General features: G+C 43.2%; 2 protein-coding genes across 2 annotated transcripts; one reads left to right on the top strand and one right to left on the bottom strand.

Moving 5' to 3' along the window:
- The first annotated feature begins 20498 nt into the window (after window positions 1–20498).
- On the top strand, window positions 20499–23338 carry MLS (malate synthase). Its single transcript, XM_087375866.1, has 4 exons — window positions 20499–20975; window positions 21161–21483; window positions 21809–22139; window positions 22525–23338. The coding sequence occupies exons 1-4, from the start codon at window positions 20601–20603 to the stop codon at window positions 23164–23166; spliced, it is 1671 nt and encodes a 556-aa protein (XP_087231992.1). The 5' UTR covers window positions 20499–20600; the 3' UTR covers window positions 23167–23338.
- Window positions 23339–62128: 38790 nt separating this feature from the next.
- Window positions 62129–64159, bottom strand: LOC147901100 (pentatricopeptide repeat-containing protein At3g02330, mitochondrial-like). The gene has a single exon (XM_087376431.1). The coding sequence runs from the start codon at window positions 64157–64159 to the stop codon at window positions 62129–62131; it is 2031 nt and encodes a 676-aa protein (XP_087232557.1).
- Window positions 64160–72089: the final 7930 nt, after the last annotated feature.

Genomic DNA, 72089 nt, shown 5'->3' with positions numbered 1-72089 from the left:
CACACTAGTTGTGCCATCAAGATGGATTGAATATTGACAAGTGCCCCCTTTGCCAAGTTTCTCTTCAAGGCTTCCGGTCCTTCAATCCTATAGAAAGACTCTACTTCCAACTTATCTTTGAATTCGTCAACATAGGAGTGAGGCACAACAAATGTTATTGTGTCACAATTGTGTTGATTAGTAAAGTCGGCTTTCAATACAATGCGGTAGTCAGGGTCTTTTGCTTTATACGTGCCATACTTCACTAAAAGCTTTCCTTCGAAAGCAAATCTATGGTTGATACAATCTAAGAATTGCCATATGTATAATATTGGAAGCGAGTTGGGGTTGTGCAAAGGATTGTTGTGAGCTACCACGATTGCTTTGCAATTACCATCCTGGTTAGGCAAGGATAAACTTTTCAAACCATCATCGTTTGGCAATGGGACTTCTTTTTGTGTACTATTTATTGGCGATTCAGACACTTTGCTTGCTGCAAATAAATTTCGAACTTCAATAAATTTCTATGTACTTTTCATAGTTTAAAATTATTTTTACATAATTTTAATTCATAAGGCAATAGTGACTTCAAATAGAGTAGATGGCATAGAACATTCAACCAAAATTAAGTTCACACTTAAGCAAACGAATTCACATGCACATATATTCTAACGCATAATATTTAATGAAAAAAGACTATGACGGTTAGACCAAACTCTTCAACGATTGTTATATGCTATTAGTTTTGGCAATCGTAGAGACTATGCAACATTGCAAACTACAATTAATTCTTACTAATTCAAGTGAGATTGTAACATGTTGCATAGTTCCTCCAATCGTTGATAACTAACAGAATGTTACATTAAACTAATTGCTATGCAGTTAGATTCAAGTCTATTGCTATGTAAACTGATTGGTAAGTTAGAAACAAAAAGTCTATGCTATGCAAAGTGATTGGTAAGTTAGAAACGAAGTTAGAAAAAAAAAAGTTAGAAAATGAGTTGCTAACTTTTGCTTTTCCTTATGCATTTCATTTTCTATGTTAGAAACGAATCGCACTCATTTTCTACCTTAGAAACGAATCGCACTCATTTTCTACCTTAGAAACGAATCGCACTTAGAAAATGATAGTGTAGACACAAAAAACGATCTTCTTCCTGCTTTGCTTTTTAGGAAATCCCCCCTCATGCTCTGCTTTGCTTAATTAGTGTGCTATGGTGGGAGAGATTTGGCTCTCTGCAAGCCCGCACCTGAGGAGCACCTTTTCCCACAAGAAAAACAGGCCAACAAAAGATTAGCAAGACGTTCCTGCAACACTTGTAACGCAATTCGTATTCGTCTCCATGACAATTCTTTACCAAACATAAATTTATTTGTTTTTGCTTACAATCCTTTCAGTTCATTTCAATCGATTTTGTTCGCTTCAATGCAATAAAGAAGAAACAAAGATAGCTCTCAAGTTTTGACGATAATCACATTGACCGGAAGATTCAGATGGTAAAAGTATAACAAATAAATCGTGACAAATTGTGGGAGCAACATCAAAGCATGAGAGCCATTGTAGCATCATCAAACGGAATGCAACAAAAACATACCATTAATCTAGACAATCGCAAAAAATTGTATCCTATTGCAACGCTAAGGTTCATGAATTCACGTCACTCCACAAGATAAAGAGAAACAACAGCAACAGAAAACATGTTTTCCCACAAGGTGGGTTCTTATCTACTCAAGCATCGCAGTGTAATGAAAGAGTCATTCGTCCAGGAAAGAATGCCTCCATGCATCAAAATAAGAGATGCAATAAGCAAACGATAAAAGAAATGATGCGCAACATACAGGGTCATTGTTTGCTTGGGTGTAGCCATTTTTGGTGAGGTTCATAGACTTTTCTAGTGTATATAGGTATCTTGCAAGACCCATAACTTATGCATTGCTCAATGGAATTCGGCAAACTTTGTTTTCAAGTTGTAGTACACATTCCAAACTTGAACATGAGAGCAAAAAATTATGGAATGAGACCGTTAAAGCATTATACGTGCTATGTTGCATGTGAAGCATGCATCTTGAAGACTATAGGATATAGCAATTTATTAAAAAACATCAAAATTTTGTTCTATACATACATGCAACCAAGTAATCATTCTAAAGTAACTATGTGAGCTTCTCCTCAACCCAAGGACACACCTAAATGAGATCATTATGCATGGGTTAATGGGCCTCCAATGTTGTGCTAAGTGATGCATACCCATTTGAGGGAACGCTCCATAACTTTTTTTTTAATTATTGAAAACCAAAATGGATTGAAAATTTGGAATCCAAACTATTGGGACTAGTGCATGGTGGTCTTAAAACATTGATAGTTGTTGGTATTGGTATCTAGATTCACCCTAAAATGGAAGGAGCTGGAAAAGTGCAATTTGTGCATGAGAAAAGATATTTTAATAAATCCAACACTATTTACAATTTTGAATTGTTTCTTTTTCCATGCACTTGCTTTCTTATGGCTCGTAAGCATGCCAAAGGTCATTGCATTTAATAATACACAGCACCAAACCCAATAGCATGCCCTTTGGCCTATTTGTGTTTTCGAGCATTTTAGGCCACATTGCACTTGTTTGGGATATCCAATTCTGCTGATGTGTATCGCCAGAGGGGGGAAAAACAGACGGTTGAAACTTTGCTATTCTCTCGAGTTTTGAATTTTCACACCTCCCGCCCATCAAATCTTGAAAGATTTAAGTACCTGCAACCTACCCTAACCTTGCAAATTCCCTGCAACCCACATGCACCTCGATGTAACCTTGCGTAGACTTTGGTTTGCCATTGTCTTCTTTCGGATAAGTTGTCTTCTATTCTTTGCTTGCCTCACCAGCTAGCTTCTCTATATTTTGGTTTAGCATTGTTGTCTTTCATTGATCGTCACCATGGCAACATGCAGCTCACCATGGCTTACAAGAGAAGCAAACGATAGAAAAGCTAAAAAGCTTAGTCAGGGCACAAGGAACAGAAGACTCCTTGCAGAGCAGCAACAAGAAGCAGTTGTTCCAAATGCACGCATTTGATCATTGCCATCAGAGCGAAGAAAACGAGCTGTGTGTCATGATTGGTGGTAGCATTCAAGGAAGCAACATCAAGCCATTCAAGTAAATACCATTCTCGAGTCTTCACAAGCTTTAGCCTGCAATCTAAAGTTCATAGAGTGACAAGCCCACCAACACCTTGTATTTTTGTGCCAAAACATCACCACTATTGCAATGACTTCTACACTTCGACTGTCTCTTCCTTTCTTGCATTCTGTTGAAGCCCATAAGCTACTCGGATCGAGATGATTAGACATTGCTTCCACTCTTCATGCATCTCTCGAGAGTTTCTGCAAATAACAAGGACATCTGTAGAAAGTAGACGGGATACAAGATGTTTGACAAGCACATTGTACACATGCCTAATACAACGTAGGTCAGTGGTTTCCTAAACCATCTCAGTGGTTGTTTATGATTGAGCTTTGGGATAGTTTACTTGTCATTTCTTGATACAACGCACGTCAGTGGTTGCCTAAACCAGCCCGGTGGTTGTTTGTGATTGAGCTTTGGGATAGTTTACTAGGCTGGCCTAGACTTAATGTGATTGTCCTAAACTAGCTTGGTGGTTGGAATATCATGCAGCCGTGTGGCTGGTTCAGCTCAAACACTAGAATCGGGCTAGCTTGGACTTAATATGATTGTCCTAAACTAGCTCAGTGGTTGTAACATCATGCAATCGTGGTTGGGTCAGCTCAAACACCAATTATGTGATTGTCCTAAACCAGCCCGGTGGTTGGAATATCATGCAACCATGTGGCTAGTTCAGCTCAAACACTAGAGCCATGCTGGCTTAGACTTAATGTGATTTTCCTAAACCAGCTCGGTGGTTGGAACATCATGCAATCATGGGTCAGTTCAAACACCAGTTAAGGCTAGAGGAGGAAGGCACTGGCCAGAGGAGGTGGGAACTTTCAACGAAATGCATTTTTGTTGGTTTAGGTACACCACGAGTACAACTAACATAGGCGGTGACATAAATGATAGTCATCCAGGAGATATATCGGGGGTAGAGCTTGATATCTCAACACTCCCCCTCAAGCTCAAATCCATCTCACGTACACCAAGCAAGCTCCTAAACCTGCGAAGCTTCTCGGTACCCAATGCCTTCGTAAAAATATCAACCACCTGCTCCTCAGTGCTGACATAGACAAGATCAATCTCACCAGCTAGAACCTTCTCTCTCACAAAGTGATAATGCACCTCAATGTGCTTCGTTCTAGCATGATAAACTGGGTTATTAGCAAGCATGATGCTGCTAATGTTGTCACAATGAATGACAACTGCTGCATGAATTGACTGTCCCATATCTGCAAGTAGCTTCCGTAACCAAGCTACTTCACATGCAGCCATTGCTGCACCCCTGTACTCAGCCTCTGTGCTCGACAAGGCAACTGTTGGCTACTTCTTGCTGCTCCAACTGATGGCACCACTCCCAAGAGAAAACATAAAACCACTAGTAGATCTCCTGTCTGAGACACTACCAGCCCAGTCAGCATCTGTGTATCCATGTACCTGTAATGCACACCCAGCTTCATAAAACAGTCCATAATGCAATCTGGACTTCACATACCGTAGTATGCGCCTAGCCGCATCCAAATGTGGCTTCCTCGGTGCCTGCATAAACTGACTCACCAGCCCCACAGCATAGCTCAAATCTGGTCTGGTTATAGTCATGTAAATCAAGCTACCTACTATGCGCCTGTACATAGTAATATCTTCAAGAAGCTCACCTGTCTCTGCATTGAGCTTCACATTCTGCTCCAATGGAATAGAGATAGGCTTACAGCCTGTCATCCCATATTTGGACAGCATGTCCAAACCGTATTGCCTTTGCAACAGCCATATCCCACTCGGGGATCTAATAACCTCAATGCCCAAGAAGTAACGCAGCTCTCCCAAATCCTTCATCTCAAATTTCTGCTTCAACAGCAGCTTCACTTCATTAATGTCTGCATCACTATCACCTGTAATAATCAAGTCATCAACATAGATGACTACAAGCACAATCCCTCTGTTTGTCCTTTTCACATAAAGTGAAAAATCTGAATTGGAAATCTGAAATCCAATAGTGACAAGATATTGCCCTATCTTGTCTGACCATGCCCTCGGCGCCTGTTTTAAGCCATACAAGGCTTTGCGCAACCTGCATACAAAATCGGGGTGTGAATTATCCTCATAACCTTCTGGCTGCATCATATAAACCTCTTCCTGCAAATCACCATGCAAGAAGGCATTTTTCACATCCATCTGATGCAAAGACCGTCCCTTTGCAGCAGCCATAGCAATTACTGCTCTCACGGTTGCCATCCTTGCAACTGGGCTGAAAGTTTCCTCATAGTCAATTCCATATGTCTGCGCAAAACCTTTGGCAACCAATCTTGCCTTGTACCTGCTAACAGACCCATCAGCATTGTGCTTTACTTTGTAAACCCACTTGCAGCCAATAGCCTTCTTATCATGAGGCAAAGGCATCAAATCCCAAGTGTGGTTTGCATCCAAGGCAGCCATCTCTTCATCCATAGCTGCTTCCCAATTTTTATGCCCTGCTGCATCCTCAAAACATGTGGGCTCTGGCTCCTCTAGAACCTTGACCATATAAGCATAGTGATGTGCTGTATACCCATCATATCTCAGCCTGTCAACTGGATACTTAATACGAGTGGACCTCCGTACAACTGGATCAGTTGCAGGAGTCTTTAAATCATGCCTGCTTTTCCTTGCACCAGGTGTAACAACAGAAGGAATCCCAAGTTCCTCATCAAGGCTCACATTTCAGAGCCGCTTGACTCTCCATCAACATGAGAGCTACCAGCAGACACATCAAACACTGGAGCATGGTCTACTTTTTCTTTTCCCTTATGTGATACCTGCACAACACTATCAGGGCTGCCATGTGACGATTCACTAGATCTCAATCTCCCTGTCCATGCATTAGATCCACTAGTAGAGGACTCTCTGGGTCCACTCAAGGCTTGAGATTGTTGCTCTGCATTTATTGCAGCATTCCCATTTCCTGCATCTGCATCTCCTACCATAACAGTTGGTGCATACCAGCTGCTCATTTCATCAAAAACAACATCTCTGCTCACTTGCATTTTGCGGGTGGAAGGGTTATAACAGCGATACCCTTTCTGGTGCAGAGCATATCCAATAAAGATGCATTTTTCTGCCTTTGGATCCAGCTTTGTTCTCTTCTCATCAGGAACATGAACATAAGCTATGCAACCAAATACCTTCAAGTGAGAAATATCTGGTTTTTGGCCTGTATACATTTCTTCAGGCGTCATGCCATGGACAGCTGCAGTGGGGGTTCTGTTCATAATATAAATAGCAGTTGCTACTGCTTCAGCCCAAAAATAATCAGGCATGTTTTTCTCATTTAGGATCGCCCGTCCTACTTCTGCAATATGCATGTTCTTCCTTTCTGCAACCCCATTCTGCTGAGGGGTAGACCTGCATGAGTACTTCCTTTGAATTCCCTGTTCTTTTAGATATTCACAAAATTCTTCTGAAAAGTACTCTCCCCCTCCATCAGATCTTAGCACTTTAATATGCACACCTTTCTCTTTTTCAACCATGGCCTTAAAAGCCTTGAAATGGCTGAACACTTCACTTTTGTGCTTCATAAAATAAATCCACACCTTCCTAGTGTAGTCATCAATAAACGTCACATAATAATGGCATCCACCAATAGAAGCAGCTTTGGTTGTCCAAACATCTGAATGGATCACTTCCAAAGGTCTTCTGCTCACCTTAGCATTTTTTGGAAATGCATGTCTGGCCTGCTTACCCATTTGGCATGCTTCACATACCTTTTGCATTCCCTCAACTCTGAATTTAGGCAAACCTGCAACAATGTTTTTCGTTTGCATAGATTTCAGCCTTTGTATATTCACGTGCCCAATGCGCTTGTGCCATATCTCAATATCTGCAATGACACCTCTCCCATGCGCAAACATAGCAGCTTTCACCTCAGGCATATCAACATCCAAGGTGAACATTCTTCCATTTTTGTTGCCTTTCGCAACCAAGCGGCATTTATTTTTCAAGTCCTCAACAAAGCATCCATCAGGATTAAATCTAACCTGCAGACCTTGCTCAACCATCTGGCCAACTGAAACCAGGTTCTTAGTGATTTTTGGGACATGAAGTACATCTGCCAAGTACTTCGTTTTGCCATCATTTTAATGAGCACTTGAGAGTGCAACATCTCCAGAACAAAAAGAAGCTTACAAACAAAAGAGAGAATTTCATCATGGACACAAACTTGCCACATCAGTACCGTGCTTCACAAACACACCTCTTTATAAGCACACATCGCATGTGCACTTGATTACCACATCACCTTTTTTGACCCCTCTTCTTGATGAAGCCATAACTCTTCATCCAATTTGAGGGTATTGCAAAAATGAAATTTTAAATTCTATGCACTCATTATATCATGCAAAAGTTTCAACACTTGCAGAGTTGACAATTTTGATCCTCAACATTTGAACCACTTCTTTTGCACATTGAAGACTCTTCAGACACATCTGACCTAGCACATTAAAAGGAACTAAGGAAAGAAATTATTTCTTGCTTTTCAACACTTGTAGCTGACAATTTTGAGTGTCAACACTAGAACCACGTCTTTTGCACATTGAATTCTCTTCATGAATGCATCTAACCCTAGCACTTTAAAGAACTAAGAAAATAAATTATTTTTTGCTTTGCATTGCTTACAATGGTTGGTGTAACATAGATTAGCGTAGATTAGTTTATCTTAGAGGAGATTTAACTCCACAAAAGACAATTGAGCCCTTACTCAAACTCACCGGACTAGTTCTTATCGGAGCTTGTGCCTACACTCAAATGCAATTTCAAACTCATTACATATCTTGAAACCCAATTATCCATAGTTCAGTGAGCAGAGTTTACAATCAACCCCCACAAAATATAACCTTTAGTAAATCCCAAACAACCACTACCCTTGTTTTAGTAAATCCCAATCAATAAATCTCAAACAAGGGAAAATGTAAATCCCAAACAATATACTAATCCCAAACAACCACTGAGCTTGTTTTAGCGACAATGACTGTGCATGAGGGACCATCTAATGTTGAAAATTAGATTGGAACTTAAAGAATAAAACAACTTAAAAAGTGAGATTATAAGTAGGAGTAGACTTATACCATGCGAGCAGCCACCTCAGCCCAATCGACTGTCGCTCCCATTGCCTCTTGCTCCATAAACCACGGCTTTGTTTCTATGCGGAATGCGCATCGCGTCTCTGCATCTGTAGGAAGACGACCCATCGCAGCTTGTTGTGGATCCAATTTACAAGAGTTAGAGTTAGCTAAAGTGCATGTAATATATGTAGTAAAACAAATAGAACAATACATTAAATGAGAAGAAGAAGACTTACCACGGTTGCCTCGAACACCAACCGTCTGCCCACACCGAAGTGTGAAGTACCTATGATGTCCAGCCGTCTCTTCATAGCCCTCCTCTGACCCTCGAACATTTCGGGATGGTCCCTATTCTGCTTCTTAAAGAACTTCCAATCAGCTTTGTCTGCCCAACTGGGTTTAGCCAACCCCTTTGTGATGGAAGCACGCAAGGTTGATCTACAATGCTTCAAGACCAAACCCATGCGCTCTCACATATAATTCTCATTAAACTCCCAATTTGGCAGGTTAGGGTATATTTGTTTTAATTCATCGATAACCGCCTGCTTCTTTTGGTCATCTTGATACTGCCAATCGGTAGCAATGCCGCTCTTAAATTCATGGCTCATCAACCGCCTCATGGTGGCCATCACTGCTTTGCCCTTTCTATCTTCTATTATCTCTCCAGCAGCCGTGATTTGATAGGAGACATCCCCTGATGAGTAAGGAGTACTAATAGTAGCAGAGTCAGGAGTGGAAGCTGTGCGAGCGCTTCCAGAGCGAGGAGTAGCAATGGGAGTAGGAGAGGGCAAGGGACCTGACCGATATTGTGCCTCTGGACCAAGTGGAGACCTGTAGGGATGTGAGTGTGCTGACTCGTCTACATCTCCCGAGTCAGCACAACATAAGCTGCCCCTTCTACTCTTCCTTCCCTTACGAGAGGCATGCGCAGGTGATGACCCCTCGGTTGAAGGGACATAAGGGGACGGCTAGGCAGTACATCCAACCGTCAGTGTAGGGGAGGGAATTGCTGAGGTCCTCTGAGATAGCAAAGAGAAGAATCTCGCTGCCTCCTCATCGCTCATCTGCGCTACAAACTCATCGGGACTCCCGACAAAGCCATGTTGAGATATCGAGCTCCACTCGCGACATGCCAGGGTGACTGTTGTGCATTTATATGTCACCGACTTGTTAGCTGGAGATGCGGTTGGTACACTGCCCACGAATAATAGCTGGATGACAGCTATCCTTATCTACACTAGTTCGTGGCTCAGTTAGTATGCCACCTTAGTTAGTTGAGTTTGGTTTTGAGACCCACATATAGGGTTCTTCTATTTCTTTGTACTAGAGTTCTTTTGGCTTTCACAACTAAGAAGAGGAAAACTGTTTTCAGCCTCCACCTTTGTGTGTATTTTCCCATTGTGCATGTGAGAAAGCCGCAAGTGAGACTCCTTCCCTCTCTCCCACAATCTTCACATGGTATCAGAGCCTTGTTCGTGGTAAGGAGCTCAAGAAAGCAAGCCAAGTTCGTGGTGTCCTGGTAAGAGGACCAGTGTTGCTTTCCTATTTTGAGTTTGGGAGCAAATCTCTGCAGGTAGCACAGCCAGAAGTGCAAGAGTGCACTGTCTTAGATTGAGACGCCCTTCGCGGTGTGGCGAGAACGCAGTATATGCTGCGGGAAGGGGCTAAGCCCTCAGTGACGTTATTTTTCTGATTCGAGGTCATTTCGGGGCCCGTTTTGGAGACGGAAGTTCTCCGCAGGCACTCAGAAAAAGGCCCCAGAAATTGCATCGTATGCCTTTGTGCAGAGATATTGGGAGTTGCAGATTCATGCTTGTTGCCTGTTGATGCAAAATCGTCACTAGGAAGTGACTGTGTGGTGAAATACCACTTTCGTCAATTTTGCAGTTCTGCCCGTGTGAGGCAAAAGATGTGTTTTTTTGCAGTGACAGAATATTTTGCAGTGTTCTGTAATGGCATCTGATTCTCTTTCACAGATTGTCACTGAAAAGCTTGACAAGAACAACTTCCAGGCATGGAAGTTTAGAATGACGAATTTCTTGATGGGAAAAGGCTATTGGGAGTTCATTACACGAAATGAAGAAGAACCTGTTCTTCCTAATGTTCCCAGTCAATAAGAAATGCAGGCATTCAAAGGATGGCATGAGAGAGCCAGGAAAGTTATGTACTGGCTGTCTATCAGTATTTCAGACTCCATGATTGTGCATATTCAGGATGCAAATACGCCAAAGGAGGCATGGGATACTCTGGCAAAAATGTATAGCACAAATACGCAAGCCAGGAAAATGCAACTCAAACAGGAGTTGCACAATGTGCAGAGAGAAAATTTGAGCATAAATGACTACCACATGAAAGTGAAGAAAATTGCAGATGCACTTGCTTCCATTGGGTCACCAGTGGATGATGACGATTTGGTCTCTGTGACCTTGAATGGTCTAGGAAAGGATTATGCACAGTTCCGGACATCCATTGCCGTCCGTGAAAAATTTCCTGATTTTGAGGAGTTGATTGCTCTTCTAATTTCCGAAGAGCAGAGAAATGATGGTGCATCTTCTTCAGCAGGAACTTCAAAAGAAACTATCTTCTACTCAAATGCTGGAAGAGGTAGAGGCAGAGGTAGAGGAGGCCGATCTGCAGGTCGTGGTAGAAATCAGAATATGCAGCAAACGCAAGAAAACCAGTCCTATGCAGGGGGACGTGGTAACTCTAGAGGCAGGGGGAGCCAAAGAGGCCGTGGTGGATGGCAGAGAAGCCAAAATGCAAACAGCAATGTTGAATGCTACTATTGTGGCAAAATGGGTCATATGGCTAAGGACTGCTACAAAAAGCAGAATGACATTATGAATGGAAAATTGCAGCAAGGCAATTATGCATCTTCTAGCAGGCAGGGTGATGACAGAAATGAGCATCTATTTATGGTGCAGCATATGACCAATTCTGTGACAAGTGCAGAAGAACGAAATGATGTGTGGTATGTTGACTCAGGTGCATCAAACCACATGACAGGTCATGCAGAATGGATGCAAGATGCAAGGAAAATGGAAAAGCCAGGATTTGTGGAGACTGGTGATGATACTGCACATCCTATTGTGCAGATTGGGAAAATTCCTTTGTCTATGTAGGATGGGAAAAAGAAATACTTGTCTGATGTATTTCATGTCCCAAACATCACCAAGAACCTGGTTTCTGTTGGTCAGATGGTTGAGCAGGGCTTGCAGGTCAGATTTAATCCTCATGGATGCTTTGTTGAGGATATGAAAAATAATGGTCGCTTGATAGCAAAAGGAAAGAAGAAGGGCAGGATGTTTACGTTGGATGCAGACATGCCTGAATTGAGTGCAGCAATGTTTGCACATGGGACCGGTGTAGTTGCAGATATTGATATCTGGCACAAACGCATTGGTCATGTTAATATACAGCGACTTAAATCAATGCAAGCCCAAAATATTGTTGCAGGATTGCCTAAATTCAAGGTTGCAGAAATGCACAAGGTTTGTGAAGCCTGTCAATTTGGGAAACAGGCAAGGAAACCTTTTCCTAGGCATGTTCAAGAGAGTAAAAAGCCATTGGAATTAATCCACTCTGATGTGTGGACTACAAAAGCTGCATCTATTGGAGGCTGTCACTATTTTGTCACATTTATTGATGACTTCAGCAGAAAACTATGGGTGTATTTTATGAAAAAGAAAAGTGAAGTGTTTGGGCACTTCAAAGCTTTCAAAGCTATGGTTGAAAAAGAAACAGGCCTGCAAATAAAATGCCTAAGGTCAGATGGAGGGGGAGAGTACCTCTCAAATGAGTTTGCAAGGTTCTTGCAGGAGCATGGTATAAAGCAGCAATATTCATGCAGTCATACCCCACAGCAAAATGGAATTGCAGAAAGAAAAAACAGGCATATTGGAGAGGTATCTCGGGCTATGCTAAATGAAAAAGATCTACCAGATTATTATTGGGCTGAAGCAGTTGCTACAGCAGTCTATATAATGAACAGGACTCCCACTGCAGCAATACATGGCATGACGCCAGAGGAGATGTATACTGGTAGGAAACCAGATATTTCTCATTTGAAGATTTTTGGTTGCATTGCCTATGTCCATGTGCCAGATGAGTTGAGGTCCAAGTTGGATCCAAAAGCTGAGAAGTGCATCTTTATTGGTTATTCTCTGCAGCAGAAAGGGTATAGATGCTATAACCCTTCTACACGTAAGTTCACAATGAGCAGAGATGTTGTTTTTTATGAGATGAGCAGCTGGTATAAACCAGTAAATGTGATGATTGATGTAGATGCACAAAATGGTAATGCTGCACAGAATTCACAGCAGCAATCACAAAATATCAGTGGACCTGGAGTGTCCTCTAGCAGTGGTTCACATACTTCGCCATGGACAGGCAGATTGAGATCAGGAGAATCTCCTCAAAGCAATGCAGAGAGTGGTACGCAGGTATCACGAAAAGGAAAAGAGAAGGTAGATCAGCCCATGTTTGATGTGAATGCAGGTCACTCTTGTGTGGATGGTGAATCCAGTGGCTCAGAACAGAGCATTGATGATGAGTTGGGTATTCCTTCTGTTGTTACACCTGGAGTAAGGAAGACCAGGGATGTTTTGAGAGCACCTGGAAGTGAGCCTATTTTGTGCAGGTCTACCAGGGTTAGGTATCCTGTGGATAGGCTGAAATATGATGGATTTATAGCCATTCACTATGCCTATATGGTCAAAGTGATACAGGAACCAGAACCCACTTCTTTTGAGCAAGCCATGGGAAATGAAAAATGGGAGAAAGCCATGGATGAAGAAATGGATGCCTTGGATGCAAATGCTACATGGGAATTGGTGCCTTTGCCTAAAGGCAAGAATGCAATTGGTTGTAAGTGGGTTTATAAGATCAAGCACAATGCAGATGGTTCTGTGAATAGATACAAGGCAAGATTAGTTGTCAAGGGGTATGCACAGACATATGGCATTGATTATGAAGAAACTTTCAGCCCGGTTGCAAGGATGGCAACCGTAAGAGCAGCCATTGCTATGGGTGCATCAAAGGGATGGTCTTTACATCAAATGGATGTAAAGAATGCCTTCTTACATGGTGATTTGCAAGAAGAGGTCTTTATGGAGCAGCCAGCAGGTTATGTTCATGCTATTCATCCTGAGTTTGTTTGCAGGTTGAAGAAAGCCTTGTATGGCTTGAAGCAAGCACCTAGAGCATGGTCTGACAAGATAGGATAGTATCTTGTCACTATTGGCTTTCAGATTTCCAAGGCAGATTTCTCACTCTATGTGAGAAAAACAGAGAAAGGGATTATGCTGCTGGTCATTTATGTTGATGATTTGATCATCATAGGTGATAGTGATGAAGATATCCTTCATGTGAAAATGCTATTGAGGCAGAAGTTTGGATGAAGGATTTGGGAGAGTTGCGTTATTTCTTGGGCATTGAGGTGATTAGATCACCAAGTGGGATACAGCTCTTGCAGAGGCAGTATGGATTGGACATGCTGTCCAAATATGGGATGACAGGCTGTAACCCTATTTCAGTTCCTTTGGAGCAGAATGTGAAGCTGAGCGCAGATGCAGGTGAGCTTCTGGAGGACCCTACTATGTACAGACGCATAGTAGGAAGTTTGATTTACATGACTATTACCAGGCCAGATTTGAGCTATGCTGTTGGGTTGGTAAGTCAGTTTATGTCCAAGGAAACCGCATTTGGATGCGGCTAGACGCATACTCAGGTATGTGAAGTCCACATTGCAGTATGGACTATTTTATGAGGCTGGGGTTCAGATACAGTTGCATGGATACACTGATGCTGATTGGGATGGTAGCATTTCAGATAGACGATCTACCAATGGATATGTGTTCTCTTTTGGGAGTGCTGCAGTCACTTGGAGCAGCAAGAAACAGCCTACAGTTGCCTTGTCGAGCACAGAGGCCGAGTACAGGGGTGCAGCAATGGCTGCATGTGAGGTAGCTTGGTTGCATAAGCTACTCTATGATATGCATCAGTCTACAGATGGGCCATTTGTCATTTATTGTGACAACATCAGCAGCATACACTTGGCAAAGAACCCAGTCTTTCATGCCAGAACAAAGCACATTGAGGTGCATTATCACTATGTGCGGGAGAAGGTTTTACTAGGTCTTATTGATCTAGTTTATGTCAGCACAGAGGATCAGGTAGCTGACATATTCACGAAAGCATTGGGCGCAGAGAAGCTGCACAAGTTCAGAGACCTGCTTGGTGTGCAGGAATTGGGATTGAGCTCGAGGGGGAGTGTTGAGATATCGAGCTCCACTCGCGATATGCCAGGGTGACTGTTGTGCATTTATGTCACCGACTTGTTAGCTGGAGATGCGGTTGGTACACCGCCCATGAATAATAGCTGGATGACAGCTATCCTTATCTACACTAGTTCGTGGCTCAGTTAGTATGCCACCTTAGTTAGTTGAGTTTGGTTTTGAGACCCACATATAGGGTTCTTCTATTTCTTTGTACTAGAGTTCTTTTGGCTTTCACAACTAAGAAGAGGAAAGCCTCCACCTTTGTGTGTATTCCCCCATTGTGCATGTGAGAAAGCCGCAAGTGAGACTCCTTCCCTCTCTCCCACAATCTTCACAAGCCATGCGCGGTTAGCAAAGGAGTTCCCCGAGGGGTAGTCACAGTGCTACATCCGAGAGGAGTCAGACCAGGGGTAGTCGCAGTGCTAGGTCCGAGAGGAGTCGGGGACCAGGGGTAGTCCCCTCAAGTGTCGCCTGAGAGGAATCAAAGTCCTCTGGAGCATATAGATCCTGATGTCTCCTCCTGCGAGGCTGTCCGTACTCATCGGATGTGCGACGTGATCCCATGTCTAACATAGACACAAACACGAAAACAAAAAACAAAAAACAAACATAAGCATAGGCATAGGCATAGGCATAGGCAAAGGAAAAGAGGAAGAAGAGGGAAAGGAAAAGAGATTAGAAGAGGGGAAAGAGAGAAGAAGAGGGAAAGAAAAGAAGGAAAGAAGAGAGAAGAAGAGGGAAAGAAGAGGGAAAGAAGAGGAGAGAAGAGGGAAAAGAGAAAGTGGAGGAGAAGAGGAAGAAGAGAGAAAGGAAAGAGGGAAAGAAGAGGAAGAAGAGGGAAAGAGGAGGGAAAAGAGGAGAAGAGGAGGGAATTAAAAGAGGAGAAGAGGAGGAAAAGAGGAGGGAAAAGAGGAGAAGAGAGAAGAAGAGGGAAAGGAAAGAGAGATTGGAAAAGGGGAAAGAGGGAAAGAAAGAGAGAAGAAGAGGGAAAGAGAGAAGTTGAGGGGGAAAGAGATTGAAAGAGGGAAGGAGAAGGAGAAGGAAAGGAGGGAAAGAAGAGGGGAAAGAGAGAAGAAGATGGGGAAGAAGGGGGGAAAGGGGAAAAGAGGGAAAAAGAGACATATGCTCATGCTTATACATGAGCATATGTCTACTTCTCTTATGCTCATGCATAAGCATAAGCATGAGCATATGTCTCTTTCTCTTATGCTTATGCTTATGCTTATGCATAAGACTCTTATGCTTATGCTTATGCTTATGCATAAGCATAAGCATAAGAGAAAGAGACATATGCTCATGCTTATGCTTATGCATGAGCATAAGAGAAGGTGGAAAGAGAGAAGAAGAGGGAAAGGAAAGAGGAAAAAAGAGGGAAAGAGAGAAGAGGGAAAGGAAAGAGGGAAAAAGAGGGGGAAAGAGATTGAAAGATTGAAAGAGAGAAGAAGGAAAGGAGGGAAAGAAGAGGAGAGAAGAGGGAAAGAAGAGAAAAGAGAGGGGAAGAGAGGGTTCCTACACCCATCACTGCAACTAGCGCTTAAGGCACTAGCTGCACGCCAATGCAAATAACAAAAATAACAAATGGAAAAAAGAGGAAGCACTTACTTGGAATAGTACGTCCCACTCAGTGTTGTGGACTGGCCCTACAAAAGAGAGGAAACATACCATTTTTCAAATAAGATGTTAGAGGAAGGAGGAGATTACAAAAGCAACTTCTTGAAAGGAGGAGATTGAGAAGCCTCGTGTCGGGTTTCGGTTTTAACCCACAGTGTTGCTATATAGCGACGCTTTTTCGTCGGTATATAGCATTGCTTTTTCGTTGCTATATAGGGACGTTTTTAATTAAAAGCATCGCTATATAGCGACGAAACAAAGCAAAATGTCGCTATATAGCGATGCTTTAAGACACTTTATGTTCTTAGTTAACAAAGAAGCTCATAGATGCTATTTTATAACTGTTAATATATTTTCTTGCAACTTATGTTGTGATTTTATAAGTGTAGGTGGAAAGGAGGAGTCCAATGATGCGCCAATGCCTAGGAGCACAAAGTGACTTACAGAGAGGTTATACTGTCATTGCACTCATTGCAAGCGAGAAGTACGACATCAACGTCATATTATCATGCGCCACTTGCAGATGTATGGGGACGAGCCCGAGCGAACCAGTACCCACCGTTGATGTTGCACATGTTGATGGATTATCGGTAAGTCAAAGCTATTTAAGTTCGTGGTTAATATTGGATACCAGGAAATACAAGATCTTATATTTACACGAAATCTTAAAACAAGATGAGGAGGCTGATGAGGGTATGCATATACCTTCACACTTTGAGCAAGACTATAGTCTCCCGGATGATGACGAGGGTATGATCGACATGATGGATTCTATTTTTAGGGGCACTACATCCCATGTACACGTGATGTCAGAGTCTGAGGTCAAAATGCGAGAGTTGCAATCAACACGATTGTACGAGGGTGCTAGGATGTCTAAACTATGTGCTTGTCTCTCAATCTTGAATCTACAAGTAAAGTATGGGTGGTCGGATACAAGTGTCTCGGACTTAATGAGGTTAGCTCTTGCATTAATTTGACTCATTATTTGGATATTGTTTGTTTTGAGAATCATCATGTATGGATTAGTGTATACCGAATCATCATTGTTCGAAGCCTATGTATGTTTGAATTGTGATAGGTTGCTCTAGAAGATGTTGCCTGCACCAAATACCATGCCCGCATCAAGAGATGAAGCGAAAAAGACGCTAACAACGGTGGGTATGGATTATGATACCATCCATGCTTGCCGTAATGATTGTATTCTCTTTCGTCGTGAGCATGGAGATTTGGCTAGTTGTCCAAAGTGTGGGAAACAATGATATAGAGATGACTTGTAGGGTGAGCGGATACCGGTAAAGGTCTTGAGACACTTTCCCATCATTGCAAGAATACAACACATGTTCCGATGCAAATCCATAGCGGAGTTGATGACATGGCATGCATCTCATCGATCCACTAATGACACATTGAGGATTCCTGCAGATTGAGCAGCTTGGAAGCACATAGACAATCAGTGGCCGGGGACTTTGCGAGGGAGCCACGCAACTTACATCTTGGGCTCGCCATGGACGGCGTGAATCCTTTCAGGTTACGCTCGACATCTTGGTCGACATGGCCCATAGTCGTGGTGAATTACAATTTCATCGGTCCAATGTTTGGTGGAGTCTATTGCAAAGAAACCACTACTATCTTTTCTCATTGTCACATGGGGATCGTTGTAAATAGTTCTAAACCATTTTACATCAAGAATGAAAATACTAAATCGTCTGAAATCAACTTCATAGATTTCGTGTATGGTTCCACAATAATCCAACTGTGAGGAGAGAAGATTGGTATCCGAAGCACTTGCTCGGCTATCTTGTGTGAAGTTAGCCATGACTCCACAATCATACGTGACTCTCTTTGAATCGATGCGTTCCACGCAAAAATGTCGTCCATATGACCATAATGCACTGTGCTTTTTGTACTGTAATAGAGCATAATTAAAACAATGAAGATGCATCTATTTTATAGCATATATTGCCACAAATAATTACTTAATTACATCAAGAGGTAAGAAACTTACATGCACCATACATCCAGATGATAACTCTCGATCGCGCTCGTTTATTGTCTCTCCATCGCGTTCGGTTTTATGTAGAGCTAGTTGTAGCCAATCAAGTGACATGTGAGTGGGGAGAAGAGCCAGACCCCGTGGATATGGTTGCAATCGCCTGTACATTACTCTGAATCTCACCCTTGCAGATGATTGATTTGTAACTGACCCCAATAAGGAAGCTCATGAAAGATCGATAGCCTCTTCATACTAGAAGGAAGTTCCTCTCCATTTGCCCTCCAAGCTTGAATCCAGTCACTTGCCTTCAATATGATGGTGGTGGATCAAGTTGACCTCCACGTGCAAGATGGTCGAGTGGAAGGTATCGAGCATGACCTTCATAAACATTTTTCCTCATATGTTTGGAGTAGCGTGCAAGCGATTTCAAACCCGATCCACAAACAGGATAAGCATGGTACCCACTTGTAACAAGTCCTGCACGCGTGCATGAATGTGTTAGTATAAGAGATGCGTGCGATTTCAAGAGAGTCATAAAAGCATAATCCTATATTATACATGTAGAGACACAACCACGTACTTGCGCACTCTCCATATCCTGGGTAGTCATGCATGGTCCACATCAAGATACCCCTGACCAAAATATCATTGGTATGTCTAGGAGCTCTGGAAATATCAAAGACCTGCACTGCTCTCCATAATATTTGTAACTCCTCTATCAAAGGTGCCATGTACACGTCCAAATTTTTTGCCTTGTACTTTCCTGGCACAAGTAGTGCAAGCACGAGGTGTCCCTTTTTTATTGTTAGCCATGGTGGGATCTGAAATACCATTGGAAAAGCCCCCAACAAGTACTACAGAATCATCAGGATGGCTACATGGGCACTAATTGTAAATGCATATAGTGCCATGTGTCCAGCTCTGCGCTATTGACCATGATAAGATTGCGTCTCATTATTACGCCAATGCGTGCTCATGACGTCAGGAAAATTTTCAGCGAGAGCGTGCGTCCGTCTAAAATTTAAAAATTCACCCAGAAGCGCATCGCATTGCGGCCCCTAAATGGCCCCGAAAATAGTTCCACGAATGGCTACACCCAAGCTAACATTGACCCTACAAGCGGATACAAAAACAAGGTGCAATAAGCAAACCAGGCCCTATAAGCATATGATGATTCAACCATTGCAACGCAATAAGGAAACAAATGCAAATGCGCATTCACCTTCTGCGTAAGCTGCTTTAGCAGCAACCTAGATGACTTCTACAAAGATCTCTTCGTTGTTTCACGGGTGCGGAGTGCTTTGGAGCTTTTTCGTGGCTAGCTACCATCAGGGAATTAATCGGAGACGAAGAGTGCACATTCAGAGGCTGGACCTTAAAAGGTTTGGGTACTATGGTAGCGAAGGGAATAGCAAAAGTCGTGGCAACACTTTGTTGGTCGACCTTGGAAGGCTTCCCTGAACTAGCAGAATCTGCAAAACATACATGAAGAACGTCAAGGCGCAAGCTAAGAGTCTGCATGCATATATTTCGAAAAGCAAAATTCAATCGCATGCGGGACCTAAGAAAGTATCTCCTTCCTCTTCTCCTCCTGCGATCAGAGCGCCTTCTACAGCTACACCTTTTCCATATTGCTTGATGAGCTCTGCATGTTCAACGAAAGAGTAAGCGAAATAAAAGAAAGAGTAGAAGCAGAAGCATAAGTAAGAGGTTTAGAGCATACCTTTGCCAAAGGTATTGCTCTCAGTTTCCATTGCTTGTGGAAATTCTTGCTCATCAGCCATTGAAAAATCGAGAGACAACAATGAGTGCGAAGAGAGATGAGTGCCATTTTATAGCGTGTGTAGACTTCGAAATCCTTCCTTGTACAGCTGCACATCGCGAAGGAGAGATTTCCTCCATATCTTCTTCATAAAAGCTGAAATCCCAATGAACTACAGTCCACCATGCCATTAACCAAACGGCGCTCATAATCACTTTCATAGAAGAAGCGATGACGCTGTAGACAAAGACGAATAAATCTAACCTGCACACTAATGAGAAAATAACAAGTGGCCATTGAAATGAAAATAAAGGAAAATATATTTCACCTTTTGAATCTAACGTGGACACTAATGAGAAAATAACAAGTGGCCATCGAAATGAAAATAGAGGAAAATATATTTGACCTTTTGAAACCATTCGAACCTTGCCTATACCGTTCCCAAAAGGGCAGGCCCACACACACACAAACAAACACGTGTGGTGGGGCTGGCGAAGTGATAAGGGAGGGGGGTGAGCGAGCATATAGCTGACTGGGTTGCCAACCTCAACAAATCTTTCCATTTTCAAGCTCCCTTCCACGCTTGCGCCCACTCCCACACTCTACAATCTCGCCTGCATTTTAGTCAGCTATGGCGTCCACCTTCTTCTTAAGCCTCTCCGCCTTCCTCTTCACCTCCATAGCCATCCTTTCATCCTCCTTCCTTCACCTCTTTCATCCTTCACCATGGAGACCTACCATGACATCTCCCAACGACCCAACTTGCAGCTTCGCCTCCCCGCCGGCGTCCGCATCCGTGGTCGTTTGCAACCCGGCTTTGAACGCATCCTCACCCCCGAGGCCCTCCAGTTCGTCGCCGACTTGGAGCGGACCTTCAGGCCCCGCGTCAAGCACATGCTGCAGTGTAGAAAGGAGCAGCAGGCGCGCTATGATGCCGGCGAGCTGCCTGGTTTTGACCCTGCGACCAAGGGTATTCGCGAGGGTGAGTGGCTGTGCGGAGGAATTCCTACAGTCATAGATGACCGAAGGGTGGAGATAACGGGTCCCGTCGAGCGGAAGATGGTGATCAACGCTCTTAATTCTGGTGCTAAGGTTTTCATGGTAATACTCCGTCGTTCTTGCTGCTGCTCGTCGCTCTTTCGCAATCATTTCTGGTGCTGATTATTTTTCATGGTAATACTCCGTTATTCTTGCTATTGCTTGTCGCTCTGTTGAGTGAGGTCTGTGGAGATTTTATGTCGTCTATTGCAACGGTTTGATTCTGGTTTTCGTTGCTCGTCGCGAAGGCTGATTTTGAGGATTCTTTGGCTCCGCACTGGGACAACGTGATGAGGGGACATATTAATTTGAGGGACGCAGTGAATAGAAGCATCGAGTTTCACGACAAGGTCCGCAACAAGACCTACAGGCTCAACAACACCACGGCGGCGCTCTTCGTCCGCCCGCGCGGCTGGCATCTGCAGGAAGCTCATATTGAGATAGACGGCGAGCCTGCAACGGGCTGCTTGACTGATTTTGGATTTTATTTCTTCCACAATCATGCTGCTTTCCGCTCTGCTCATGATGGCCAGGGACCATTCTTTTACCTTCCCAAGATGCAACATTCCAGGCATGATTTTATACTCTTGTTTCGCGCAAGTTCATCAGTATCTGAAGCATTGAAAAAATGAAGTCAGTCATGAACGCTTTCCTCACGAAAATGGTCTGTTTCTGCAATTTTTGGTGTTGCCAAATTACGTGACTCCCGCTTGCTTCAGTGACGACCTCGATTGTGCAGTATTAGAGCTGCCGTGAAGATTGGGGGAACAACCATCATCATTACAGAACTAGCCAAATCTCACGATGCTTTCGAGTCTTTATTTTCTGAATGCAACTTAAGTGACACGCTATGTCGTACGGAGGATATGATCTGTGGACATTTTGCCTTTGCACAGGGAGGCAGCAGTTTGGAACGCAGTGTTTGAGAGAGCGCAGGACGCATTGGGTGTTCCCCGCGGGAGCATCAAGGCGACCGTTCTGATCGAGACTCTTCCAGCGGTTTTCCAAATGCATGAGATTTTGTATGAGCTTCGGGCTCATTCTGCTGGCCTGAACTGTGGGCGTTGGGATTACATTTTCAGCTACGTGAAAACGTTCCGAGGGCATCCAGACAGGCTCCTTCCGGATCGCGTTCTTGTTGGCATGAGTCAGCACTTCATGAAGAGCTACACCGAGCTTCTTATCCAAACATGCCACTCCCGTGGAGTGCATGCGATGGGAGGAATGGTGATTCTTGGATCTTGGTCTTCCTTGTCGTGATGTGGAGTTTACATCGTGATTTTTACATTCTACGGGATGCCATGTGCCTTGGCACTAACCCAGTTCTTTGCTCCACTTGCCTTCCTTGATTCTGGATTTGGATATACCATCTTGTGCTGTGCCTCCTTTTATTTTTCCGAGTCTTCGTGTTCTTAGCTTTGTTCCTTAGATTTGTATGTTTTTTGCTAGATCAACCTACTCTCTTCTCTCTCTTACTCTCTCTCTCTCTCTCACACACACACACACACGCAGTCTTTAAATTATTGACTCTCAATACTACCCAATTGTCTGATAACTAATTCACATCTCTCTCTGATGTTTGGTGTTTGTTCTGTGTTGGGGACATGTGCAGGCCGCTCAAATACCCATCCGCGATAATCCGTCGGCGAATGATGCCGCCATGGCACTGGTGCGGGCCGACAAGCTCCGGGAGGTGAAGGCTGGGCACGACGGCACGTGGGCAGCCCATCCAGGCCTCATCTCGCTGGTGACGGAAGTCTTCGACGCCAACATGCCACGCGCTAACCAGGTAGAGCGTAAGCGCGAGGATGTGAAGATAACAGAGCTAGATCTGATCGAGATGCCGAGGGGGGTGCGAACATTGGAAGGCCTGAGGCTAAATACTCGGGTGGGCATTCAGTACGTGGCTGCATGGCTGGGGGGAACAGGCTCAGTGCCTCTCTATAATCTCATGGAAGATGCAGCCACTGCAGAGATAAGTAGAGTGCAGAATTGGCAATGGATCAAGTATGGTGCAGTGTTGGATGGAGAGTCTGTGCCTCTCAAGGTGAACTTGGAGTTGTTTGCTAGGGTTTTGCATGAAGAATTGGCACGTGTTGAGCTTGAGGTTGGCGGCCAACGCTTCAAACAAGGACGATACGTGGAAGCTGCCCGGCTCTTTGCTCGCCAATGCACTGCCTCGTCTCTCGATGACTTCCTCACTCTTGATGCATACCGCCATGTCATCCGACATGTCCCTGAGTCTCGCCTGTGAAGCATTCTGTTGTCCCTTGGAACAAGTCTTGATAATAAGCAGCCCTACCTCCCTCCCTCTTTTGAGTGCACAATATATGTCATCGTTATGATGTCTGTTTTTCAACGTCACTTTGATTGAGCTCTTTTTCTAGATGGAGAAATGCACTTGCTACACAACTCCTATTAGTGTGGTTCACAAAAGTATTGGTAGCCGTTACTATGAGTAGTTTCTTAAATCTTGTTAACTATGTTGAAGATGTGCAATTCATATGAAACGAAAAGAGCATTGGATAGTTTTGAGTAATCCTCACATATGATTTTTTTAGTGTTGATATGATAAAGCGATAGGTTGTATTGGTAGAGTTTGGAAACTTCACATGTATAAACTTTTGTGTAATGGATTTTGATACGACTCACACGACGCCCCCGTTCTCTTACGTATCCCCTCCCTCCCAGTAAGTTTTGAAGTTCTCTCTCTTATGAACCTAGCATCGATAATTGCATGAAGCGCTCTATTGCATACATAGGCCTTGCATGGTTGATTTTGAAACTAAATCTTACGTGTGCCCTCCTTCGCCACCCGCGCCCCCCTATGCCTTGTGATGTGAGTTGGTTTTCTCATGAGTAATCAAAGTGGCATCGCACCAACCTTGTTTATTCTTTCAATTAGTAAGGCATCACAACTTTTGTGAATTATTGAATCTTTGACTTACCTAGTGATTGGCTATTCTTAATTCATTGTTGATAGCTTATGTGAAATAGCTGTATTATTATCGTAATTGGTCTTTGACACAAGCAACCAACACTAATATTTAATGTCCCACATTTTGTTGGAGAATAAGGGCCATGTTTTGAAGATTAAGGGCAAGCTTCTATGTGTGAGCTCCAATTTGAGCACTCTCCCAAGCGAGATCTCTCCATTTTGGAGCATTATTTATATTGAGGCACATACCAACTCGCATGCCAATGTTTCCTCCAGAGGATGCCCCTATCTATTTTTGCAAAAATGGATAGGTTTTTGGGCAATACTAAACAGCCCATGTAAACCAAGCTAGGTGCCAATATATACTTAATGATAGTGAGTCTCCATTGCAAAGATAGGAGCTTGTCTTTACATTTATAGAGCTTGCCCTAAATCTTGTGCTAGCACCACTAAATTCTTCGTTGCATTGTAATTCCTAGCTCGAGTCAGCAACCCAAATATCTATAGACATTTCCAGGTGGAATCTGTTGAAATTGAAATTGAGAGAACCAATTCGGCACAGCATCCTAATGCAAAAATAAATATTCTCATAGATAATTGAGTTTGATGGACTTTCAAAAACAACAAAAAGTATTTCAAAGAGGATAAAGAGCTTCAAATCGGATTTGTATGTTTTATTTTATTCTTTTTGAAAGTGAAAATATCATGTGTCAGTGGCATAGCTCGCTTTTTTGCTGGCTTGTATCGACCTTAAAAAGCAATTAAATATTATTATTTTTAAAGTATTACAATTTTCTTAATTTTCTTAAAGATTAGTAGTAGGATTTTTGTAGCAGTATGAATTTATTTTTTATTTATATATTATTTTATCATAAGTAGTAACATATTATATTTAAAATTTTAGCACATTAATTTTTAATTTGAATAAATTGGAAATGTCATTTTGATGTTTATCTAGTAGCATTGAAGATGATTGTAAATTATTATTGTTTAGTGGTTTCTTTTCAAAAAGATTCATGTGTGGGTTGGGAGGTTTGCTAATGCTGACTTATAAAAACTCAAACATGGATGTAATATATATATTTATAAAGTCAAAATAATATTGGACTTTGAACCGGCTATGAGGCTTGCCCATGATGATCTATATCAACCCATTTAAAGTCTAGGTGGTTTTGTAGCTTCGTATGCTGGCTTGTATCAACCTGCAAATTATATGCCCTACAAATATCCCCAATTATTTAGTCTAGCAACAATTGTTGATAGATTACATTATACTAGCAATTATACTAGCAATGTAGTCTATAGATCTTTGGGGGTCAATAGTTGAAAACCCTAATATCATGTGCATTCAATAGGCCTTATCAAAATCCGATTGCAAGGCTTTAAAATGACCCCTATTCCTAACAAACTTACTATATTTTTCAATACCCAAACTTAAAACTCCCTTATGCGGTTTCTTTCTTTTTTTTTTGGGGGGGGGGGGGTTGCTATTTAAAAATCCCTTCTGTTGAACACACCTGCTATATTTACATGCTATAAGCCTATATTTAAAAACCCCTTCTCTTGAACACACATGCTATATTTAAATATGATGAGTGACCCCCTGAGTTTTTAAATATCCTAACCCTAACCGTTGATATAAAAGTGGATATCAGCATTGATATAAACGTAGATATAAGCTTCAACATGGAACCTAATGAAGCGTTGATATAAATATTGCTAAAATCATTGTAACACTTTCTAGAAAAAAAATTGGCATGTTTATTCATGCTATGGATCTTTTATAATGTCAATGTTTATGGTCCTTTTCCTAAACAATTAACAAACGCATCGATATTCATTCTCTCGACTTCAAATGACAAACTACCTCGTGTCCATCGTACCCTCCCTCCATCCATCCCACACCCTTCTCCAACAGGTTCTCCCCCTTCTTTCCACCTTGAAAATGAGCCAAGTAAGCAGACTTTGGACGACTCCACTCCAAATATCACAAGAGGTAAGACTTCATTTCGTACATTGTGTGAAGGTTTTGCCTTAAGCTTCCTCCCTTTCCTTCTCTACCCTCTCCTTTATTTGCCACGTTCTCTGCCCTACCATGTGCTTCTCTTTCCTTTTCTCCCCTCCTTCATTATCTCTCGTCTTCTCTTCTTTCTACCTCCTTCATCCTTCTTTCTCCTCCTTCGCCCATGTTTCTCCGCTCTTCTCCTTTCTTCTCCCCTCTTCTCTTCTTTCTCACCTCTTCTTTCTTCCTTGCCTCTTTCTTGTAACCATATGACATGTAACTATGTGCTTAAAGATATTGTTTGGAATTGCCTTGGAGTCATATCGGTCCAAGAGGATTGTAAACTCTAAGGACAATAGAACAAAAAGGGTAAGAAGAGAAGGGAAGCATATGGTTGGCCCTCCCTACAAAAGGTGCTATGTATAAAGGGCCACAAGTTTGGCTTTGGTCTTGAGTTCTTATATGCAACTTTTGAGGAATAGAAGCTCTCTCTTCTTTTCCATAGCTGTGTCATATGTTCTTCATGCTCTTGCCTTTAGTGAATGCCACTCATCCCCCCCTTCCCCTTCTCTTGTCTCTTAATTCCCCTTCCCCTCTCCGTCTTCCTCTTTCCTCTCCCATGCCTTCTCCCCCTTCTTCACTTGTGGATTCACTATTACAACAACTCTTGGGAGCCACTCGAGTGACACATGTGGACCGTTCATGCATACATAGCCCACATGGATTAGCTTTGATTAGGAGGCTCCATCAGCATGCCTCCAAGATCCCCACGATACGTGTATTACCACCAGAGATTACACATTTTTGGCACCATTGCCGAGCAGCTAGAGATATGTTTTTGTTTACATGTTCTTCTCTCGTTACTTCCATTGCCCAACACTTTGTAGCTTGGTTAAAAGTAGTTCATTTTTGTGTTTTATAAAAGGTATGAGTTAACAAAAGTGGAAGAGAGAGAGAGAGAGAGAGAGAGAGAGAGAGAGAGCATCATGTCAAGTTGATTTGTAGATGCTTTTTGTGGTTTCTAGTTGTTCAAACATAGGAAAAGGTACTTGTGATCATTGCTAGGCCTTGTATGCTATTAAATCCTTTAAAAAAAGCTACAAATGATCATCAAGTGAGAGTTTCAAGGTCTTGGGAATGACAAAACTATCCTCTTTTTGAAGAACACTCCATTTTGCTTGTAAAGTGCTTGTTTTTTGTTGTCTCTTGTTTTTCCGTATTTGCAATAGGTAGAATAGGTACTGAGGTACTCCCCTAGAACTGCATACCCTGCACAAAATCATGAAGCATCAAAAAACCATAAAAATTTCATCGACGACAAAGTCTAGGAAGGCACCTTGTATTAGCTCCTATTTCAGTGCACGTTGAGTTAGTATTTCAGCACACACTGAAATAGCTCAAGGCACGATGTAATAACTCTAACCCCCTCACATAGCATGATACTCTAACATCTGACAAGGAATCATAGCTGGCATATTAAATGCACCTGATTCCATCCAAAATAGGGGTCATCTCCCTATTCAGCACACATTGAGTTAGCAACTCAGTGCACGCTAACTGGGTTGGTCACATTACAAGGCACATGCCCTTTTTCGACAGAAATACCGACCTTTTTTACACTAAAAAGCTTTTTTTTTATGGGCACAAAGGTCGGTATTTATGTCGCTATTAGCATCGAAAAAGAACGGTCGCTATATAGCGACACTAATAAACGTTGCTATATAGCGACACTGGGAAACCTCTCTATATATAGCGACACTGGGAAACCTCTCTATATAGCGACATTGGTAGATGTCGCTACATAGTGGCACTGGTAAACGTATATAGCGACAATTAATAGAAGCTTTAAAAAACATTAGTGGGGCTAAACAGGGCCACAGTAAGCCCCGTTTTGCCCCACTAATGTTTTTTTTATAGTAATTACAAAAGAATGTCGTTTGTTACAAAATTTCCCTTATGAAAAAAGTGATACAAAATCGCTCAAATGAGCCGAGCGACAGAAGCATATACATGTTGAAGATATACAACATTATTTATTACAAAATTATCCTTTCGAAAAGGGTGATACAAAATCACTCAAACAAGCCGACATATAAAAGTATACACATGCAGAAGTATATACAAACTACTACTAATACTACTACTGCTACTGCTCATCCAAATCATCATCCTTGTCCTCATCCTCGTGTGGTCATGTTGGCCTGTTCCCTAGCCCTCGTGAGCTACGCCTGAACCTTGGCCCTCGTCGAAGCCATGTAAGCCAAATCCCTCGTCATCACCACTCACCTCCGCTGATGGGACTTTCAAGCTTGCACTCTAAGAGTGAAACCATATTAATTGGAAATTAGATTGGAACTTAAAGAATAAAACAATTTAAAAAGTGAGATTAGAAGTAGGAGTAGACTTATACCGTGCGAGCAACCACCTCAACCCAATCAACCGTCGCTCCCATGGCCTCCATCTCAATAAACCACGACTTTGTTCCTATGCGGAATGCACATCTCACCTCTTTCTCTTTGGGAATGCGACCCATCGCAGAGTTGAGCATAAGCATAGGCAAATGCATACGCTTATGAAAGAGAGGAAATAAGAGAGGGGAAAAGAAGAGAAGGAAGAGGAAGGAAGAGGGGAAAAGAGAAGGAAAAAAGAGAGGGGAAAAGCATATGAGCATATGCTCATGCATAAGATAAGCATAGGCAAATGCATATGCTTATGAAAAGAAGAGAAAAGAGGATGAAAGAGAGGAAATAAGAGAGCCTGGGAAAAGAAGAGAAGGAAGAGAAAGGAAGAGGGGAAAAGAGAATGAAAATAGAGAGGGGAAGAGAACAGGGGAAAAGATAATAAGCATAAGAGAAGGAAAAAGAAGAGAGGAAAATAAGAAAAGAGAGGAGAAAAGAAGAAAAGAGGGGAAAAAAGAGAAAGCATATGCTTATGCTTATGCTTATGCATGAGCATATGAGCATATGCTTTTCCCCTCTCTTATTTCCGCTCTTTCATCCTCTTTTCTGTTCTTTTCATAAGCATATGCATTTGCCTATGCTTATGCTTATGCATGAGCATATGAGGATGAAAGAGAGGAAATAAGAGAGGGGAAAAGAGAAGGAAAAAAGAGAGGGGAAAAGCATATGATCATATGAGCATATGCTCATGCATAAGCATAAGCATAGGCAAATGCATATGGTTATGAAAAGAAGAGAAAAGAGGATGAAAGAGAGGAAATAAGAGAGGGGAAAAGAAGAGAAGGAAGAGGAAGGAAGAGGGGGGAAAAGAATGAAAAAAGAGAGGGGAAAAGAGCATAAGCATAAGAGAAGGAAAAAGAAGAGGGGAAAATAAGAAAAGAGAGGAGAAAAGAAGAAAAGAGAGGCGAAAAGAGAAAAAGAGAGAAAGCATATGCTTATGCTTATGCATGAGCATATGAGAATATGCTCATTCATAAGCATAAGCTTATGAGAGAGATACATAGACAAATGAATATGCTTATGAAAAGAAGAGAAAAGAGGATGAAAGAGAGGAAATAAGAGAGGGGAAAAGAAGAGAGAGAAAGAGGGGAAAAGAGAAAAAAAAAGAGAGGGGAAAATAAGAAAAGAGAGGAAAAAATAGAAAAAGAAAGAAAGCATATGCTTATGCTTATGCATGAGCATATGCTCCTTATGCTTATGCATGAGCATATGAGCATATGCTCATGCATAAGCATAAGCATAGGCAAATGCATATGCTTATAAAAAGAGGAGAAAAGATGATGAAAGAGAGGAAATAAGAGAGGGGAAAAGAAGAGAAGGAAGAGGGGAAAAGAGAAGGAAAAAAGAGAGGGGAAAAGCATATGAGCATATGCTCATGCATAAGCATAAGCATATGAGCTTATGCATAGGCAAATGCATATGCTTATGAAAAGAAGAGAAAAGAGGATGAAAGAGAGGAAATAAGAGAGGGGAAAAGAAGAGAAGGAAGAGGAAGGAAAAGAGGAAAAGAGAATGAAAAAAGAGAGGGGAAAAGAAGAAAAGAGAGGAACAAGAGGAAATAAGAGAGGGAGGGAAAGAGGGGGGAAAGAGAGAGGAAAAGAGGAAAAGAGGTAAAGAAGAGGGAATAAGAGAAGAGAGGGGAAGAAAGGGTTCCTGTGCCCATCATTGCAGCTAGCGTTAAAGCGCTAGCTACAGGCCAACACAAATAACGGAAATAAAAAAAGGAAAAAAGAGGAAGCCCTTTCTTACCTTGAAAAGTTCCGCTCGGTATTTCGTGGACTGGCCCTACAAAAGAGAGGAAACATACCAATTTTCAGATAACCAGTTAGAGGAAGGAGGAGATTGGAGAAGCAACTTTCCAAAGGGATTGGATTGAGGGGACAAGCATAAGCCTACAAACAAGGAGAAAGCATGAAAGGAAGGGAAAGAGGAGGAAAAGAAATACCAAAAAGAGAAGAGGTGAGTCTTCTTTCTTTCAATAAATCTCATTTTTTGTCCTTAATCTCTAAAATCAAGCATGAAAATTAGCACATAGGCTTAGCAATGCAAGGAGAAACATGCTTCAACACTCACAAAATGAAATCTCACAAAAAATGAACCTACATGGCTTAAAGAGACACACCTTCTTGAAAAACTTCCTTTCACACAAGCAAAGAGGGAGGACAAGTGTTGTGAGAGGGGCTTGGTAGGGGTAAGGAGTGTGGGGAATAGAGGAGGAAAGCAAGGTCGTCGAATATAATGTGGGAGGAGAGATTTTTTCTTTTCTCGCAATAGAGTTGTGAAAGACAGCGTCGCGCGAGGTTTTGGGTTTTAGTACCCCCAGCATCTCTATATAGCGACATTGGTCAGTCGCTATATAGCGACACTTAAGTGTCGCTAAATACTTATATCCTAAAAGCGTCACTATATAGCAACGAAACATGACAAAGCATCGCTATATAGCGACGGTTAGCGACGGTTTAGGGCACTTGATCTGAGAAGAGAGGGAAGGAGCTCATGAGTGGCAGAAAGTCAATGCTATTTGAGTTCGGGATTAATATTGCTGCATACACGACACAAAGTCTTGAGATAAGATCTTATACTTACACAAAACCTTGAGACAGGATGAGGAGGGTGGCGAGGGTGTGCATATACCTTCACACTTTGAGAAGGAGTATAGTGTCCCGGATGTGCCAGAAGATGGCGAGGGTATGGTGGACATGATGGATTCTATTTTTAGGGACAATGCACATGTGATGTCTGACTCTGAGGCCATGTACATGGCACCTTTGATAGAGGAGTTACAAATCTTATGGACAGGAGTGCGGGTCTTTGATATTTCTAGAGCTCCTAGACATACCAATGACATTTTTGTGTGAAATACATCGATTGAAAGAGAGTCACGTATGATTGTGGATCACGATATTGAGGAAGAAGATACAATCATCAAGAATCACCCGACTTTATTGAAGAAGATGATCAAGTCTGAGGTGAACGTACGATGCCAGAGTACGATGATGATATAGGAGATCAACTCGGCATAGAGTTGAAGATAGACTGTTTAGCACACTAGACTTGGCCAGGATGAAGCCATTGATGTAAATGCTCTTCATTGATTTGTTTCATCTCAAACTTGGACATGAATATATGAGCTTTAAACTTGATGTACATGCTCTTGTACTTTTATTCTTTCAAAGGATCAAACATGTATGAAAAGAAATTCTTTTGTCATTGGGTAAACTATCTTTAAAGGCCGGTATGGGGAAAAACACTCTCGGTAAAACATCGCTATATAACAACCTTATACAAGTCTGGCAAGTGTCACTATATAGCGATACTTTTTATTTTTAAACCCGCTTTGCACATCGACGATTAGCACCCTGTGTGCACTAAACGTCGATGCTTAACCATTGGAATAAGGCCCGTGTGTAGTAGTGTCATCATAGAAAGGGTATAATATGAAATAAATTTTACAAATTTGATTGTTAAGTAGTGAGTAAACCATCCACTATTTACCACCCACACCATACAAGCACCATACACACTAAACCAAAATTCAACTATTGTTAAGAGGGGTAAAAATTTTATTTGTTGAGCTAAAAGGAAAATCTTAAAATTGAGAGCTTTTGAGGACAACTGACTTTAAGATAATCACATAATAGGACATAGACATTGGGAATCATCATTTGGAATCCCTAAAATGCTAAAAAGGCTTCACGTTGAATTAGATCCAACTCAACATGCTGATTTAGTATTTCAACACATGCTAAATTGCTATTTTAATGCACATTGAAATAGCCAATCGACTAGCAGTGGCCAGTGGTTGACCTGGCTGCTGCTAGTGCTTTCCTGGTGTCCATCTGCACCAATCCACCTACATGCACCTGAGGTCTGGAAGGGTACTTGCATATGAGCCTAAACTAGAAGATAGTGCCTCCAACAACATCTTGTTTAGCCAAATACCTAGCTTAGCCTCAATCCAATCAGTGCACTAAGCTCATATACAGAATACACAGACCATCACGGATGGATATTTCTAGCCCATAAAATTCCATGAGTTTTGATGGAGATATGGGTGAAAACCTAAACCTGGAGCCTCCATGGCTCCTATCTCTAGCTCGATTTGACCCCATTCTCCCACTACTTCTACCACTGCATCTCGAATTTGAGAGACCTTTTCTAATATGATGGGGAGGCTTGGGATTTAAGACCTAGCCGAGATGGTAAATCCATTTGCGAGGAAAAACAGAGTGCCAGAGGAGCAGCAAGGCCCACTATAACTAACCATGACCACCAATCCCCCCCATACCAGTGAGTACTATGATACCACATGTATGCTTCTATGAGGTAGGAGCCCCATTTAGTGATACATTTGAGCCAAGGATGCCAAGCAGTTAGCGGCCACAAAATTCGATGGCATAGATGAATGAGTAGAATGAATCTAGCCTAGGATCGATTGCCTAGAAAGTCAGCTTCTCGACCCCCATAATATCCAATTGGGGAAGTGCGGCTTATGAGGTGCTCCCTATCTGATAGCTACTCCATATACACCTAGTCGGGCAACTTAAGTGTGCCTATGCCTAGAGGCCACTAGCAATGCATCTCATAAGACCTAGCTTGCCATGCATGCCAACCCAAGGGATTTGCGGCGGTATTAAAACATCAATTTTAAAACGCTATATTAAAACGTTTAAAACGTTTTTAAAGTTGCTCTGGGGCATTTTAAAACACCCCAGTAGCGACTTTTATCCATAATCGATTCCAGCCAGCTGGTATACCTATACACCCTGGTATCCTCATACCATACCGATCAATATTTTATAGTACTGACTGATTTAAAATATATCGACTGATATACAATTTTACCAACCGGTATACATCTACACCGATCGGTGTTTCTCGACACCGACCAGTATAATTAGCAACACCGACCGGTGTTTAGAGACACCAGTCGGTGTCATTAAAGTTATATATACCTGCACCATGCTTGTACTATTCACAAAATCCGAGATTCTAGGATACTGTGGAGTCTTGGAAAAGACAAGAAACATAAGAAAGAGAATAAACAAAGCTACAAAGAAATTTGTAAGTTTTGTTAGTCCTTCAAGTATGAAAAAGTATCTAGTGCTGATGGTGGGCTCGCTTTTGCTGGTCGGAATCCACTCGCACTTAGATACTAATTGGAAAATTAGCAATTGCATTACACATACTATTAGGTGAAGAGTAAGTTAGTTGCATGTGACATTGTACTTAGCTTTGAAAAAATAGATGATTTTGATTTTATGCATGAAGTATATAAGTAGTTACTTGTCTAGATTGGAAACTCTTTGGAACGACTTGTTACTTAGGACTAGGTAGTTTCATGGCTTGGAATTTTAGTTTAGTTTCATAACTTATGATTTTATTCTAGATGCATGAAATATAGTACATAGATACTAGCAAAATTTAGGAAAATGGTAGAGTAGACATTAGGGAATGAAATAATTTACTTTTGGAATAGTTTATGTTTGTGTGTATGATTTTCTTACTTTTAGCATATGTATTTATTTATAAGCATGTAACTATAGCTTGTAACTATACCTAAAGAAAAATTCAATGGGTTGGTTGGAGGTTCACTTAAGCCGACCTGTAACAACTCGTTCATTGATAATATTATACCACGTGCCAGATGGAGGTTCGCTTAGGCCCCAACCTAGAACATCTCGTATGTGGTTAAAATTCATACTATATATTACTAAAACTCTACGAACTAGTATTTAAGTGTGATGGGGAAATATTTGACTTTGAGTCGACGGTTGCAGGCTCGCTTATGTCGGCTGTTTGCATCTCGCTCGAAGTCTAGCCAGTTCATAGCAACTCGCAAAATTATGTTGCGTATGTGTGGAAAGATAGTGATATACATAGGTTCACTATCCTTATGTTTTATAGATTATTAGGTGAAACAAATCAGATATGAATATATTACATCCGTTTTAATTTGTAGCTTTTATTAGAATTGAAACCCCATAGTACAATATACATAGAAAAAAACAATATTGAGGACTGAGGATATTAGGTTAACAATTTCTCCTAGCTTAGAAAGTAGTAGTAAAACAATTTCTCCTAGCTTAGAAAGTAGTAGTAAAACAATTTCCCATAGCTTAGAAAGTAGTAGTAAATTTATTTATAAGTACTTGTGTAAGTGATGCTAGCTACTGCACCAATGTGTGTAAAATACCGACATCCGTCAATAGAGCATGATGTTGCAGATGATCATGGTGCAAATAGATGCTTACTTGAGATAGGGTGGAATGTGGGAAAAGGCAATTTGCTATCCCATGCCTATTTAAAGAGGTAGATTACCACGTTCACAATCATCCAATTACGTCGGGAGGGGACAAGACAATTGGATGATTTCTTTCTCTCGAGGTCTAGCAAGCTTGCATGGAGTATTCTAAGTCAATATTCCAAATAGCCACATTGATTTTGGATGTAGAATTGCAAATGATTCAAGAGCATGTGATGTGTCATAGGTCCTAAATGATATGCTAGTATCCAGAACATGATTACTAATGTGAATATACATAGAACTTATTAAGTTTTTGTATGTTTCTCTTACAGCCTTTATTGAAAGCATGGCTCCAGAAAAGCGAGGAAGGAATCCAACAAAGGCTCGTGATTACGTTACAATGTTGTCTAACAAGAAGTGGGAATGCAACTTTTTTCATGAAGAGTACTCAGGCTCCAGCACAAGAATGCAAAAGCACTTCTTGGGTGATAGCAACAAACAGATTGGAAAATGCAAGGGACCAGGAGTTGAGAGAGTTATAGCCACTCTAGGCAACCAAATGCCTAAAAGTACAGACAACTAGGTAGATGATATAGTCGCATGTCACCAATCCCAGCCTCAAGAACGTATGCCTAATGATTTACTCACACCTCCAGCTAGTCAATCTATAGATGTGCCACCTCAAAGTAGTGGTGTGGCCTCATTCACACAGATGGCAAGCTGCTCTATGAAGTATATGGATAGTGGACAATGTAGTGACACAATTGCATGCACGTCTGCGTCAAAGATCTTTGGAAGAGTCATTTAGACAACAACATATAGAGAAAGCACAACAAGATGTTTTTGAGGCCATTTGTTGCACTGGTTACCCACTAAGCATGGTTCAAAAGCCGCATTGGAAGAGAGTTATGGCATCTGTAGCAAAGGTGGGTCCAGGCCTTACGTTGCCTAGTTACAATGCTGTTCACAACAACTACCTAGATGCATACTATGAGAGGATGAAACTAGAGATGGAGCAAGTAGTATACGATGGTGTTGAGAGAATGGGATGTATCAAATGGAAAAATGTCACTAAGAGGCCTCTTATCAATATCATGGTACTGACATTTAAGGGGGAAGCTTTTCATCAATCCATCGACCCAAGTGGGACATCCAAGACAAGTGAATACATTGCTGAACAATTGGAGGCTGCAATCCTAGATGTTGTGGAGCATAACGTTGTTCAGATAATCACCAACAATGCAAAGAATTGTAGGAAAGCTGAAAAGTTTATAAATCAAAAAGATAGATGCTTACTCAGGGGAGAGAAGGACGTGGGAAAAGGTGACTTGCCATCCCATGCCTATTTTAACAGGTAGATTACCACATTTATAATCATCGAACCACGTCGAGAGGGGGCAAGACAGTTCGATGATTTCTCTCTCTCGAGGTCTAGCAAGCTTGCATGGAGTACTCACATGTTGGAAGTTTGGTGCATTTCAAAGGAATAAATTGTTTTTGATGATTATGAAAGCAATTGAATTAACTGAAGTCCTTAATTTGACAGTATGCACTGGCTCCAGAGAGGAATGGAGGTTCAATAGCAACATGCAACTACATTACAATGATAGCAGGAAATCGTTGGAGATGTGATATTTGCCATCAAGAATTTTGAGGCTCACCGGCGAGGATGTTATGGCACTTCGTGGGAGATGTTAATAAGACAATGCCACGATGTAGAGGCGATGGTGCACAAAGAGTGGCCGCCATCTTACTGCCACCTACTAGTATTGACATTGACATAACAATGCACTCTATAGATGCGGGTGAAGTTGTCACAAACGTGGAGAATAATGTTATGATGCTAGACGGTGGACTGTGGAGATGTAATATCTGTCATCAAACATACATTGTCTCTCACTTAAGAAGGAGGTTGCATTTCTTGGGTGATGTGCATGGAAGAATTTCAAAATGCAAGGGACTAAGAGATTAGGCCCCTGTAAACTCTTGTTGCTACCATTTCGGGACGTTGTCCTTACTTGTTTTGAGGCATTGTAAATCACCTTTTTAATTTTGAATTGATGTATGGTAAAATTGATTTTGCAAAGGGTGAATATGGTGAGACTAACATTGAATTTTTGTTTCACTTCAAATCATGCTGATAATAATTACTTCAGCAATTGCAGTTATGCTAATAATAAGAATTCCTAGTTTTGTAAGTTGATTGAAGGATGTTACAAAATTATCATTTGCAATGAAGGATGTAACTATTACAAAATTATTGTTTGCAAATTGTGATCTCTTATTAAAATTCCTCAAGTGGACCCTATATAAGTGGAGTAGACGATGCATTATTTATGATTTCACTTCAAAGTATGACAATATCAATGCATCCACAGTAATTACTTTAATAATTTTCAACAATCAATGCATCTACAGTAATTAATTCAACAATTTTAAACAAACAAAGTATTTTTAACAATTCAACATGGAGCACTCCAGCCTCTTCACAATAATAATTAGACTTGGAGATTATGTGTCCGCTATTCAAAAATATTATTGTTACGAAAAACGAGCTAGCAACATGGATATGCACTCATCAAAAAAATAGGCAATAACATGGAAATATTCATACAGTATCGAGTATATGGCTATACCGATACAAAATTGCATCAGCAAAAACCTAAGTCAACAGATGCTTGCATTCATAAAAGATTCTATCTAGATTGGCTATATTCATACATGACTTTATGAGGATCAAAATAAATGAACCAAAAAATGTTCTCTAGCCAACTTGTGCGCCAGCGGCGGCTAGTACGTGGGTTCCCTGAGCACCCAATAGAATATGTAGCCTCTGGCGATATAGCACGATGAAACAGCCGCAAACAATTGTTATCCCAAGCACCATGCTAGCGAACGATAAGCATCAGTATTGCGAAATTGATTGCCATGGATGATGGAGATGATCGACTATTAAAGCAAAGTATTACACATGAGAATAAGATACATTTCAATTATCATCGTAAACAAATTTATGCAAATTTTAGAATACACCATTGCAACAGGAATATTAAATCAATACACCTTTGAAACAAACCTTCAAAACATTTATTGCCATCATAAGATAGGGTTGGCTTGAAACCTGGCACACCCTCTATCTTAACTCGGTACACTTTTCCTTCCACCCCCTGCCTAATGAGAGTGCTCTCAATGGAAGCAAGAACGGAAGAAGGAGAGAGAGAGACAGAGAGCCACACAAGTTTTGGTGGGTGCAGAACCACCCTAATCTTCTTTTTCATTCATTTATATATGTGTTTGAGTATTGTACATAACCACGGTTAAGGCACAGTGACCTTTAACCCCCACAACCTCCCACTTAAAGGACAATGTGCCTTTAAGGGAGAACAACCAGTGAGCATACTATCCAATGCCCATCAATACACGACAATACTCAAACCGCTGACTAGCTAGACTCTTTGTCAGCATCTCTGTAGGGTTATCATCTGTATGAACCTTGACAAGCTCTATGCGCTTGTCCTCAAGTACCTCCCTGATGAAATGGTACCTGACCTCAATGTGTTTAGTCTTTGCATGAAAGACCGGATTCCGTGCTAGCTGATAGCACTCATGGAATCACTATATGCAATGTCGGTACACCTGTATGAATCCCCAAATCTCCCACTAGCTGATCAAGCCATATAGCCTCCTTGCAACCCTCTGTGGCTGCAACATACTCAGCCTCTGTGGTAGACAAAGCAATGCACTTCTGTGCGCGAGACATCCACGGCGAGACATCCACGACACTACACCACCTGCAAAGGTGAACACATAACCAGAAGTGGATCTCCTACTATCCACATGCCCTGCATAGTCTGAATCTATGTACCCAAGTACACGCATGTCTCCTTTACCAAAGCAAATGCACATCTCCTTGGTGCCCTTCATGTACCTCATGATGCACTTAACTGCCTCCCAATGCCTCTTTCCTGGATTAGCCATATACCGGCTAACAACTCCCACTGCAAATGCAATGTTTGGTCTAGTAGCTATCATAGCATACATAAGACTCCCAACTGCTGATGCATAAGGAACCTTGGCCATCATGGCCCTTTCCTCATCTGATTTGGGACTATCTGTATGACTCAGTTTCACATATGGAGGCAATGGAGTACTCACTGCCTTCCCCCCCTCCATATATGGCGAAGCTTCTGGCTATGGCGATGGGAGCCGGCCCTGATACCAATTGAGAGTGCTCTCAACGGAAGCAAGAATGGAAGAAGGAGAGAGAGAGACAGAGAGCCACACAAGTTTTGGTGGGTGCAGAACCACCCTAATCTTCTTTTTCAGCCATTTATATATGTGTTTGAGTATTGTACATAACCAGGGTTAAGGCACAGTGACCTTTAACCCCCACACCTAATTCCTCAAGCATTGTCAATGCAACTAGTGGGAAGTGTATCATTGTAGAGCACATGTCAGCAAACTTCGTGCACGTCTATTTGTGCCTTGCCGTCTTGACTTCTCGTGTCTATTTTTTTTCCATGAGCCACTTGCCACAGGTATAATATTGCATGGCAACATTCGATAGTCTACCGAGGCTGCACCTTTTTCCTTTTGATTTTTCCTATGAATGGCAGTGCAGGATTCCTTCCATTCTATGAGCCACCTATCCAACTTCGACCTTGCTGCGTCTGTCAAGGGCTCTAACTGCTTTACCATTTCCCATTGTGCAACTATATTACCCAGCACTCTAGGTAGGAAACTTAGTACAGCCTCTTTCTCCTCTGTCCGCTCCACCTCTCCTCACCTCGTCCAACTGCAATCAAATTGAGCAAGTATGCACTGATGCATTTCATCCAACTTAGACTTGGTATGCAGAATGTCTCCTATTTGCTCCTCACTCAATGTTATAATATGTCGAACGCACACCCTACAGACAAGTTGTTGCAACTCAATTCTCCAAGTGTCTCTCTCTCTCTTTGAAGGGGTGGCTACCATGAGAAAGGTAGAGGTATTGATCTAATTCACACAACAATCATTTTTTTTTGTGCAAAAAGTAGTGCTAGTTATATTACTTGAAAGCAAGAGTACAAGAGGGCCTGAAGGCCAGCGAGCTGTAATCACAAAACGGATTCAGCCCGAGAAGCCAAAAAGCTAAATACAAGCCTCCTAGGGCATAATCATCGGAGAGTGGACAAACAGCCACGGTGGAGGGGCGTAATGCCACTGAAGACTCTGAGTGGAGTGCTGGAAGAATAACTCCTGGTGGTCCCAGTCATGAAGGAAACGTCGTCTCTTTTCCTTCCCTGCCCGGGATTCTCCCTGAATCTGATCCCACTGACCCTTGAGTGTGTGAATGATCGTGCTCCAGATATCTACGAGGGTCTGGGTGGTAGAAGAAGTCTGAGCTCCTATAGTCTACGCGCATCTGGAAGTCCAGATATGCCAGCCTGTGATGCTCCCTATGATCTCCCAAACTGGGTGCTGAGGCGTCGCTCCTGCATCTGTCTCTGTCAAATGCCACGGGAAGCTGTCCATGTATGCCCAAGTGGCCTGCGTGATGAAAAAGACGGGATCCTGTCTAGAGAACTCATAGGCCAAGTGATGTCCCAGCTCAGTGCTGCACCAACAAACGGCTCCCCAAGTGATCGGTCCTAGCTCGGGTGTAGCACTAGCTATGATTCCCTTCCAAACCATCTGCACGTGCGAGCAGCTCCAAAGGCAATGCTTCAGGGACTCCTCCTCCTGAAGACACATCTGACAATGCCCCTCCTGCCCCATCTCTCTCAACCAGCTACCAACTGGAAGCCCCTTGTGTGCCACCATCCAAGGGAAGTACGAGATCTTCCTCGGATGCCAACTGGCCCAAAGAGTCTTCCAGAAGGTGCGAAGAAAGACCAAGGATATCCCCTGGGCATACCACCTATGTGCCTGTGTGGGTAGCCCACGCTGGAGAGCCCCAAGAGCATGCCGGCTCGTGCGTGTATTGTAAGAAAAGAAGGGGGTAGGGTTCTCTGAGGTCTCCGATGGTGGCCAAAGCCACTCCCCTGGGTCCCACTCCACCTCTGACAAGGAACGGCCCTCCCATATCCAGAGTCTCCAATCCTGGTCCTGTATAATCAGGGGGTCTATATGCCAAGTCTTCCCTTGCAGCCCTACAATGCGAAGGCGCTGCCAGGGAAGCTGGGGGTCGATCATGGCCTCTTTGCTCTGTAGGCGACTGTCATCAGTGATGGAGAAGAAATGTACCAAAGAATCCGAGAAGAGGCCTGCCACCACCAAAGGAATGCCTCGTGGAGTGAACTGTCCTAGCCACCTCTCATCTCCCGGGAAGAGCTGTCCGGTGCCTACGGGAATCCTCCAACATGCAGGGATGGTAGCATCAATCTCCGCTCGCTGAGCCTAGATCCCACATGCCATACCTACTGCTACTGCTACTGCCAGCTCGCCTGGGCTCATCCTACTGTAGACGTCCCTCCAAACCTGAAACGAGCGTGTGGGCCCATGAGCCCAGAGCGCCCAAGGGATATGAAATCTCTCTCCAAGCTGACGACCTGTATCATCTATCACCTGGCTGCTCCAGATCAAGGGCTGTCTGTCTGTCTCCTCTCGGCAGCTAGGGGGAACCTGAGAAAGGCTGCGTCGCAGTTTCCTCCATACCGAGATGAGGCTATAGAGGAAAGGGGAACGGGGCTGAGTCAAAGGAGCTGAAGTGAAGATCCATCTAATGGAAGGCTGCCAAACACCCCCTCTCTGGGGAGTACACCCACTGAGACCATGCTGTAGCAAGAGCTTCCACGTCTGTCCTCCTGGGGTCACACCGCGAATGACTAGCTTGCCAAGAAGTGCCCGACTCTGCAGCTCTGGATCTATAATGCCAAGGCCGCCCTCTGCCTGGAGAAGAATGACCATCTGCCAGGCGACCCTAGCTCTGGCGCCGTCTGAACCTGACCATAGGAAGTTCTGCACCAATCTCCTCAGCTGGGCTACACAAGACCTCGAAAAACACCAGCAAGAGGCCACATACCAAGCAGTGGCAAGAAGGACCTGGTTGACCACAAGGGCCCTGCCTGCCAAGGAAAGCCGAGCCGTGCTCCAGAAAGCAAGCTTCCGTCGTATGGAGGCTAGGACTGGCAAGAACTGCTGAGCCGGTGTGATGTCCAGGCCTACCTGGAATCCCAGGTAACGTGTCGTCTGTCCTCTAGGGATCCAGCGAAACCCCAAGAAAATACTCCACTGTGAGCTGGCTCCCGGATCTGTGAGAAAACCAACTGACTTATGCCAACTGATTTTCGCCCCAACCGTAAGGCAAAAAATCTCTAGGGATAGTCTCACTCGCTCCAGTGACTCAACATCATCCTGCACATATAGAGCTGTGTCGTCTGCATACTCGGAGTCCAACAACTCAGCATCCTCTCGAATAGGGAGACGCATCTTGCGAAGACTAGTGGTACAAGCTCGAAGGAAGTGTGTCATGGCCTCCGCAAAAAATAGGAAAAGGTAAGGCGCTAATGGACAGCCCTGTCGCACCGAGCGCTCGAGTGTGAATCTCTCCCCCATCCTGCCACTAATGATAACCCGACTGGAGGCTGATCTATTAAGGCTAGCAGTACCTTTGATCCACTCGTCCGGGAAACCAAACCGAGTGAGTGTACCTTCCAAGAAGGACCAGTCTACCCTGTCGTATGCCTTCTCAAAGTCGAGAAGGAGTATGGCAAGGTGCTGGCCACTGTGCTGGGCCCATTCCATCGCCTCTGAGAAAGTGAAGATGTTGTCCAAGATGTTGCGATCTTGGAAAAAACCAGTCTGGGTGTCATGAATCAAGTCGTGTAGTAGGGGGCAGATGCGACTGCTGATCATCTTGGCGAGGATTTTGTAGGTGGTCGGAAGGAGGGTGATTGGGCGCCACTGTCTGATCTCCTGGCGGTCCCCCCCTTTGGGGATGAGGCAAATCAGGCCTGTCGCAAGGCTCTCTGGCATCTACCCACTGGAGAAGATGTGCTGGAAGGCTGCAAGCAAGGGTCGATGGATCTACTCCCAAAAGGTGGTGAAGAAAGCTCTAGAGAGGCCATCCTCACCTGGGCATTTCTGCCCATCAATAGCACTCACCACATCCTGCAACTCCACAACAGTGAAAGGAGCGAGAAGGGTGTCGCTCATTTCTGCCCATCAATAGCACTCACCACATCCTGCAACTCCACAACAGTGAAAGGAGCGAGAAGGGTGTCACTCATGTTGGGCTGCACGAGTCTCGGTATAGACCTCCACACCTCCTCTCTACAAATGCGGCCACGAGGGTCTGGGGGCCCCCGCTGGAATAATGATCTGTAAAAGTCTATCGCCAAGTCCTGGACCTCATCTGGATCTGTCCTGACACTACCATCCTGCGTCCTAAGGGAACGGAGCTGGTCCCCTACTGACCTCTGTCCATGAGTCCTAAAGAACTCGCTGCACATCCTGCCACCTTTCCTAGCCCAGAAGGACTTGGAAGCATGAAATGAAAACTCTGATCGATGTTGGGTAATATCCTCTAGCATGGCTCGGGCCCGAACCTCCTACTGTCTGAGCTCCTCAGAGCCAGGAGAGGACTGCTGCATCCTCTGAATCAAGGCGAGATCACGTCTGAGACCCCTCTCCCGTGCCCAACACCGCTGTCTGAATCACCTCCTGCTGGAAAATGCGGCTAGACTCAGCAAGCGCCTAAGCTACCTGTGTTGCCATATCCCTGGTGGGGTCCCACTTCTGCTCCCAAAGGTCCACTATCCTACTATGAACCGCTGCTCTGGTGTAGATGGAATCTAGGATCCGGCATGAGCGTGGAGGTGAGGACTGAGAGGCTAAGTCCAGGACTAGGATGACTGGGGCATGGTCTGAAAGTGTCATCCCTGGAACCACTCCTGACTCTCCTCCTCTGCCAAGTGCCCAATCACTAAGATAAAAACGGTCCAGCCGCTCCAGGAGTCTGCCTCCCTCCCTCCTGTAGCCCCAAGAGAAGTCCAGACTCCCAGGCCATCTGCAAAAGGACGGCTCTCTCCAGCTGTCCCGACCTCCCACTGCAAAGAGGAAGGAGTCCCAATCTGCCTGCTCTGCTTGAGCTATACCGAGGAACTCTGGGTTCCTTCCCTGCTGATCCTCTAAGGTCTCAAGGTTGTTGAAGTCCCCTCGTACAATCCAAGAGTCCATCTCTGGCAACAGGTCTGTCAAGGATCTCCAAAAAATGGATCTACGTCTGAGATCAGTCGGTGCGTAGATATTGAGGATACTGATGCGGGATCCCTCAATATGCAGGCCCACCCAAAGCGCACGTCTTGGGATCAAAGTGCCAAAACCAAACACATGCTGAACTAGAGAAGCATCGATGGAGGTGCAGACACCCCCGCTTCTCCCCTGCTCACCAATCGAAGGTTCCCAGTAGGTGTGGGAGCGTCCTGTGAGGACCTTCCCACAAATACTGGTCTGTGACACCGAAAGCTTGTGTTCCTGTAGTAGGAGCACATCTACCTTTCCCACCAAGGCTGGCTAGAGCTCCTGTCTGAGCACCATCTTCCTGGGGCCACGGGTGCCTGATGAGTGGAACCCGTTAACGTTCCAAGAGATAATGCGTAAACTCATGAGGGAAGGTGGGCCACAAACAGCTGTTTGCTTACGGTCGAGGTCGAAGTGGTTGGGGGATGTCCTGTCTGGAGGCGGAGGCGCTTCTGTGAAGGTTTTGAAGGGGATGTCAGATCATCAGACCCATCCTCTAAAACCTTCCGCAGAGGGGACAGGCCCTTCGTCCCGTGGTGGTAAGCTCTCTCTAACCAGCTCGATGCCTCTGCCAGGGAGATGCCGTAGAAGCCCGCAACCTCTGAAGTCCTCCAGGGACGAAGCCCATCCGCGTAGGCCCACTCCAGCAGTGGCCTAATAATGACCAGGAGTTGGAAACGCTTGGCGCTGTGGCACCAACGCAAACGAACATCACCCTCCTGCCACTGCTACTGAAGAAGCTCCGCTGCTCTGCTACCAATCCAATCCTGCACCTGCTCCTGGGTCTAGTCTCGTATCGTCTCCCAAACATTTTCATTCGTCCATTGCTCACTCCCTTCAGTGGAGATAGTGAAGGAATAGCTAGGACCATCGTGCAGAGCCAGAATGGACACCTTACCCTCCGCCCCCTTGCGGAGGAAGAAGATGCTGATGTCTAGGCATGCGGGAAAGGAGCCAATACCCGCTGCATCCAAGTAGTCCCAAGGACCTGCTCGGTAGAACTCCAATGGAAGAGCTCTAGGAGCAGCCCTTGGGCTTGGGGATGAAGATGAGGAGTCTGAACCGGAGGGAGGGGAGCTGGCCACCTGTGGGGAAGAGCCTCTCCCCATCGTCGGGCCTGGAGGGATGGACGAGGATGAGGTCTGTGCTAGCTTCGGGGCTGCAGGTGGTGCAGGTGGAGGAAGGGGGGGATTCCTTCTATATCATGCTCGAGGAAGAGAGAGGCACGGAAACCACTGGTGCGGGGGGGGAACCTGGAGGGGGTGGGGGTCAGAGAATCGAGGAGGAGGGAGAAGGGCGGGATGAGGGCTGAGGGGGAGGCTGGTTGACCTTCTCCTTACCCTTCTCCTTCCCCTTACCAGGCTGTTGATGGGTAGGGATCATCTGAGTGAGAGTGCTCTCAACGGAAGCAAGAACGGAAGAAGGAGAGAGAGAGACAAAGAGCCACACAAGTTTGGTGGGTGCAGAACCACCCTAATCTTCTTTTTCATTCATTTATATATGTGTTTGAGTATTGTACATAACCGAGGTAAAGGCACAGTGACCTTTAACCCCCACAACCTCCCACTTAAAGGACAATGTGCCTTTAATGGAGAACAACTAGTGAGCATACTATCCAATGCCCATCAATACACGACAATACTCAAACCGCTGACTAGGTAGACTCTTCGTCAGCATATCTGCAGGGTTATTATCTGTATGAACCTTGACAAGCTCTATGCGCTTGTCCTCAAGTACCTCCCTGATGAAATGGTACCTGACCTCAATGTGTTTAGTCTTTGCATGAAAGACCGGATTCCGTGCTAGCTGAATAGCACTCATGGAATCACTATGCAATGTCGGTACACCTGTATGAATCCCCAAATCTCCCACTAGCTGATCAAGCCATATAGCCTCCTTGCAACCCTCTGTGGCTGCAACACATACTCAGCCTCTGTGGTAGACAAAGCAACGCACTTCTGTGCGCGAGACATCCACGACACTGCACCACCTGCAAAGGTGAACACATAACCAGAAGTGGATCTCCTACTATCCACATGCCCTGCATAGTCTGAATCTGTGTACCCAAGTACACGCATGTCTCCTTTACCAAAGTAGATGCACATCTCCTTGGTACCCTTCATGTACCTCATGATGCACTTAACTGCCTCCCAATGCCTCTTTCCTGGATTAGCCATATACCGGCTAACAACTCCCACTGCAAATGCAATGTCTGGTCTAATAGCTATCATAGCATACATAAGACTCCCAACTGCTGATGCATAAGGAACCTTGGCCATCATGGCCCTTTCCTCATCTGATTTGGGACTATCTGTATGACTCAGTTTCACATATGGAGGCAATGGAGTACTCACTGCCTTCCCCCCTTCCATATTGAAATGCTGTAATACTCTTGTAACATACTCTTTTTGTGAAAGCCAAAGGAGTTTCCTACTCCGATCACACGTGATGCGCATACCAAGAATATGACCTGCAAGTCCCAAATCCTTCATATCAAAGGCCTCATGCAACTTGGCCTTTAATGCATCTAGCTCATAAGTATTCTTGCTAGCCAATAGCATATCATCCACATATAGTGCCAAGATTATCAGGCTATTATCCTTAGCCCTTTTAGTGTAGAGGTAGTGATCAATTTCACTCCTTCTAAAACCCTGGGACCGAATGAAAGCATCAAACTTCTGATACCATTCTCTAGGTGCTTGTTGCTTAAGACCATAGAGACTCTTCTTTAGCTTGCAAACTAAATGCTCTTTGCCCTTTTCTTCAAAGCCTTCTGGCTGCACCATGTAAATTTCCTCATGCAAATCCCCATGCAAGAAAGCTGTCTTGACATCCATTTGCATAAGCTCCATATCCTCTACTGCCACTAGTCCAAGCATGCATCTAAGTGTGGTCATCTTCACAATTGGAGAGAATATCTCATTAAAGTCCACACCCTTCTCTTGCTTGAACCCTTTAGCAACCAATCGGGCCTTGTACCTAGGCACATCATCACCTGTGACCTTCATTTTGTAGACCCATTTACATGGCAATGCTTTCTTTCCATGTGGCAAAGAAACCAAGTCCCAAGTCTTATTCTTCATAAGTGAACTCATCTCTGATTACATAGCATACTCCCACTTGCGTTTATCCTCACGCATCATAGCCTATCTATAGCAAGAAGGCTCCCCGCAATCAGTAAGCATCACATAGTCTACCCCTGGAACAAACCTATCAGGTGGTCTAGACATTCTAGATGATCTTCTCAAGGGCATTTTAGCTTGCTGTCCCACCTGCATATCAGCCACATTTGGATCATCATTTCCACCAATAGATGATCCATCATCTACCCTTGATTGTATACCTGTGGGAGTACTTGGTGGTACCATTTCTTGCACATTTGGTGCATGGACAGCTTGCTGCCTATCAACATATGCAGGTGGATTCACATCCTGGAAAGTGATTCTCCTCATTTCCACATCCCTCATGGGTGCCTTATGCATCTTCTTCTCATTGAAGACCACATCATGGCTGCGTATGATCTTCTTTGCTTCTGGATCCCAGAGACGATAGCCCATCTCTCCACTTTCACCATAACCCAGAAAGATGCATTTCCTAGACTTAGGATCTAGCTTCTCTTTTGGCACATGTGCATATGCCTCACACCCAAATATACGCAAATGAGAGTAAGAGGGCTTCTTGCCACTCCATGCCTCTTCAGGAATACCACCATCCAAACTCTTACTAGGTGATCTATTGATCACATGCACTGCAGTCTTCATTGCCTCAGCCCAAAAACCACCAGAAAGACTTGCATTGGAAAGCATGCATTGCAACCTTTCTTGAATGGTACGGTTCATCTTTTCTGCAACTGGATTTTGCTCTGGAGTACGAGGGGATGTGAGCTCCCTCTTAATCCCACGTGTATCACAGAAATGCTGAAAGTCATGACAGAGATACTCTCCACCATTGTCAGTCCGTAGGCATTTAAGCGTTCTACCTGACTGATTCTCAACCAAGGCCAGCCATTTCTGAAATACCTGGAATACATCACTCTTTCGAGCTATAGCATAAGCCCACACTTTCCTAGTTGCATCATCAATGAATGTCACATAGTATTCAGCCCCGCCTAATGACCGTGTAGGCATGGGACCACATACGTCTGAATGCACCAAATCAAGCATTTCAAACTCTTTCTTTCCCCTTCTTTTATGGGCTGATTTAGTCTTCTTCCCATAGAGACAATGCTCACAAAATTCAAAATCAGAGAAACTCAAATGCGGTACATAACCCAAACGGCATAAGAGTTTCATTCCATTCTGGCTCATGTGCCCCAACCTGCAATGCCACAAAGAAGTGCTTGGCTGCTCGGTTATTGCAACAACATGATCAAATACCCCTAATACATGTAAGGGATACAAAGTCCCACACTTGGCACCCCTAGCCAAAAGCATAGAGCCCTTTTGAATTTTCCAACTTTGAAAGCCAAAAGTGGTGTGAAAACTAGCATCATCTAGCTGACCCACTGAAATAAGACTCTTGGTCAGCTTAGGCACATGTCTCACATGTTTCAAAACAAATGCAGACCCATTTGCAAAAGAAAACTTTATGTCACCTACTCCCACTATGTCACATGCATAGTCATTTCCAAGATGCACACAACCTGTCTTTCCACTGTCATAAGTGGAGAACCATTCCCTATGTGGAGTAACATGGAATGAAGCACCAGAATCCAAAATCCAATCTTGGGAATATGCATCATCTGAAGTGATAAGCAACTCTGCAGATAAACTAGACATGAAGAGAACATCATTGTCACTATCACGTGTGACTGCATTGATCTCCTCGATCTTCACTTTTCCTTTGTCCTCCCTTGGACTCTCTTCCTTTTGATTTGCACCCCAATTTGCATTCTTTTTCTTATCCTTTTGCTCTCTTTTCAGCTTGTAGCAATCCTTTTTCATATGGCCCTTCTTGCCACAATGGTAACACTCAATGTTCCGTGCCCTGGATTTGCTACGAGACTTCCCTCTTTCTTGGGACTTCCCCCTGAACTGTGATCTTGAACTGTGATCTGCCCCTTTGCACATTTAAGGCTGCATCCTGCTTGTTGCCATCCATAGACTTCCGTCTAATCTCCTCGGCCAACAAGCTACCCACAACATCATCAAATTTCAGTACTCCACCAGGTGCAGAGTTACTGACAGCTGTACAGAAGGTATCCCATGAGGATGGCAATGAACATAAGAGAAATATTGCCCTAGTCTCCGCATCAAAATTCATCTTTTGAGCCTGAAGTTGGCTGAAAATAATATTGAATTCATTCAAGTGAGAAGCAATGGAGACCCCTTCCTTGATCTGCAACTCAAACAACCTCTTCATGAGGTAAACTTTATTAGAGGCAGTTTCCTTCTCATAAGTGGTACACAGTTTCTTCCACAAATCTTCCGTAGTCTGCTCATTTACTACTGTGAAATAAACTGACTCTGCAAGATGAAGTCTAATAGTAGACTTTGCTAATGCATCCAACTCATTCCAATCATCCTCAGACATATCCGCAAGCTTAGCTTCAATCCCTGCCAAGGGTTTAATCTGCGTCTTTTGAATAAGCACATCCCTTATTTGTTCTTTCCACAAAGAAAAGTTTGTCCCATCAAACTTTTTAATGCTGAAAAACTCCTTTTCAGACATGGAAGAGGATGCCATGATGCAAATAAAGCAAAATCCCAAATGCTAGTGCCTGCAAGAGAGAATCACAACAAATACCAGGTGCACCCAAATGTGTATGCCACAATAGAGTGAAATATCACCAAAACTCAAAGCTCAAAGCGTCAAAAGATGCATCTGACTCATGTGCATATACTATGCATCCATATGAGCAAATCTGACCCAAAAGAAAATGCCAATAAGTGCCAAATGACTCAAGCATAAACACCGTCCACTGGCATATGCATCAATAATATCTCATCCAAGAGAGCATAGCACTATCAGTGCATCACCAGCAATGTGTCAAAGCTGTCCCTCAGCATAAAATAGCATCCATGTGCAAAGCGTCCATAAAAAATAGCATCCCACAAGGCAATTTGGGCCTATCAGCGCATCCAACAAGGACCACAATGCATCCAAATGGCCTATAAATCATCCATTGCAACCCAATGCATACCACGAATGAGTGCACACTGCTCAAACTGCAACCAGAGTGATCTGCATAAGGTATGCTCAAGAAATCATAGTCCCACGGTAATGAGCGCTACTGAAAATAGAACCTGAGATGCCTCAAAACATGGGTGCCATTGCATAATCGGACTCAATAAGAAAATCTGCAAATCTCTCTCTTCTGCCAGAACTCCAAAATCCCAACCGATGAGTGAGAAATGGGAGTCAATACTTATCCACTGCCATGTGGCATAAATCTAAGGTTTCAAAACCTTAGAATGAAAAATGCATAACAGAGAGACGAAATCGAATACACAGATATCTATAACTCTGAAAATCCTCCACCAAACCGCGCAAGAACTGATATGTAGGGGTTTTTGGGCATCCGGAACGTAATGGGACAGACGGTTTTGGAAACCGTGGTCTCAATCACTAGGTCCAACACACGGGCTGAAAAACGTTTTTTGAAACAGAGCTATTTGTAAACTCCACCGGAGTGCGAATGATGAGCAACATAGAAGTTTTAGGACCTCCTGAGTCCACCGGAACTGACAGATCTGCAAATGGTTGCTCCAAACTTGAGTTCCAACGCCCGAGCAAAAAACGCAGGAACTGACACAGTGAGTCAGAAATCCAATGAAATGATCCCAGATTCAAGAATGAAGGTGTTTCCAAGCTCCTGAAGTGAAGTGGACACCAAAAGCAAGCAATAGTTGCCTCTACAAGTCAATATGGAGTCTCTGTCATTGAACGGAACAGGGAAAAGCTCAAAAAACGACTTTTTCTTTGAAAGCTCTTAACAGGCTCTCAAAACCACTTCGCAAAGCCAAAGTGACTTTTCCAAAGGTTTCTCCAAGGTCTCTGCACACTCGGATGCAAGTAAAGTCACCCACAAAGCTTCCCACAGAGCTTCTCCTTCCTCCCACAGAGCTGCTGAGCTTCCAAGCATTCACGCACGCTCAGCTAGATCACCCGAGCTCTGATACCAGTTGAGAGTGCTCTCAACGGAAGCAAGAATGGAAGAAGGAGAGAGAGAGACAAAGAGCCACACAAGTTTGGTGGGTGCAAAACCACCCTAATCTTCTTTTTCATTCATTTATATATGTGTTTGAGTATTGTACATAACCAGGGTAAAGGCACAGTGACCTTTAACCCCCACACTAAGGGGGCTCTTGCTGTGGCTGGGAAGGTTTTTTGGAGCCTACTTTGTTGCCCTTCCGTTTTCGTTTGACTTCTGTCCAGCGTTCCCCTTCGGGAGGGGATGTCGCTGACTGGAGCGGAGTATCCTGAACTGCCTGACTGGGGGTCTTCTGAGGTTCCGTACCCATGAAGCGAGGACATGAGCGAGCCTGGTGCCCGAAGCTGTGGCATCTCAGACACTGGTTTGGGCAACCAATGACCAGAATGCACTGCGTCACCACACCTGTGTCTGTCTCTATCTCGAACTCCGAGGGGATGCTCTGCGGATCAAGGACTGCCACTTTGACACGTGGCACCCCTTGGGCTGCCGCCGCATCAATGTATGTGTCTTGCATAGGCCAACCAAAGTGCACCCCCAGGTCCTTGATGATCGGGCGAAGCTCGGTTGCGAGACCTGGGAAGATAAGGGTAACTGGGTGTCGAGGAATACGAAAGCGGGCGTCGAAGTCCGCTACACTGAAGCCCCTGTACCAAGGGACCATGAGAATGATCTTCCCACCCACAGAGGTAGGGGATCATCTGACCATGTCGCTCGCAGCCTGTGCTGAGGAGAGCTTAAGCCAGAAAATGCCACGTCCCATGAGTGCAACCTCCTCAATGTGACTGTCCTCGAGGTAGAGGGTGGACTGCAACTAGTCCCTGATGTTTGCTCGTGAAGGGAAGTAGCCAATGACCCTCCCATAAACTGATGTCTGGGAGAAGTCCGTGGCGGCCTGCTTCACCAAGGAGACCTGGTGCTCTGTCAAAGTGATGCGATAGGCTAACGGAGGGGGGGGTCCGTCTGGGCCACCGGTTCGGGGCACGTAGCCGCCATATCACTTGACTAACTGCGAACTCCCAAGGTGGGGAAGGAAAGGAAGATGAAGGGGGAGGAATGGGAAGCAAAGCGCGAGCGGAGAGGGAGGTGAGGTGAGAGGGTGAAAAAAAAAAAAAAAAGGGTGAGGTGAGGGGAGGTGAGGTGAGGCGAGGGTGGGGTGAGGTGAGTGGAAAGGACGTCGGGTGAGGTGAGTGGAGAGGGAGTGAGGTGGGTTGAGCGGCGAGGGTGGGGGAGAGGAGCGGGCGGGTGAGGCAGGTGGGTGGGTAAGTGAGGAGCGAAAGGGGTGGGGGGCATGGAGCAGGCGGGTGAGGCGGGTGGGTGGGGAGAGTGGAGCGGAAAGGGGTGGGTAGCGTGGAGCGGTGCAGGTGAGTGGGAGGGTGGGGGCGTGGAGCGGAGAGGGTGGGGAGCGACGAGCGGAGGGGTTGTGAGGAGCGGGGGAGGGGAGCGTGGTGGAGAGAAGAAGGAGTGTGGAGGAGAGGGGGTGGCTGGCTGGAGGGGCAACAGCTAGCAGAAGGAGAGGGAGGGGCCGCACAAACGGCGAGGGGGAGGTAGACAGGGAACGACAGGGAGGGAGGGAGCTCGCAGGAGCATCACTGTTACTCAGATGGGTACACAACAATCATTACGTAAGCACTCATGAGGTTCTACTACCACAATGAGTCATGACGTGTACATGCGAAAACCAATGAATATGATTTAAGTAATTGAGACATCTAGGTCCAATCGTAATGCATTACACTCAACAATCATTACAAAAACAAATGCAAAAAAATCAAGAAATAAAATTGAGATCTACACACATGCTAACATGAATTTTTAATAGATAATTATAACATGGATCCTAAAAGCAATACCGCGCCTCATACAAATCCTATCACTATCCAACAAATCCTATCAGGCTATTGAAGAAGGATAGGCTATAAAAGATGAACAGGAAAACATATAACAGCAATCATAATGTAATGAACCAAGATGATCTAGATCAACATTGTGTGTTCACACATCTTGAGCTCATTGGGAAGGTCATCATCGAGATGAATCTAGCTGACCAAAGCGAGCCATCATCCAGACAATAACCGGCTTTATTGACACCTATGTATAATATATATGAATATATGATACTAGACCAAAGCGAGGTGAATCCAGTTGACCGAAGTGAGCCATCACTCAGCCTTGATCATAATACTACCTAATAGAATGTCACTCTAGGCGAGATGAATCCAACCACATGAAGCGAGTCATCATCAAGCCCAAGTGATAAACATCACACATTCAAACACATATAAGCATCATACATATTCCTCTCTCTCTATTCCTCTCAATTGGGACGAGGTGAATCCAACCGGCTGAAGCAAGCCATCACCCGGCCTTAATCCTAATACTACTAGAACATCAGTTGAGGCAAGATGAATCTAACAAGCCGAAGCAAGTCATCATCCGGCCCCGAGTGAAACACATCATGCAATCACACATATAGAAGCAAGCAAGCACAATCATATGACATGTTTCTCTCAACTAAGGCGAGGTGAATCCAATCGACCGAAGAGAGCCATCACCTGGCCCTAACTGAGAACAATAGCGAGGTTAGAATCTCACCAAAAGCTTGTAGGAGAGTGGAAAACAATGAAGATGCGAAAAACTGGAGAAAATTGAGAGAAAATTTCGGTGAATTTCGGTGAGCTGTAGAAAAAAATGACGCGAAGGGGGCCTTTTATAGAATCCAATTTGACATACCAATCGATATGTCCACACACTGGTCAGCTTTTGTGGCCAATGCATGCATGCCACGCGTTCAGCTTGTGCACACCAATCGGTGTCACACTATACCGACCGATATTTTCTCGAGTATACCGGTCAGTGTGGTGATTTGTTGTATATCGGTCACTGTGGTGATTCACCGACCAGTAAATCCGAACACCAATCGGTATTTTTTAGAAAATACCAGTCGGTGTTGGGATTTACCGATCAATATATAGCTGATCAACTGGTGCATGTTGACCGGTTGTAAAAAATGCATTTTTTGCATTTTGAACATCCACATGCATTTTTAATTCGAAAAACACGTTCTTTTCTCAAAAAAAACGTACTAAAAAAATCCCAAGCCAACCCTCCTACCTTCGTACGACCTACAAAATAATCTTTTATAATCCCCCACAAAAATAACCTTTGTACAACCTACAAAATAACCTCCTACCTTCGTACGACCTACAACCTTTTATAAAACCCCACCAAAATAACCGACTTATGGGTCAGTGCCTCCCCCACCAATAAATCCTCCTGTGCCACAAATGATGCTTACTAAAAAAGATATGAGGGTCCTAGTGCAAGCATTAGGAAGGGGGGCCATGCCACCAACCTTTACCAGAAGGCATACTAACCCTTCGAGCAGTATGTCGGCCACAATCTTCAAGCTTCTCACAAAATTCTTAGGTGAAGGATCCACGGAGTCCCATGTTGAGAGGTTTGAGTAGATCCATGAAACTTTTGGGACATTGGAGAGCTAGACAAAGTTAATGCTTTTGGACTGAGCCTAAATGGCAAGGCAAACCAATGGTACAGGGCTTTGAATATGGAGGAGAAAATTAGTTATGATACACTATGAAAATAATTTATAGTCGGGTTTCCCCCTTGTAGTCCCAAACGGAGCCCTATTAATCAATTCTATGAGGTGAAGAAGAAGGAGACCGAGTCCCTTCATGATTGTATTGCCAGGTTCAAGCACTTGAACTCATGGTGTGAGCCTCACAAAAGGATGAGCGATACGCAACTCTTTCCATGCTTCCTCATAGGGCTCTATGACTCTAATCTTCATGACCATATCTTTGTGATGAATCCCATGTCATTTGAGCTATGCAACAGCATCATTGTTTGCTTGGGTGTAGCCATTTTTGGTGAGGTTTAGGGACTTTTCTATATATAGGTATCTTGCATGACCCATAACTTATGCATTGCTCAATGGAATTTGGCACACTTTGTCTTCAAGTTGTAGTACACATTCCAACTTGAATATGAGAGCAAAAAATTATGGAATAAGGATTTGGAATGAGACTGTTAAAGCATTATAAGTGCTATGTTGTATGTGAAAGTTGTATGTGAAGCATGCATCATGAAGACTATAGGATATAGCATGATGGTCTTAAAACATTGATAGTTGTTGGTATTGGTATCTAGATTTACCCTAAAATGGAATAGTGCATGATGGTCTTAAAACATTGATAGTTGTTGGTATTGGTATCTAGATTTACCCTAAAATGGAAGAAGTTGGGAAAAGTGCAATTTGTGCATGTGAAAAGATATTTTAATAAATCCAACACTATTTACAATTTTGAATTGTTTCTTTTTCCCTGCACTTGCTTTCTATGTGGCTCATAAGCATGCCAAAGGTCATTGCATTTAATAATACACAACATCAAACCCGATAGTGTGCCCTTTAGCCTATTTGTGTTTTGAAGCATTTTAGGCCACATTGCACTTGTTTGGGATATCCAATTCTGCTGACGTGTATCGCCGGAGGGGGAAAAACCGACAGCTGAAATTTTGCTGCTCCCACAAATTTTAAATTTTCACACCTCCCGCCCATCAAATCTTGGAAGATGAAGTACTTGGAACCTACCCCCACCCTGCAAATGCCCTGCAACCCGCACGGACCTCGACGTGACCTTGCGCAGACTTTGGTTTCCTATTGTCTTCTTTTGGGTAAGTTGTCTTCTATTCTTTGCTTGCCTCACAAGCTAGCTTCTCTCTATTTTGGTTTGGCATTGTCGTCTTTCACTGATTGTTGCCATGGCAACATGTAACTCTCCGTGTCTTATAAGAGAAACAAACAGAGGCTGCGAGATAGAGAAGCTGAAAAAGCTTGGTCAAGGCATAAGTATCTAAAGACTCCTTACAGAGCAGCAGTAGTAGGAAGCAATTGTTGCAAATGCACGCATTCGATCATTGCCATCAAAGCAAAGAAAATGAGCTGTGATGTCACGATTAATGGTAGCAGTTGAGGAAGCAACATGAGGCCATTCCATGTAAATACCATTCTCAAGTCTTCACAAGCTTTAGCCTGCACCCTAAAGTTCATAGAGTGACAACCCTACCAACACCTTGTATTTTCGTGCCAAAACATCACCACGATTGCAATGACTTTGCACATAGGTTGTCTCTCCTTTTCTTATGTTCTATTGAAGCCCATAGACTACTTGGATCAAGATGATCAAGCATTGCTTCCACTCTTCGTGCATCTCTCGAGAGTTTCTCCAAATAACAAGGACATCTGTAGAAAGCAGACGAGATGCAAGATGTTTGATGAGCACATCATACACATGCTTGATACAACGCAGGTCAGTGGTTGCCTAAACCATCCCGATGGTTGTTTATGATTGAGCTTTGGGATAGTTAACTTGTCATTTCTTGATACAACACAGGTCAGTGGTTGCCTAAACCAGCCCGGTGGTTGTTTGTGATTGAGCTTTGGGATAGTTTACTAGGCTGGCCTGGACTTAATCTGATTGTCCTAAACCAGCCCAGTGATTGGAATATCATGCAACCATGTGGCTGGTTCAGCTCAAACACTAGAACCAGGATGGCTTGGACTTAATGTGATTGTCCTAAACCGGCTCGGTGGTTGGAACATCATGCAATCATGATTAGGTCAGCTCAAACAACAATTATGTGATTGTCCTAAACCAGCCCGATGGTTGTAATATCATGCAACTGTGTGGATGGTTCAACTCAAACACCAGAACCAGGCTGGCTTGGACTTAATGCGATTGTCCTAAACTAGCTTGGTGGTTGGAACATCATGCAATCGTGATTGGGTCAGTTAAGGCTAGAGGAGGTAGGCACTGGCTAGAGGATGTAGGCACTAGCAACGAATTGCATTTTTGTTGGTTTAGGATTACCTGAAACCCCCATAAAAAATAACCTTTAGTAAAATCCCAAACAACCAGTGCGCTTGTTTCAGTAAATCCCAAACAAGGGAAAATGTAAATCCCAAGCAGTATACTAATCCAAAGCAACCACCGAGCTTGTTTTAGTGACAATTACTGTGCATGAGGGACTATCTGATTCATAGGTTCAGATTAGCATTCAGTCATAATTAGACTGTAATATCACACGCTTAGATTAGCATTGAGCCGAAATCAGACTGTAATAACAATGACTTTGCATCTAGTTCACAAGCTTAGATTAGCATTCAGTCAGTTTTCATGCTGTAATAACAATAGTTTATAATGAGAACTAGCATTAAGCTAGAGATAGAGTGTAACAACATATCACACTGTTTGAATTACCATTTAATCACACGTCATGAGCAACCACCTAATCGCATGTCATGGCTAAACGATGATGTATATGACTGCCTGCACTAGGCTAGGCTACCAGCAAAGCTAGGTGTATGTGTCATCGCTCCTCCCCCCTCATCCCATTAAATTATTATGATCTTGGCTCTGATGACCGAGGAATTCTCCCATGGCAACAATCTAGTCGCTCGTCATGGTGGCTAGACAATGATGTAAATGACCACCTAGGTTAGGCTAGGGTACCAGTAAGCTGGGTGCATGTGCCACTGCTCCTCCCCCCTCTTCCTATTGATCTATCATGATCTTGGCTCCGATGACCAAGAAATTCTAGCATGGCAACCATCTAATCACACATCATGTCTAGACAATGATGTAGATGACTGCCTATGCTAAGCTGGGCTACCAGCAAAATTCAGTGGGTGGATTCTGTGCTCTTAGTAGCGATAGGCACCCAACGGTAGGGAAAAGAGTGGGAGGGCCGCAAGTCTAGCTATATAAAGGCCTTAAGGGCAGAGAAACAATTCACTTCACCCAGGAAAATTTATCTCCTACCCCTTCCACACCCTCTCCAAGCCCCCTTCTACCCCTATGATGAATCTTATGCTGCAACCTCAACGCCCCTTCATAATGCTACCCAAGTCATGGGATCCATTGTTTTCCTTGGCTCTCCATCCTGCAACACTCCACCAGCCATAGCCATGACCAAGGGAGTTGCAAGATAAGTAGCCAAGGGAAACAGGTCGTCTTTGTTCGGTGAGGCACTGGCAGAGAACTCAACTTGGTGATGAGACTCTCATAATTGATCACAACCTTCGGCACTGGGGAAGGAGAACTCAAACTTGGTGATGTTGTAACACACTGAGAGAATGCGTCAGTGTGCTAGAGCTCACCACACCAGATTGAGTTCCCTGTCCACCATTGTCGAATGTTGTGCTGGATTGAGCTCGCCGCCGCCAAGTTGAGTTCCCTCTCCTAGTGCCTTAAAAGAAGTAATTCCTTAATAACCCCACCATTGCCTTGAAAGAAGTTGCTATCATGAAGGCAATTTCTTGAAGACTTGAAAGAAAAACCTCATGACCAACCATGTTGTAGGATGGGGAGCCAAGGGAAACGGGTCGTCGTTGTTCCGTGAGGCACTGGGAGAGAGCTCAACTTGGTGTTGAGCCTCACGTAATTGCGCACAACCTTTGGCACTGGGGAAGGAACTCAACTTGGTGATCAGCTCTAACACATTGAGAATGCATTAGTGTGCTAGAGCTCACCACCATATTGAGTTTCCTGTCCGCTTTGCTGTCGAAGTTGTGCTCGATTGAGCTCACCTCCAAGTTGAGTTCCCTCTTCCAGTGCCTTGACAGAAGTTGCTATGAAAAAGGTTATTTCAATTATGAGGTGCTCGTATTGTCCCTTGCATACGAGGAGTTCCGGGTCAAAATTGTAAGATGATAGCACTACGAGGTGCTCTTATTGTCCCCTACATACAAGGCACCAGGTCAAAAGTGTAAGAAATTGCTAACAAGGGCAAAAAGTGACACCCAATTCTACCACAATGGTGGTGTTGACAAGTGCTTAAAGAAGTGTCACAAAAACAAAGTGCTAGCATAGAGGAAATCGGCAAGAGTGCAATTAAACAGGGGGAATATTTCGATAAGGTGACTATTCAAAATGGGTCCAATGAGGACACGACCACGAGACAACCACCCTCTCCACCTCATCCTCTTCCTATCATACTCCCTTGGTCGATAATCAATCCAATTGACCACCAAAAGGAAGGGATGAAACTTGGGGTGTGCTGACCTATAGGAAACCCACAACCCCCAAAGGGCAAGGAGAATACTTAGACCTTGTCATTGAGAGGCAACACCTTGCTGAAGCATAGCAGTTGGTGTGCAAATGCCAAGAAAGATTCGAGCAATGGCCTAAGGCAAGTTAAGGGACAGACACTATCCATTTTGATAAATAAAGCATATATGACCGGACGCATCATGCATTGGATGATAATATTATTAGATTTTGATACCACCATCGTGGTTTTTAAGGGAAGAACTCACTTTATGGCAGACCATATGTCTAAGATTCCCAATGAAGAGCTAGCAAATGTCATCAACAATCTCCCTAATGCCCCATGATTCCTTATTGACTTAATACCAAGATGGCCACAAAATATTAGCCACTTTTTGGCTAATGGGTTTCCCCAAGACAAGTCCCTGAGCAAGGATAGAGCCCAAAAACTTATCAAGGATGCAGCACCATATCAACTAATTGCTGGTCAATTGTATTAGATGGGAAAGGATGGCATCATGCATCACAATGTTCACGAAGATGAATTCATTGAGGTGTTGGAAGAAGCCACCAACTCGGGCATAGTATGAGGACATTGGTAGGAGAAATCATGGCCCACAAGGCATCACAATTTTGGTTATGGTGGCCCACAGTTTTGCGGATGCGGCTTAATACTGTGACCCTTACCAAAGAGCATGGCATACCTCAAAAGAAGGACTACATGTCCCTGAATTTGCTGAATACTGTGACCCTTGCCAAAGAGCATGGCATACCTCAAAAGAAGGACTACATGTCCCTCATGGGAATTCTTACAAATTAACCCTTTGAAAAAGTGGGGTATTAATTTCATTAGACCTGTAAGTCTGGCAGCAGCAAAAGGAAAGCAAGCGTGATATATTATCATTGTGATTGATTACTATAACAAGTTTTAGAAGCCAAGGCAACTAGGAAATCTAACACTAGGGCAACAGCTAAATTCCTATATGAGAATGTTATATTACGCTTTGGCCTCCCCATGGAGATAGTCAGCGATTGAGAAACTCACTTCGTCAACGAGATCATACAAATCCTTATGAGTGAATTCCTTATTGTTTATGAAAAGTCCACTCCCTACTGCCCCAAGGAAAATGGCCAAGTCAAGAGCTCGAATAGAACATTTTGGAAAACCATGAAATGCATAGTGGAAGCCAGTCAAAATGACTTGCATTGCAAAAATATATATATATAGTATTAATAGAGAGGTTTTTGACCTAGAAATTGTACATGCAGATTAACCACAAGGCACAGCTCTCAAGTAGATAAACTAAAAGCCATTTCAATATTAATAGAGATGTTGTTAAAGAGTTAATAAGTTTGAAAATTTTTTTCTAAGTAGGTAAACCACAACGCATGGGATTCTAGGTAGACCTATTGAGAGTCTATTGATCACTTTTTACTTTAATAGCATCACATAGACATGCATTTGTGCATGTGCGTCTGTGCACACACATGCACACACGCATGTGCGTGCATGCGCATGCAACACACACGTGCACGTGCACGTGCATGCATGCATGCGTGTGTGTGTGTGTGCGCACACACACACACACACACACAATGACCCACCCTTAATGATCCTTCCAATCTTTGGGTTTTTTAGACTTCGATGACCCTTGCAATCGTTATTAGCATTTTTCCCATGTCTATGAGTGACTACGATATTTGAAATTAGCTCTCGACTAGATTTTTACCATTGGGGACTTCCTAATGTACCCCATACTAGGATTACCATTTCTTATCAAGGTGACCTTGATAACACTTTATATACTTACCTCAATGTGCATGAACACGATAGTAACCAAGTGGCAACATCCATCATGAAAGCAATACAGAAGGTTAGAGATGTGCATGGATGTTTACCTCGCACCTTGCGTATACAGGCTGATAACTGTTGGAGAGAAAACAAGAATAGATATATATTTGGTTTATGCTCTATGTTGGTTGGTTTGAATAGAAGTTGGTTTTCTTCTTGTCAGTCATACACATGAAGACATAGATCAAATATTTAGTGTTAACTCTGGCGAGTTAAAGTCAAGGGATGTGATGACATTGGAGGATATGATGTTTTGAATTGGGAAAAAATTTGGAGGCTCTCGAAAGGAGGAATTTGGAGAGAATGGTTGATTGGAGAGCATTCATAGAGCCACATTTAAAAGGGGAGATGATGGATTAATAGGGCAGCCCCTATTCAAGGGCCTTTTTTTTTTAAATTAAGCACATACACGTGCTTCTAATATACTACAAGGATATATTGTTTATGTAAGGCCCATATAGGACAAGTGAATCCCTCTTTTTTTTTTGGCTTTTAGGCCATGCCTTGCCTTTTTAATCATCATATCCCATGTAAGATCGAACATGCACTTTTTCTATAGAACTTTGTTAAAAGGGATGTGGCAAGCCATTAGCCAAGCTAGCAACATGGCACATGATGTGATACACCACCACACAATTCGGATATTTTTTGAGGATGGTCAAAATCTATGATCGAGTCCATAATCACGTAAAATCACCTAAAGGCCTCACTTGTCTAGTGAGTAAATTAGGAGGTAGATGTAATCCATACTTAAAGCTCTCCTGAAATTAGTGAGCCAATTACTACTACACAATGGCAAATATTTGACAATCTCTAGGTATATTTCAATTGTACAATTTAGCAATTCTTACATCTCTGTTGTTTCTATATTTTTCACTTCCATGATTGCTCCACATTTTATGCAAATGCTTGTTCAATGGAGATATAGCTCTTGGATTGATTAACTCTATTTCATTATCAAAGATAGCTTATAATTGTAAAGACAAGAGGTGACTTCAATAGTAATTTCAATAGTATACTATTGTAAATGCTTCAAAGTCAAAAAGGAGAATGACGGATATTGCACTATAGTTCAATAATCGATGGCATGCTAGTGAGGCTTACAATTTCAATGGTACAGGGAACATACTATTACACGAATAAACAAATGGTCAGTAATTAGACGGTTTAATACTAAGCATGGTAAGAAGTTTCCAATATCCTCTCCAGTTGCCATGGTCAAAGGACATCAAATAGATGCTTGAGCTTTGTTTCTCATTGCCCATATCTTATCAGTCTTCCTGCATTTGAGCATCAGCATAAATGTTTGCCATCAAGACATATGCTGCAGGAACTTTCTCATCTATTCTCACGACATTTTCAAAGGCATGTCTTCCAACCACTACATTTTTCCATGTTCGACACGCACCCAATACTATCAACCATACAACAACATCAGGTTCAAAAGGCATCTTCTTCACCATTGCCACTGCCTCACCAACTCTGCCTGCACGGCTGAGGATATCAACCATGCAAGTATAGTGCTTGCGAGTGGGGACAATTCCATACTGCTTGCACATAGCATGAAAGCAGTTCTGGGCCCTGTCCACTAGACCCACATGACTACATGCAGTAAGAACAATAAGAAATGTGAAATCCGTTGGACATATGCCTTCCTGTCTCATTCTCTCAAACAAATTCAACGCAAGTTCACTGTCTCCCTGGCCAGCATATCCTGCAATCAATGCACTCCATGCTACAGCATCCCTGGTTGTCAACGTATCAAACACCTGTTGGCCATCGATCATGCTCCCACATTTAGCATACATGTCAATAAGACTAGTTGCCACTTTTACATCAGTCTCTAAACCAGCCCTGCAAATCTGAAAATGTATTTCTTTCCCGAGTTCCAGAGAAGCTGTGTTTCCACATGCTTTCAGAACAGCAACAAAGGTAAGATTGCTTAGTGACAGACCTTGCTCTTGCATTTGTGCATAAAGTTTTAAAGCAGCCTCATGTTCTTCTTGCTCGGCATAACCCAAGATCATGTTAGTCCAGGAAACCTCATCAAGGTGAGGCAATTCGTCAAATACGCGCCGTGCATCCTCCATGCTCCCACATTTTGCATACAGATTCACCAAAGTGTTTCCAACATATACATTTGACTCAAACCCACTGCTCACTACTTGGGCATGGATGGCTCTACCTTTTACCAGGCATCCTATTTTCACAAGTTTCCCACCAACTTGTGCCCCCTCTTCCAATGTTGCAAGGCTAGTATACACCTTCAGTGCACCAAGGAAGCTTTGGGCATCAGGTTGGACACATTCCTTGTGCATCATTGCATACAAGTCCAAAGCCAGCACACACTCTTCTAGCTCAGCATACCCCAGGATCATGGTAGTCCATGTAACCACATCACGATGATGCAATCTGTCACAAACACATGATGCATCCTCTATGCTCATACATTTTGTGTACATATTTAGCAAGGCGGTTCCCACAAATACATTTGACTCAAAACCACTCTGTACTATTTGAGAGTGGATCTCTCGGCCTTTTGTCAAGCTCCTTAGTTTTCCAATTTTCCCATCAAGTTGTTTTGCCTCTTCTAGTGCTGCCAGGCTACTGCAAGCCTTTAAGGCACCAACAAAAGTTCGATCATTTGGTTGGACACCTCCCTGGTGCATCCGTGCATATAGTTCCAAAGCCTGTAGACTTTCTTCTTGCTCAGCAAAACCCAGGATCATGGTAGTCCAGGTGGCCACATTACAATGAGGTAACTCATGAAACACACTCCATGCATCCTTTATGCTCCCACATTTTCCGTACATATCCACTAAGGTCGTTCCCACGAATGCATCTGACTCAAAGCCGCTCTTTATTACTTGGGAATGGATGGCTCTACCTTCCAACAGGCACCCTATAGTAGTAAATTTGTCAGCTTGTTTTTTATCTTTCAGTGCTGCCAGGCTACTGCAAGCCTTCAATGCACCAACAAATGTTCGATCATTTGGTTGGACACCTTCCTGCTGCATGTGTGCATACAACTCCAAAGCCTGTGCACCCTGTTCCTGCTGGGCATACCCCATGATCATAATGGTCCATGATACGACGTTGCGTTTTGGCATGCTGTCAAAGACACGTCGTGCATCCACAATGCTGCCACGCTTCACAAATACATGCATCAAGTTGTTCATCTTAAAACGTTCTTCCCTCCTGTTATAAAAATCGACACCCTCTTGAAGCTGAGGCAACCTTTTGTCATCTCTGTCTGCACCAAGAGAATGACTGCAGAGGAGCAGCCTCAGCTCTAAGGCCATGATTAATTAGGCGCAAGAAGAGAAGCGCATCTGCTCGGCTTTTGGGTTACAACGAGTCTATCCCATCGATGGACTTTCACACTGCATAGAAGCTAAGAACCACATCTGCCCCAACAACGTGCTTCTGGCTGCTGCAATCGGGTTGGCCATCTCTGCGTTCAGGAATGGCTTACCTATAGGATCAAAGGCTCGGCGCTACATGAAACTGACACTTATGTCGCACTGCTAACGGCATAGGAAACCCTTGCATTGTTCTTAATCTAAAACAATCGACATATCAAACTAAAATTGAGCATTGTCAGATACCCACCACTGCGTCTGCTTGGAGCATCACCTAGAACCTGTGTGAAGTGTGGGCGGGGAGAGTGACTATGTCAATACCTTGTGCCTTTGCCCTGTCCACCACATCCAGCAACGTGGGCACAATGAGGAGGTGTCGATTACTCATGTTGGAAGAGCTTTCTAGTCTAATCAGGCAGAAAAAAGCTGCGTCCATGCCCTTGCTTGCATCGAGAAGGACGCACAATCCTCAAACTTTCCCACATAGTTGTGCATCATCCTCTTGCCTCTAAAGATGTAGGAAATGGGCGATGCATACCCTTCCATATTGACACACCTCAAATTTTCATCTACTGGGTGAAGCTGTTTACTGTCTGCCTGATGCCTTTCTCATCCTTCCACCCTCCGCCTCATCAGCATTCCAAACATTGGTGGGTAGTAATTATACCGTGACAAGCAAGCTGAGCTGACTGATGTAACTCAGCAGAGTGGGGCGGCTGAGCCTCAGGACCATGTGCTGACATGGTGGTTCAGCTGATCGACGGTGCATGGTGGAGGCAGCGGATCGTGCAGCTGGCGCCAGTCGCGAGGATTTGGACCGCGTTCTACGGGGCAGGGCTGAGGGAACTCTGGCCGACGGCGCTTTTGGAGGGCCGCCTACCTTTTTCAGCGCACGGCGTCGCACCTATGCACCATGGGCATGCATGCATGCAGCTGTCCTCCCACCATATCATGCAGCTCTGCATGAGAGCTGCCCTGCATCACTGAGAAGGTGGAACGAAGGTGAAGCGGAACGGGGGAACAGCTGGCGAGCGAAAGCCAGGTAAACTCTACTCTCCGTCCTTCAACACGGTCTGCTCCAGGTACGTACGCTACATTCCTCGCATCATCCAATCTCCATCTAAGCTAAGTTGGACGACCGTTCCCTGACATCTCCCTAAGTGATATCAACCATCTGCATGGTATTTTTATAATGCTCCAAGCTGATCATTTTCTAAAGAGATCCTGATGACTGTTCCGCATAGATCCCCTCCAGCAAGGCTCCACCCGGAGACTCTGACTCCACAAATAGTGGTCTATGGATCATTGCTCCCAATGAGCATTCCTCAAGTTCACATCCTGCGCCTTCCAACATTCTTTAGGATCCATGTTTGTAACTAACCTTGTGGGTTAATAACCCTATTTTTCTCTACTATGCATAGTGCGTTGGCATAGCACGCAAGGCATGTCTAACATGGCATCATGGCTGGGAAGTTCATGCATGGTATAATAAGCAAGAAGGTGACAGTTGGTGCGAGAGCCCTAGAGGATGTATTGGAGGATCTATATCTGCGATTGAGTTGGGAGGTTTTGCAAGATAGAGGTGGTCTAGTGTAATTGTTATAAGTGTGTTTGCACTTTGTTTAGATAAAAGCAAGATTTCCAAGGCACACTTTGCCATGGCATCAAGCGTAGTTATACCAAAACCTAGTGAGGCTGCAAAGTTGGATGGGACCAATTATCCAATATGGACCTATGCAAAGTTGGATGGGATCAATTATCCAATCTGGCAAGAGAAATTCGAGATGTGATGGAAGGATTAGAGCATAGGCCTATAAATGTCATGGCTTTTTACGGAGAAGATTACAGTACTAGCTAATTCAAATAAATTGAGGAAGTGAAAGTTGAAGGATGCTAAAAGCATATCTATGCTTCTACACACAGGGATCTCAAAGCAAAAAGTAAAATGTGGAACCAAGCCCCTGAAGGAAAGGAGCAAGAAGGGCCATCCTCCAAGCAACCAAATGTACCTAAAAGACCTCTAAGCAACAAAATGTAGCTGAAAGACCTCAATGTATGAAATGTATCTATTCAGTACTTAATGAAACCACTCTTTAATTACTGGCCGAGTTGTCAAATGTTTGCAGCCATTCGAATACACATTTTCTCTGTACAAACAAGCTGTTTTAGGATCTTTCTTCCTTTATACAAACAAGTTGTTTTAGGATCACAATCAACACGGTGGAAGCATAGCATAAGTGGTCTCACAATTTAGGATCAATACTAGCAAGGTGGGAGTACAAGATAAGTGATCACCAGCATGGTGGTTGGTTGCATACGACATTAGGGAAATTTTGGACTAAAAAAGGGCCTCTTGGATTAGGCCCTTAAGATTTGTGATTAGCAATATAGCCAATGGGAAGGCTTGGGCATTAAAAGAATGGAGGATTCTATATTGGCCCTTCACTAGTAGAGAGACCTCCCTTGCTTCCCACTAGGCTCCCACTTGTGTCCCTCTTGGCCCCACCACCTCCTAGGGCATTTACTTCCCCCCTTGACTTTTGCGCTGGTCCCCCCTACCCTCCTCCCTCTCTCAAAATTTGCTTCACAATCAGGAGTTCACCATGATGCTGGATGAGGGGTAGTCAATGTACACTATGTCATCAATGTGAACATTCTTAGGGACCAACTGGTCAAAAGGTGGATAGTAAATAGTTGGCCATGCTCACGCCTTGTAAGATTTTGAAGAGCTATGGATAAGTAGTCATCACCATTCCAATAGGAGACTGATGAAATTTCATTATGCAATATGCTTTGATGAATTTCAGCATGAACTTTCAAACCATATATCTTGCTGCCTCTACAAGACCAACTAAACTTAAAGTTGAGGTTTTGAATGTGTTTAAAAATTTTGATGTTTTACATTTTGACCAAGAAATGTGGAGGTTGCATCTAGTGTGCGAATTTATAGATGGTTTGGTGATGAGTTTTCCTCTCAGGATGGGCTAAACAGAAGCTATGGCGCTAATGTTGCAAACAAGAGAACATGAACTATAGTATTTGTTAATGTGTGACATTGTCATGCCAGTGCCTCAGGATGGTCTATAGCATTGTCATGCCATTGTATCAAGGTGGTCTATATTAAGGGGCTACAATGATAACCATGAGAGTATGATAACCATGAGAGTATAGGTTCAGGCGAGGTATATTGCTATGCTAGGTGTGATATTTACTTTGTTTGAGGCATCTGTTGGAGAAGTGGAAATGGAGTTACTAGAATGCAACTAACTACGACAACAAATCCTAAACTAGGTATGTGGTTGTCTCCACATCTAGTCCATCCACCTTATCTCTGGATTTTCCCTTGTGGACAAAGAGCCACTGTGGGTATAGCCCTCATCCATATGTATGGCAAGTGAAGCATCCTATATGATGCAAGGGTAGTGTTTGTAGAGATTCCATAGCAAGATGTGGTCTCCTGGAGTGGCATGATTGATGAGTGCCCAAAATGGGCATGGCAAGCAGGCAATGCCTCTGTTTAGCTGATGATATCATGCCAAACAGCATCACCTTCATCTATGTTCTCACTGCTTGTAGACGTGGAAATCTGGATTCTGATTGTTGCTTATACTTTGCTTCTATGATGTGGGAGCATTGCACAAGACCCTCGGCCGAGCATTACATGTGTGCATGATTATCCTCTTGGGCGAAGAGGACTACTGGAAGAGGTGCCAGTTGAACATATTCATGCATCTTGGTTGAGCTTGCTTTCATCTTGCAAAACTCACAATGATGTTGAGAGGGCTGTGTGTGCTGCAAATTGATTGCTTCACCATATGTATGCTAGTAAACTTCCATGGCAATGCAAATAGGTTGGATGATGTGGCCAAGGTGGGAAAGACAATGGTGTGTGAAAGTGCTAGATCATTGTGGTAGAGAGGTGAATAATGTAGTGCATAAATTCCATGTGAAAGACCTATTGCATCCTCATTAGGAGAGTTGCTGAGGTGGAGTAGAAGAGGATGGGTAGGTTCTTGGCACACATGAGTGCTTCATGAAGTACATAAAGAAGGAATGCGTTGATAAAACCCACTCTTTTAAGCACAAATGAAAACATAAAAGCAAGCAATTTTTTAGAGATTTTTAAAGGAGATGAAATCAAAATTATAAAATTTAACGTGGCGTAGATAAGTTACACCACAAGATAAGATTCAGTAGTTGTTAACTCTCATAATAGGATTGTATGGTGTTAACAAACACCTTCAAAAGTGCCACTTTGCAAACTATCATAATATTTATAATGGTGTTAACAAACACCTTCAAAAGTTTCAATATTAAGCAAACTATTGCAATATTAAATGTATGATGAGAAGAACATAATAACTATTCATAATCTTTCACTTCCAAGTATCGATTCCCAATGCTCCACTTACTTAAAGTGGAGCATTTCCAATGCTCCACTGACTTTATTCCAAACCTTTCATTTCACACCACATCATAATAGATAACATAAATGAATGTGCGCATTGCATATGATGCATCTCATGGAAGTAATTGTGACACAAGTAGGTTATACACTGCCATGGACAGATGCTATTGAATTGACAAAGAAACATTGCTTGGCTAAGATTTCCACAGTCACAAATCTCCAATGCGAGCTACATTATCAATTAAGAATAATTATTATTTGACATAATCCTCCACAATGTAAGAGATAAACTAAGTAAGGATTGATACTCACTCCTCGTAATATGCAATAAAGATAACTCGTGCCTTAGTCAAATCCAATAGGTTGCAACCACTTGCAAACATTGTCTATGGTCTTTGGCTTGTTGCTAAGTACATTAAAAACAAGAGGATCGACCATATATGCATGTCTTTGTATCTATAGAGGAAGTTGTAAAACCATACTATAATAAAAAGAAAAGAATATTAGTTCATTTGATCCAATGGAAATACAAAGGCATAAAGTCAAGGAAAAGTTTGTGTCAAACTTGAGGATGACTATTATGACTTTGTCATTAACCTCTTTGTTAGATTTAAGAGGATTGAAATGTCCTCTTCATCGAACAGAAAAGTAAGAGGTACTTGAAACCTAACTTGAAATGGCTTCCCCATCTACTGCAAGGTATGATTATTTTCTAGACTCATTCGATGAATAGCGAGAGCAGCTTCGTTTTCTTGAGATGAGTTTCCTATATTCTCTACTCTAGCTATGTCCTCCTCATCCTCCTCCTTTTCCTCCCCCTATAAAAAGAAAATAATTAAGAGATTCAAATATTTAAATTAATTATAATTTTAAAAAAGTCTTTTTAAATAAATGAATAAAATTAAGGATAAGTTTTCATACCTTTAGATATCTTCGTGGTCTTTTTATGTAAGCATCTGAGGCAAGGTGAGTGTCATATCCATGTCCTTTAACTTCCTCACTATCGTTGGTGTCCTCACTATCATATCCATCACTTTCAGCATTTTCATCCTCTTTCTTGCTCTCATCATACATAGCCATCTCTATGTCAGCATCCTCTTCATGTGAGATTGGACCTTTTTTATCATACTTCATTGTGAGAGCAGCCATGGTATCAAGGTATTCCAAGCAAACAAGGTTCTCAATAATATTTACAAGGTGTTCTTTTCTTATAAGAGCTTTAAAAAAATGTCCCATTCGACACAAGGTGACTTCCCATCCGGGCGACAGCAAAAATTCCATCATACTAATTAAAAGATCAGCACCTTTTGCTAACCTTTCATAGTGATTGGCATTACGATGGAGGAGACTTGGAGCTTCATGCACTTCCAGCATTAGTTGCAATCTCTTTGCATTCCCTCTTATGTTGTTCCATAAGGAGTGATTATTATAAGGGCTCTTCACAAGAAAAAGGTTTCAAGACTTTGTATTTTGAGACCCCGTTCTCTCTTGTCCCTCTTTCTTGAGTATCATTGTAAATCTTAAGCTCATTACCATATTGTTTTTCTAGTGTAGCAGACATATTTTCCTTATCTTTTTTATCAGCAAATATGACGATGTTACATAGTCCCACTCTACCAATGGTGGTATGTAATATTCTGCCAGGGAGTTAACAAATATTGTCAAGTGATATTTCATAGACAAAGAAAAGCTAAGGCTTCTCCCAAGCAGTGTCGTTGGACAAGCAGTCATTCAATAAAACTCCCTTACACTCTACACTCTTTCTAGACTCTGAAATTATCTCATGTATGAGAAAAAGCCCCTGCTCAAAGTTTTTGCTTTTTTGAGAGTGTGCTCATTGTTGATATTTTGTACATATGCATGCACATTTTCCAGAATGTCATTCGCCATAGAAGGAGTAACTTCAGACCCATCCTCTTATACCTTCACCCATTTGTGCGCCCAAGCCTTCTGTTTAGCCGACGGTAAAGCTGATGCCATCTGCTTCACAATATTATGATCAACTTTACATTGACTGATTGGAATGTTTTTTTTTCTAACAAATATTCAATCACACTCTTTACTGCATCACGCTTGACCTGCTGGATGATGCAATCTTCTAGGCAATGATCTTTGTTCCTTTTTCCAAAAAACCATTCTTTGGACATTAATTTCTCTGCAACAGTACTTGCATATTTTTCTGGCAAGTTTCTTACAGGCCTCCACATCCGAGCCGTCATCTCTTTTTTCTCATTCTTCTTTGCCTTGTCTTTATTAAATGACGGAGCCTCATATGTGACATCTCCCTTCTCACATGCAAGACATAATTTTGTTATCTGATCAAAAACTTCATCACTGCGAAAAAGTATGCTTATGCAGTCTTGATAACTGTCCCTTACTGTCTTAAAGCTTGTCATCACCTCTGTCCTTTCTTGCTTTCCCCTTGGTATAATTGCACTCAAGCATGTGTAAAAGTCAACAATACTTTTCGCTTCCACTTTAGTAGCAACTCTTTTGAGAGTGGTCACAAGAGAATTAAAAGTTCTCCATATGGTCCTAGCTTTGAGCAACATTTGTGAAGTGGAAATGATCTTTCATAGTGCATGAATATCAAGATTAAGTCTTTGACTCAATCAAATATTTTTTTGTATTTTTAAAGATACAAATGCGTGAAAAATAGTAGTGGAATTGAGGCACATTCACGAAGGTGTCATAAGTAATTTCTCCTTTGTTGTATGCCTCTCTAGAATGCTCATTACAAGCATAAGCATAGTGCTGACCGTTCATGGCCTCAAATATGTAGTGAGCTAAGAAATTTCTTCTAGCATCCTTTATATGTCGTTCTCGATCATCCACTGAATGTTGTCCTTCCTGAAGTGAGGAAACTTGTTTTTCGAGGAGCTTAGTGAATTCCATCTCAAAATCTTGAGGCTGCTTGAAAGGGATGGATTCATTACAACGTCCTTTAACTAGCCAATATCCCCTTGGATGGATTACCACATTTAAAACAACTGGTTTTTCCCCATTAATCAAAGCCTCAAAAATATTTTTAGCATAGGTTTTATCTAAGGTCCTGTTGTTCGTGAAGATGCCTACTTTCACCACCAATTAAGCATGTATAACACAAGTCTTCTGGCCCCATATGTATCCTAGATCCTCATCTCTCACTGTCTCATTCAAGCGAAGATTTAGGTTCTTCGTTGTTGACAACATTTCTGCTTTTGAATTTGAGTCCATTTCAAGACCCTCTACATTCTCTTCATGTTCTTCCTCTTCCCTTTGCCCTTTCTTTGTAGATGAACAACCTCTTTTTCAAGTACTTGTAGCTATCACAGGACTTGGAACTGTAGCTCATGAAGTACTCGCCTTGCATTTGACATCGGGATTTACTTTTTAGGGGCTCTATCTAAACTACACTAGATCACTCTTCTTTTCTATTGCCTCCACTTCAAGTATACTTAAGGGCTACACTTGTTATATTAC

Source organism: Dipteris shenzhenensis, chromosome 6 (assembly GCF_047967505.1).
Source record: "Dipteris shenzhenensis isolate YYH24624 ecotype China chromosome 6, Dip_SZ_1.0, whole genome shotgun sequence".
NCBI classification, from domain to species: Eukaryota; Viridiplantae; Streptophyta; class Polypodiopsida; order Gleicheniales; family Dipteridaceae; genus Dipteris; species Dipteris shenzhenensis.
Note: the sequence above shows the minus strand (reverse complement) of the source record. Positions and strands in the feature narration are given on the sequence as shown.

Bases quoted from the DNA above. Each gene is read 5' to 3' on its own strand.
- LOC147901100 (XM_087376431.1), bottom strand. From the start codon at position 64,159: ATGGCCTTAGAGCTGAGGCTGCTCCTCTGCAGTCATTCTCTTGGTGCA.
- MLS (XM_087375866.1), top strand. From the start codon at position 20,601: ATGGAGACCTACCATGACATCTCCCAACGACCCAACTTGCAGCTTCGC. The intron at 21,484-21,808 runs GCATGATTTTAT...GCCTTTGCACAG, and splicing joins CCCAAGATGCAACATTCCAG to GGAGGCAGCAGTTTGGAACG. The intron at 22,140-22,524 runs GTGATTCTTGGA...GGACATGTGCAG, and splicing joins TGCATGCGATGGGAGGAATG to GCCGCTCAAATACCCATCCG.